Genomic DNA, 60,948 nt, shown 5'->3' on the forward strand with positions numbered 1-60,948 from the left:
CAGCCAGATGTAGAGAAACCTGGTGTAAGTTTTGGAAGGATTCGAGGCACAACAGCTTGTGTCTCTGTGGCATTGGGGTGCCCACTCTCTCAGCATGGATGTGTTCACCCACATGGAAGCTCCCGGAACTCCACACTGTTGGGATTTTATGGAGGCTTCCTCATGTAGACATGATCAAATATTAACTCCATTTCCAGCCCTCTCCCTTCTCTGGAGGATGGAGGTTGGGGCTGAAAATTCCAAGCTTGTAATCATAGCTTGGTCTTTCTGATGACAAGGACCCTACTCAGAGTTGCCTCATTAGAACAAAAGATGCTGTTAGTGCTCTTATCATGTAGGAAATTACACTGGTTTTGGAGCTCTGTTCCAGGAACCAAGGGCAGAGGCCAATATAAATTTTTTCTATTTCACAACAGGTGGAGAGAGATGCCAGCTCAGGCTCTCTCCTTTTGGTGGAGAGAGATGCCAGCTCAGGGTAGATTGGGTTATAAAGAAATGACAGACAATCAGAGTTTATTTCTCACTGATGCTGCACGCCCACAGCAGATAGACTGGGGCTCTTCTGCACATTATCAACACCTTCATGCTAGATCTCAAGGACACAGAGTAGCCCCATGGGTGGCCCAGCAGAGAGAAAAGAGAGTGACTAAGCATGAACCAGCTCATCAAATGGCCAACTCTGACCCTCAAAGGGGTGAAAGTGTGCAGTCCCATGGAAGAAGAGGATATTTGTGAACATTCTAAAGTCAACCACAAGGAAGGTATGACATCATAAAAGAGAGTGTGGTGCGGGAGAACTGCCTAACTCTGGTTCTCAATGGGAGAGGGCAGGTGTGGATCTTGTTCCCCTGGGGGACACTCAGCAATGTCTGGAAACATTTTTGGCTGTTATGACTTGATAGGGAGATAGGCTACTGGCATCTAAGTGGATAGAGATCAAGGATGCTGCTAAACAACTTACAATGCAGAGAACAGTGCCCCCCCCCAAGAAAAATAATCCAACCCCCCCCCAAATGCCAATGGTGCCAAGGTTGAAACCCCTAGCTAAAGGAATGTTGTTTAAATGGAGAGATTTCAGGCATTAGACAGAGGCAATCTCTCAGCGAGGGTAGGCAAATAGTACAATTTTTCTCACTCAATTTATCATGAGGCACCTATTAAGCCTTGACTGTGTACAAAACTCTATAAGAAAGGCTGACAAGGTGAGAGATGGGTGCCTGTCATCCTCTTAAGGGAGAAAGTTGATGATGAATGAGTCCTCTTGTTCCCACTGCTCTGAGGGCCACCTCAGCTTAATGTCAAGGGTATTTGTGTGTGGTTCTGTTTCTCAGCTTTCTTTTCTGTCCCAGGATCAATCTGCTAATCCCTGTGCCAGCACCATCCCATGTCAGGGACCATAGCTCCACAGTAGGATTGACTGTTCAGAAGGCAATTCCTTCCTTTTTGTACTTCTTTAGGTCCTTTGAACTCCTGGGTACATTTTAGAATCTACTGGTCAAGTTCCATGATTGAAAAAAAAAAGGGGGTCCCTGTTGGGATTCTGACTGGAATTTCAATTAATTCATAGATCAATTTGGGGGTTAATGACATTTTTATGCAGTTGAGTCTTCCTATCCAAGAACCTGGGCTTTGTCTCCATTTTTAAGGTCTTTCTTTAGTCTTCTATAAAGTTTTATAATTTATTGTATCCACATTTTGCCCATTTTGTTAGCTTTATTTTCTATTATAGTCTCTCTCAAAAGAACCTACATGGTTGGTAGGGGGCCTGAGACTCAGGGGAGTGGCCAGACCCTGCTGTCCAGTTCACATCTGAAGGAACTGCTAAAGGGGACAGATTTACTCTTCCATTAGAGACAGAGGGCTTGGGGTGCACTGGTAGGGGCAGACACCATTTACATTGAAAATCAGCCATCCAACTACACTGTAGAAGAAATTATATAGGAACCATGATAAACATATTTCTACTTTCGATGGAAGGTACTGGGTGGGGGACAAAGGCAGAAAGGAGACCGGGAGACAATGAGAAAAATATAGTCTTCATAATATTGCTTTGGATTGAGTCCAGTTCACTTTATTCTCTTGGTTTAGTAAATTGATTTGTTCTCCTTTAGGGAGACACATGTTCTTGTAGGAACGGTTTTTGAACCCTTGGCATAGGACAATGTTGCTTTGAACAACGTTTTATGTGTTTTACAATTTTATCTGCATGTGGTATTCACAAAATGCATGGACTGAGGTATCACCCATTCAAACTCTTCATAAGTGGGTAGGACACCTGAGGATCCTGTTCACTTTGGGGTGATTGGCCATGGAGCACACATACTGGGAGTGATCCCCTCTCTACAAATGTGTTTCTCTCTTTCATTATTACTGTGGAGGCTGAAGGTGCCTCAGTCTCTAATTTGCTTCCTTCTCAGAATTCCCCACACCTAACCTCAGGCCCTTCTCAGGTAGCAAGTAGGGAGTTCACCATCATTAGAAGTCAGTAGAGTGCTGTCCACCCATGTAAGGGTGTTGATGACCCAACTAGACCTGTAGTTCTGGGGAGAGTTCTTGCTCTTTCTATGTATTTACCCTCCACCTGGGGTTTCTCTGGATATACTCTTACTTTCTTAGTTGCTTCCACCTGCTCCTTTGGGCTTCTGGTTCTCTTCACCCTTGTAAACCTTATCTGCACTGCTTTCTTTTTTTAAGAAATCCTTCACAATTCCCGGTTCCTGGATGGCACCCTTTCTTCTTTTCCAGGAATTAATGAAAACTTTCCATCATTTCAGTGGTGCAGTGGGGAGGTAGACAAGTTTGTTCAAACAGCCATCTTCAGACAGTCTTTAAGGGTGTTTTTTAAAGTTCCTAGAGAAAAAGTTGTTTTCATTTTATTATATTGTGTTCAGAGAAAGTCCCTTATATCTACATTTTTCCAGGGGTGATGGCAGTGGTGGGTGGAATGTATCAAGACTGTATCTGTGGCCTGTTATGAGTATTATGGGCTTCCCAAGTGGCACTAGTGGTAAAGAACCTGCCTGCCAATGCAGAGACATAAGAGACATGGGTTCGATCCCTGGGTTGGGAAGATCCCCTGGAGGAGGGCATGGCAACCCACTCCAGTATTCTTGCCTGGAGAATCCCATGGACAGGAGCACTGGTGGGCTACAGTCCATAGGGTCACAAAGAGTCGGACATGACTGAAGCGACTTAGCACACATGCATGCATGGTTATTATAAGAAAGTTGGGCAGATTTTTCACTTTCTTTAAAAAGCAATTCTTAGAGTTTAACCTTAGCGGCAAAAGTGATTGATACCAGTCAATCTGTGAGGTGTTAGAGTGGAGTGTACAGTTCAGTTCAGTCGCTCAGTCATGTCCAACTCTTTGTGACCCCATGGACTGCAGCACACCAGGCCTCCCTGTCCATCACCAACTCCCAGAGCTTGCTCAAACTCATGTCCATTGAGTCAGTGATGCCATCCAACCATCTCATCCTCTGTTGTCCCCTTCTCTTCCTGCCTTCAATCTTTCCCAGCATCAGGGTCTTTTCCAAGGAGTCAGTTCTTTGCATCAGGTGGCCAAAGTATTGGAGTTTCAGCTTCAGCATCAGTCCTTCCAATGAACATTCAGGACTGATTTCCTTTAGGTTTGATCTCCTTGCAGTCCCAGGGACTCTCAAGAGTCTTCTCCAACACCACAGTTCAAAAACTGTGTACAAACGAACCTTTGAATTAACTTAACCTGATTATTCTAAGGCTGACTTCTGCTGTTTCTCCCTTTTGATTCTAAGTTTGGAGTTTTTCAAAGGCTTCATTACAAAGAATGGCTCTTGCTTCTGGTGATCAGAGTTGTGATCTCATCTCCTCGGATGTCTCTGTGAGTCTGATCCCACCTCTTTCTATCTCCCAGGAGTGCCTCAGTATTTCTAGTGCCAACCAGCACTGTTTCTTATTTTCCTGGACTTGAGAAAGGAGCAGAGACTCCACAAGAGACTGACCCAGACTTGCCCGTTACTGTACAGGAGTGTCCAGTGGAGGTGGGGGTTGGCGGTGGCCTGCTTCAGGGTTGGAGGCACTGAGTGTAGCAGTGCATGAATGGGACTTTTTGAAAGAGGTCACCATTATCATTACCTCCACCATAGTTTAGCCCCAGGTAAATAGCGCTGAGGAGATATGCCACGTCCAAGGTCAGAGAAGCCCCAGAAAGATGGTAGGCACCGGAGCGGCAGCTGTGAGGAGATACCCCACGTCCAAGGGCAAAGGAGAAGCCCCAGCAAGATGGTAGGAGGGGCGAATTCACATTTAGAATCAAACCCCATACCCACCAGAGACGCTCAGAGGGCTCAAACAAACCTTGTGTGCACCAGGACCCAGAGACTGAGACAGAACTGTGTTTGAGCATCTCCTGTGGAGGTACAGGTCAGCAGTGGCCTGCTGCAGGGGCAGGGGCTCTGGGTGCAGCAGACTTGGGTATGGCATAAGCCCTCTTGGAGGAGGTCACCATTAACCCCACCATAGAGCCACCAGAACTTACACAAGACTGGGAAATAAACTCTTGGAGGCACAAACAGAAACTTGTGTGCACCAGGACCCAGGAGAAAGGAGCTGTGACCCCACAAGAGACTGACCCAGACTTGCCTGTGAGTGTCCAGGAGTCTCCGGCAGAGGCGTGGGTCGGCGGTGGCTGGCGGTGGCCTGCTGCAGGGTTGGGGCACTGAGTGTAGCAGTGCATGCATGGGACCTTTTGAAGGAGGTCACCATTATCTTCATTACCTCCACTATAGTTTGGCCCCAGGTAAATAACAGGGAGGGAACACAGCCCCACTCATCAACAGAAAATTGGATTAAAGATTTACTGAGCATGGCCCATCAGAACAAGACCCAGTTTTCCGCTCAGTCAGTCTCTCCCATCAGGAAGCTTCCATAAACCTTCTCCATCAGAGGGCAGACAGACTGAAAACCACAATCACAGAAAACTAACCAATCTGATCACATGGACCACAGCCTTGTCTAACTCAATGAAACTATGAGCCATGCCATGTAGGGCCACCCAAGACGGACAGGTCATGGTGGAGAGTTCTGACAAAACGTGGTCCACTGGAGAAGGGAATGGCAAACCACTTCAGTATTCTTGCCTTGAGAACCCCATGAACAGTATGAAAAGGCAAAAAGATAGGACACTGAAAGATGAACTCCCCAGGTCAGTAGGTGCCCAATATGCTACTGGAGATCAGTGGAGAAATAACTCCAGAAAGAATGAAGAGATGGAGCCAAAGCAAAAACAACACCCAGTTGTGGATGTGACTGGTGATGGAAGTAAAGTCTGATGCTATAAAGAGCAATATTGCATAGGAACTGGTTCCAAATAGGAAAGGAGTACATCAAGGCTGTATATTGTCACCCTGCTTATTTAAATTATATGCAGAGTACATCATGAGAAACGCTGGGCTGGAAGAAGCACAAGCTGGAATCAAGATTGCCAGGAAAAATATCAATAACCTCAGATATGCAGATGACACCACCCTTATGGCAGAAAGTGAAGAAGAACTAAAGAGCCTCTTGATGAAAGTGAAAGAGGAGAGTGAAAAAGTTGGCTTAAAGCTCAACACTCAGAAAACTAAGATCATGGCATCTGGTCCCATCACTTCATGGGAAATAGATGAGGGAAACAATGGAAACAGTGGCTGATTTTATTTTTGGGGGCTCCAAAATCACTGCAGATGGTGACTGCAGCCATGAAATTAAAAGATGCTTACTCCTTGGAAGGAAAGCTATGACCAACCTAGACAGCATATTAAAAAGCAGAGACATTACTTTGCCAACAAAGGTCCATCTAGTCAAAGCTATAGTTTTTCCAATAGTCATGTATGTATGTGTAAGTTGGACTCTAAAGAAAGCTGAGCAAGGAGCAATCGATGGTTTTGAACTGTGGTGTTGGAGAAGACTCTTGAGAGTCCCTTGGACTGCAAGGAGATCCAACCAGTCCATCCTAAAGGAAATCAGCCCTGAATATTCATTGGAAGGACTGATGCTGAAGCTGAAACTCCAATACTTTGGCCACCTGATGCGAAGAACTGACTCATTTGAAAAGACCCTGATGCTGGGAAAGATTGAAGGTGGGAGGAGAAGGGGACGACAGGATGGATGGATGGTTGGATGGCATCACCGACTCAATGGACATGAGTTTGAGTAAACTCTGGGAGTTGGTGATGGACAGGGAGGCCTGGCGTGCTGCAGTCCATGGGGTCACAAAGAGTCAGACACAACTGAGTGACTGAACTGAACTGAACTGTTGAGAATTTATCCTTAAAGACATTTTTCCTCCCAAATCAATAGGATGTTGGGTGGGATGTGAGGTGGGCATATGGGCTGTATCTGCCACCTTGTTCCTATTGTCTTGTTTTAGATACATTGTGCATTTTTGACAGTATACAAATTTAATTTTTGTCCATTTTATTTTCTAAATGGTTATTACTATTATTATTACTTCTTATAGCAAAAAATATTCATTTGCTCAGGATTTTGTGGGTCAGCTATTTGGGCTGAGCCAGGCATTTTTTCTGCTGGTTTTGCCTGGGATCATTGATATAACTACAGTCAGTTGGCAGGTGGATTGATGCTTCAGCTAGGATAAGTCCTTGCTTCCTATGGTCTTATCCTCCAATAGGCCAGCCTGGGCTTCTTCATGTAGCAGGTTTAGATCCTCTGAGACCTGCTATTTCCCCAGGCTCTACTCTGAAGTTTCCCTTCACCAGTTTTGGTGCAGGACTCAATCTGTTTTATTCTCCAAAGAAAATTCATTTCATAAGACAATGATTACAGAAGGATAATTTATTGAAGGTTTCATAGGGGAGACTGGGAGAACCGAAGGAAGTATATATTTTACAGAGCTAAGCAGTTTGCTACAAAAGCCACCTGAACTGCCTTTTTTTGTCCAAAAATATCACCCTTAATTATTCTACTACTGGTTCTTCTATTGCTTTCCTCTATCCCTAATCCTCAAATTTTCCATTTTCTTATTGGGAAAATTTTACTCTCTCCAGACCTGGGTCCTCCACAATCAACACTTAACCCTGCCTTAAAGTGTTTGAATGCCCTTGTTTTTAGCACAGGTTCCCAAGGAAACAGCCTTTGGACCATATAGTACATCTCCAGACAGACTATAAAGAGAAACCCTGCTTGAAACAGTGCATGAGAGAAAGGAAGGAAGGAGAATTTATCTGTCTGGCTCAATCCCAGTTTCTTTTCTTATAAATCAAAATGTATCCTATAGGCATTAACTCCCCCATATTTGCATCATCTGGCCATTTGAGCAAGCTGTTTGGGAAGCCAGATCTCACACTTTGAGATGTAGTGTTTCATACAAGCCAAAAGTGATGGGAGGAGCCAGAGGTGGTGGGAGGAGCCAGAAGTGGTGGGAGGAGCCAGAAAGTCCTGATATGCAGCTCATTTGCTGACTTCACAGTGAGAGCTAAATACTCCCAGTTGTTTAGTGGTTCAGTCGTATCCGACTGTTTTGCGACCAAAACAAGTCGCAAAACTGTTTGCAACTTGGATTGTAGCCGGCCAAGCTCTTCAGTCCGTGGGATTTCCCAGGCAAGAATACTGGAGCGGGTTGCCGTTTCCTTCTCCAGGGGATCTTCCCGACCCAGGGATCAAACCTGCGTCTCCTGCATTGCAGGCAGATTCTTTACCGCTGAGCCACCAGGGAAGCCCCAAATAGTCCCAGGCAAGTCCTAAATTCACCAGGTAGCTGGAGCAGCCATCTGTGCTAGCTAATTGCCTGGATCCGGAGGAAAAATTCAACTCCTATCTCTATGACCAGCAGGTGCTTACAGTCTGGAGCCAGGGACCTAGGTTAACTCTCACGTGACAGGGAGCCAGGGTGCTTATCTTGCTTGACATCCACATTTCAAAGAGATGGCTCCAAGACTCAGGAAAAACATTACTGGCTTATGGGCTGGCAAGAGGCTTATTTAGCTTTTAAAATATGGGCATATATACCAAAGAGGCAGAGGAAGGATTCACAAATGCTAGATTTCTCAAGGAAATACTTGAAATAAAATGGAGGGGAAGTCTTTCCCTTTTGACAACAGGGAAAGTTCAATTTTGTGTTTATATATCCTAACAATTTCCCCCTTTGGTTATTCTTTTATATTACCATTCTTAATAGTGATTATATCGTCTCTTTAATTGTCTCATTGCCATTTCTGTCTTTCTCTGGGAGTTTGTAGCTGCCTAAATATCGAATAAGTTCATAGTAAGATGCCAAATAAAGCAATCATCAGAAATACAATAAAATGGGGCTTCCTTGGTGGTCTAGTGGTTAAGACAGGGGACACAGGTTTGATCCCTGGTCCAGGAAGATTCCACATGCCATGGAGCAACTAAGCCCATGTATGTGTGTGTGTGTGTGTGTGTGTGTGTGTGTGTGTGCAGGCACACTATGTGTCTGTGTGCTAAGTTGCTTCAGTCATGTCCAACTCTTTGCTACCCTATGGACTGTAGCCCGCCAGGCTCCTCTGTCCAATGGATTCTCCAGGCAAGAATACTGGAATAGGTTGTCATGCCCTCCTCCAAGGGATCTTCCTGACCCAGGGATCTCCTGAACCTGCATCTCTTAAGTCTCCTGTGTTGGCAGGTGGGTTCTTTACCACTAGCACACCTGGGAAGCCCTATGTACCACAACTACTGAACTGGTGCTCCACAACAAGAGAAGCCACTGCAATAAGAAGCTGGTGCACCACAACAATGAATAGCCCCCACTTGCCACAACCAGACAAAGCCCTCATGCACCAATGAAGACCCAATGCAGCCAAGAATAAATAAAAAACTTTTTTTACAAAAAGAAATACAATAGAATGAACTACAAATTTTTATATAATACTCACCTTGGGAGGAAAAAAAGACTTCCCTGGTGGCTCAGATGGTAAAGAATCTGCCTGCAGTGCAGGAGACCTGGGTTCAATCCCTGGGCTGGGAAGATCCCTTGGAGGAGGGCATGGCAACCCACTCCAGTATTTTTGCCTGGAGAATCCCCATGGACAGAGGAAACTCACAGGCTACAGTTTATGGGGTTGGAAAGAGTTGGACACGACTGAGCGACTAAACATCTGGGGAGAAAAGAAATTCTTAAATATGTCATAGCAGTAATGAATGATTGAAGAAGATTCTTTACTGAGCAAATGCACAAAAATTCTCCTTCGTCATATGTTCACTGTACTGCTGTACTGTCTTTAATGTTTGTGCTTTCTCTATCTTAAACCATCCAAGACCCTGCATGCCTGAGACTGTTTTCAGTCTGTCCTATCTAAAAGTTCCTTTCCTTCAACACTCTGGAGTTATTATACCACAGTCTCCTTGCCTCTGTGGTGGTGTTTGAGAGATCTGAAGTCAGTTTAATTATTCTTCCTTTTTGAGTAAGCTACTATTTTTCTCTGCAAGTTTTAAAAACAATTTTTGCTTATTTTTCATAGTCTTTTATTTCACTGTGTCTAAGGATATATAGGGGCTTCCCTGGTGGCTCAGACAATAAAGAATCTGCCTGCAACCCAGGAGACCTGAGTTTGATCCCTGTGTTGGGAAGATCCCCTGGAGAAGGAAATGGCAACCTGCTCCAGTATTCTTGCCTGGAGAATTCCATGGACAGAGTCTGGTGGGCTAGAGTCCATGGGGTCACAAAGAGTCGGACATGACTGAGCAACTAAGCACCTTAGCACAGGTGGTGCTAGTGGTAAAGAAGCTGCTTACCAATGCAAGAGATTTAAGAGACACAGGTTTGATCCGTGGGTGAGGAAGATCCCTTGGAGCAGGGCACAGCAGCTCACTCTAGTATTTTTGTCAGGAGAATCCCATAGAGAAGGGAGCCTGATGGGTTATAGTCCATAGGATCACAAAGAATCGGATATGACTGAAGTGACTTAGCACACAGGCACCCATAGGGATTTATAGGCACCCATAGAGACAGACTTCATTTTCTTGGGCTCCAAAATCACTGCAGATGGTGACTTCAGCCATGAAATTAAAAGACATTTGCTCCTTGGAAGAAAAGCTATGACCAACCTAGACAGCATATTAAAAAGCAGAGACATTATTTTGCCGACAAAGGTCCATCTAGTCAAAGCTATGGTTTTTCCAGTAGTCATGTATGGATGTGAGAGCTGGACCGATAAAGAAGGTTGAGCACCAAAGAATTGATGCTTTTGAACTATGGTGTTGGAGAAGACTCTTGAGAGTCCCTTGGACTGCAAGGAGATCAAACCAGTCCATCCTAAAGAAAATCAGTCCTGAATATTCATTGGAAGGACTGATGCTGAAGCTGAAACTCCAATACTTTGGCCACCTGATGTGAAGAACTGACTCATTGGAAAAGACCCTGATGCTGGGAAAGATTGAAGGCAGGAGGAGAAGGGGGCAACAGAGGATGAGATGGTTGGATGGCATCACTGACTTGATGGACATAAGTTTGAGCAAGCTCTGGGAGTTGGTGATGGACAGGGAAGCCTGGTGTGCTGCAGTTCATGGGGTCACAGAGTCAGACACGACTGAGCAACTGAATGGAACTGATAGAGATAGGAAGTTATTTGTTATAATTGCCCAGCCCAGCAGGTGGAGGGAGGGCTAGGGAAGGACTGGCTAGTTACCAATCACCCTGAGCACACTTTCTCTATGAGCTTTCCAACCCCACTATGCCTTCATGTGACCATGCCACTTCAGACCAGCCCTGGACCAGCCCAGTCACCTTTCTGATACATGGTGTTTACAGGACAGGTAATGAGTCTTTTAGAAAATATGAGGAGATAAAGGGATGCAATTAGAAAGCTCCATCTCAGCTTATTCTCCATCTGTGCACAACCTCTGGCCTTTTCCCACAAACTATCAAGAGTTTTGTTGCTGGGAACTGTTCTGAAAGCCAGCTACCTTCTCACCTCCTCTGTGGAAAGATTTTGTTACTTACACAAGGTCACACAGATGGAAGTTGAGAAGCCAGAATTTGAAGCCGTAAGTTTGCACTCTTAAGAGGTTAATGCTCTTAATTATTATATATTCTAACATTAATTAGCATCTCTATCTGTAACAGGAGGGAAAGGGGCAGGGCACAACTTTTGAAAGAATGACATAGCCCAAGGACACAACATAAACTGATTAGAATCAAATGGGACCAAGATGGCAGACAAGACTAGACCTTGATCCTCAATCAGCAAGTGAAATGACACACCCAGAGGTGCCATGACAGTTCCAGTTCAGTTCAGTTCAGTTCAGTCACTCAGTCACGTCCGACTCTTTGCGACCCCATGGACTGCAGACGCGAAGCCTCCCATCACTAACTCCCCGAGTTTACACAAACTCATGTCTATCGAGTCGGTGATGCCATCCAACCATCTCATCCTCTTGTCATCCCTTTTCCTCCTGCCCTCAATCTTTCCCAGCATCAGGGTCTTTTCAAATGAGTCAGCTCTTCGCATCAGGTGACCAAAGTATTGGAGTTTCAGCTTCAACATCAGTCCTTCCAGTGAACACCCAGGACTGATCTCCTTTAGGATGGACTGGTTTGATCTCCTTGCTGTCCAAGGGACTCTCAAGAGTCTTCTCCAACACCACAGTTCAAAAGCATCAATTCTTCAGTGCTCAGCTTTCTTTATAGTCCAACTCTCACATCCATACATGACTACTGGAAAAACCATAGCCTTGACTAGACAGACCTTTGTTGACAAAGTAATGTCTCTGCTTTTTAATATGCTGTCTAGGTTGGTCATAGCTTTCCTTCCAAGGAATAAGCATCTTTTAATTTCATGGCTGCAGTCACCATCTGCAGTGATTTTGGAACCCCAAAAAATAAAGTCAGCCACTGTTTTCACTGTTTCCCCATCTATTTCCCATGAAGTGATGGGACCAGATGCCATGATCTTAGTTTTCTGAATGTTGAGCTTTAAGCCAACTTTTTCACTCTCCTCTTTCACTTTCATCAAGAGGCTCTTTAGTTCTTCTTCACTTTCTGCCATAAGGGTGGTGTCATCTGCATATCTGAGGTTATTGATATTTCTCCCAGCAATCTTGATTCCAGCTTGTGCTTCTTCCAGCCCAGCGTTTCTCATGATGTACTCTGCATATAAGTTAAATAAGCAGGGTGACAATATACAGCCCTGACATACTCCTTTTCTTATTTGGAACCAGTCTGTTGTTCCATGTCCAGTTCTAACTGTTGCTTCCTGACCTGCATATAGGTTTCTCAAGAGGTCAGGTGGTCTGGTATTCCCATCTCTTTCAGAATTTTCCACAGTTTATTGTGATCCACAAGTCAAAGGCTTTGGCATAGTCAATAAAGCAGAAATAGATGTTTTTCTGGAATTCTCTTGCTTTTTCGATGATCCAATGGATGTTGGCAATTTGATCTCTGATTCCTCTGCCTTTTCTAAAACCAGCTTGAACATCTGGAAGTTCACGGTTCATATATTGCTGAAGCCTGGCTTGGAGAATTTTGAGCATTACTTTACTAGTGTGTGAGATGAGTGCAATTGTGTGGTAGCTTGAGCATTCTTTGGCATTGCCTTTCTTTGGGGTTGGAATGAAAACTGACCTTTTCCAGTCCCGTGGCCACTGCTGAGTTTCCCAAATTTGCTGGCATATTGAGTGCAGCACTTTCACAGCATCATCTTTCAGGATTATTGAAATAGCTCAACTGGAATTCCATCACCTCCACTAGCTTTGTTTGTAGTGATGCTTCCTAAGGCCCACTTGATTTCGCATTCCAAGATGTCTGGCTCTAGGTGAGTGATCACACCATCGTGATTATCTGGGTCATGAAAATCTTTTTTGTACAGTTCTTCTGTGTATTCTTGCCACCTCTTCTTAATATCTTCTGCTTCTGTTAGGTCCATACCATTTCTATCCTTTATTGAGCCCATCTTTGCATGAAATGTTCCCTTGGTATCTCTAATTTTCTTGAAGAGATCTCTAGTCTTTCCCATTCTGTTGTTTTCCTCTATTTCTTTGCACTGATCACTGAGGAAGGCTTTCTTATCTCTCCTGGCTATTCTTTGGAACTCTGCATTCAAATGGGAATATCTTTCCTTTTCTCCTTTGCTTTTTGCTTCTCTTCTTTTCACAGCTATTTGTAAGGCCTCCTCAGACAGCCATTTTGCTTTTTTGCATTTTTTTTTTCTTGGAGGATGGTCTTGATTACTGTCTCCTGTACAATGTCACGAACCTCCATCCATAGTTTATCAGGCACTCTGTCTATCAGATCTAATCCCTTGAATCTATTTCTCACTTTCACTGTATAGTCATAAGGGATTTGATTTAGGCCATACCTGAATGGTCTAGTGGTTTTCCCTACTTTCTTCAATTTAAGTCTGAATTTGGCAATAAGGAGTTCATGATCTGAACCACAGTCAGCTCCCGGTCTTGTTTTTGCTGACTGTATAGAGCTTCTCCATCTTTGGCTGCAAAGAATATAATCAGTCTGATTTCAGTGTTGGCCATCTGGTGATGTCCATGTGTAGTCTTCTCTTGTGTTGTTGGAAGAGGATGTTTGCTATGACCAGTGAATTCTCTTGGCAAACTCTATTAGCCTTTGCCCTGCTTCATTCTGTACTCCAAGGCCAAATTTGCCTGTTACTCCAGGTGTTTCTTGACTTCCTACTTTTGCATTCCAGTCCCCTATAATGAAAAGGACATCTTTTTTGGGTGTTAGTTCTAGAAGGTCTTATAGGTCTTCATAGAACCATTCAACTTCAGCTTCTTCAGCGTTACTGGTTGGGGCATAGGCTTGGATTACCGTGATATTGAATGGTTTGCCTTGGAAACGAACAGAGATCATTCTGTCATTTTTGAGATTGCATCCAAGTACTGCATTTTGGACTCTTGTTGACCGTGATGGCTACTCCATTTCTTCTAAGGGATTCCTGCCCACAGTAGTAGATATAATGGTCATCTGTGTTAAATTCACCCATTCCAGTCCATTTTAGTTTGCTGATTCCTAGAATGTTGACAGTTCCAAGGCACTGTTAAAAGACGAAGGAGTGGGCGATGGCCCAAATCCTGGAAATCTCTGCCCCCTCCCAAAATAGTTGGAATAATCCTCCCACTCATTCACATATGAAATTACCCAGCCTATAAAAACTAACCACACCAAATTTCGGGGCCACATTCACCCTCTGTGATGGCCCACACTCCTGTCTGTGGAGTGTGCTTCTCTCTGTATCTGAATAAATCCACTTCTTACCTATCACTTTGTCTCTCACTGAATTCTTTCTGCAATGAGACATCAAGAACCTGAGCTTCATTAGGTCCTGAAACCAGGTACCATGGGTTTTGGCTGGGTTCAAGTCCCAAACAGGGTTTTGACTGGGTTTGAGTCCCAGCCATGTGGATTCAAGTCCCAATCTGAGGTAAATGGTTTCATACCCATCCCTTTAAACAACACAAGAACTTCTATCTTCTTTCCTGTCCCTCCCCTCATCTTAGATGTTGATATTCACGAATTGTATTTCAAGACTGTAATTTTTAAAATTTACAATCAAACTTATTTTAGATTTTTAAAATAAATTTTACTGTTTCCCCCGAACCCCCTTCTTCCTCTTAAATTCATTTTTTTTTTCCTTCTTGCTGAATCACATACCCAAATCATCCTTTCAGAAAGGGTGTCTGATGAACTTTCTGAAATGTTTTTGCTCTCATCTGGATTATTTTGGCTGGATCTAGAAATCTAAGTTCAAAGTTATTTCTCATCTGCTCTTTGAAAAACTCCATTATATTCTATTTTCTCTCTGGAAACTTTCAGAATTTTCCCCTTATCTTTTGGGACTTTTATTTTTAACTTTAAATTTTTATTTCATATATGTGTGTGTGTGCACACATGTGCATGTATGTGTGTTTGAATCATGCTCAGAACTTAATGTTTCTTTTCAGTTTGAAGTTTCATATCTCTCCTCAGCTCAGAAAATTCTAGAATATTATTTCTTCATGTACTGCCTGCCTTCTTTCCAGCCTTTCTATTCTCTATGTCTGGAACTCCTATTAGATGAATGTTGAAACTTTCAGCATCTATTCTCCATTAGCTTTATCTTTTTTCCTTTCATACTTTCTACTTCTAAATCCCTTTATGCTATACTGTGAAGTAATATCATTGCCCAAACACATTTTTTCCATTAGTTTGCTCCAGCTTCTCTTATTGATTTGCTAAAGCTTTGTTATCTATTAAGGATAGTTACTTTTAATTTTTTGCATATTGTAGGAGAGTAGAATATGCCACCCCAAAATATGCCTCTTTGGCATAAAATTACTTTAAGCTGATCATTTTGAGAAACAACAGACACTAGGGAAGTTCTAGAGAGAGAGTAGAATTTACTCTTCTGTATGGGAAATTTACATTCATAAAGGAAATCTCCATTTGTAAGAGTGTCACCCTCTCTCTGAGCTAAGAAGAGAAGGATGACTAAATCATTAGAAATTCTTATCCACAGAGAAAGCACTGAGTTAAACCTGCATAACAGATTTCATCCTTATTTACCATACTTGCCCTTGTCACTTTCCAATACCTTTCCTCTCATCCAGTAGCCCCAAACTCCTGTTTCCTTTGTTTTAGGCCAAGTTCCCATGTAAATCCAAGCTCGAACCATCCCTTTGAGTTACTCATCCCTGAGTTTCTCCCATCTGTATATGATTTACACATATTAATAAAATTGCACTTGTTTTTCTCTTATTAATTTGTCTTGTTACAGAGCCCCAGCCAAGAACATAGAATGGTAGAAGGAAAAGATTTTTTTCCCTCTCTTCCAACATGTTTCAGGCTTCCCTGGTGGCTCAGTTGGTAAAGAATCCGCCTTCAATACAGGAGAATGCCTGCAGTGCAGAACACCTGCGGGTACAGGAGACCCAGGTTCAATTCCTGGTTTGGGAAGACCCCCTGGAGAAGGAAATGGCAACCCACTCCAGTATTCTTGACTGGGAAATCTCATGGACAGAGGAGCCTGGTGGGCTACAGTCCATGGGGTCGCAACAGTCAAACACGACTTAACGACTAAATCACTAACCACCACCCAAAATATGTTTCAACATTTCCCCTCAAATTTGCTTTTCAAATTGTTGTCTATGGTGTCTTTTGACTTAGGTAGCACTTTAATTTTACATCTTAAATATGTCAGATTTATTCCTCTTATCATTGGTGTAATGACAAGTAATGCCATGTCACCTGAAGATTTATCACAATATTTTCCTAAATTTCCTTCTAGTTTCTTACAACTTTAAACTTTCACATTTAAACCTCTAATTTTTAAAAACGTATACAATCTATCTTTTGCCCACCTTTGGGAATGCTTGCAAAAGTTTTGTATATAGATCAGCTTGTTTTATCATCTATCTTGTTTCACTAATTGTTTCTCTGGATATTAGTTTTCTCTTGCTGTTATAACAAATTACCACAAATCTTAGTGGCTTAAAACAACACAAATTTATTCTCTTATACCTCTATCCATCAGAAATCCAAAATGACTCTCACTGGGCTAAAATCAAGCTGTTCCCAGGGCTGTTTTCCTTTCTTGGGGCTCCAGAAGAAAAACCACTGTCTTGTCTTTTCCAGCTTCTAGAGGTTGCCCTCATTCCTTGGCTCATGGTCCTCTTTATGTCATCCACAAAGCCAACACATAATATCTCTCTGACCCTGGTTCTGTCACCATATCACTTTCTCTGACTCCTGGTTCCACCTTCCACTTGTAAAGGCCCTTGTGATTACCTTGGACCCACCCAGATAATCCAGGATAATCCATTTTAAAGTTTAGCAACCCTAATTCCACCTGCAATTTTAATTCCCAGGTTCTGGGGATAAAGATATGGACACCCTTGCAGGTGGGGCACTTATTCTGCCTACCACACTGTTCCAGGCCCCTTACTGATTTTAAAGTACATCTCAACATTTGTTAAGGCAAGAACACTCTACTATTCTTTAGTTTTTAAAAAAAATCTTAGTTATAAAATAAATAAATCCTGATGATGTGACTATAGTTAATAATACATATTGTATATCTGAAAGTTGCTAAGAGAGTAGATCTTAAAAGTTCTCATCACAAGAAAAAAATTGTAACTATGTGTGGTGATGAATGTTGACTTATTGTGGTAATAATTTCACAATATATACAAATATCAAATTATGTTGTACACCTGAAACTAATATAATGTTATATGTCAATTATATTCAATTTAAAAAAGAATTCAGGCCTGTACATCTGAGTATTTTCTCAAAAGAATAAATAAAAACGTTTCAAACTTGTCTAAATTTCAAATAATTCATAAAAACTAAAAATAATTCTTGGCTATTCTCATAAATTTATTCTGCTGCCACCAGGATTTCCACCAGCAAACTTTAGAATCAGTATGACATAATCCAAAAAGAAAGTCAAAATCCAAAGAAAATCTCACATGGATTTTGTTTAGAAATTGCATTAAGTAGAAAATTGCAGTACATAGAAAGTGTGCAAAATAGATATCAGAAATGACATCTGTACAATACAGAATCTTCTCATTCAGAAATAGAATATTTCCCATTTTCTTTTCTATTCTTGAGTTCAGTTTTATAGTGCTGTTACTACAGCCATGAATATTTCTGATTCAGTTTATTCTTAGTGAGGGTTTTTTTTTTTTTTTTACCATTTTGTTGTTGTAAGGGAATATTTTCCCCCATTGTAATTTCTATCTGATTATTTCTGAGAGGTAAGAATACAAATTGATTTTTGGATATTTATTTTGTGTCCATGACAACTTACTTGAATTCTTTTTCTAATTCTAATATTTTGTTGATTTTCTTGGTTCTCCTAAGTAGATAATCTCATCATCTGAAAAAATAACATGATTACCATCATTTTAAACTACTTACCCCTCTTATATCAATAGGCATGATGTCTAGGTCAATATTGACTAATATTGATAATAATAATGGGAATGGTGGGCAATGAATAAGTGAAGACTTAAATTTAAAACATAATTTGTTGTTTAGTCACTAAGTTGTGTCCAACACTTTGCGACCCCACAAACTATAGCCCGCCAGGCTCCTCTGTCCATGGTATTTCTCAGGCAAGAATACTGGAGTGGGTAGCCATGCCCTTCTCCAGGGGATCTTCCTGAGCCAGGGATTGAACCCGAGTCTCCTGTGTTGCAGGTGAATTCTTTACCACTGTGCCACAAGGGAAGCCCCAACAACATAATACCATTTACAATTGCTGCAAAGAAAATGAAACAATTAGGTATAAACTTAATAATGCATGTATAGAACTTATATACTGAGCACTACAAAACATTGAGGAAAAGAACCAGAGAAGACTCAACATAGTAAAGGTTTGATATACAGATATCAAACACTTGATATCCACAAAAGTATATACAAAAGTATATCCACACTTTGATGTACAGATTGATGCAATTCTTATAAAAATTCCAGCAATATTATAGATATAGACAAGATTGTTCTAAAATTTATATGGAAAGGCAAAAGAACTAGAATAGCTAAAAACAACTTTGAAAATGGATGACATGGGAGGAATCACTCTACCAAATTTCAAGGAGTCAAAAATGTGATGTTGGGTAGAAAATAAACATGTAGATCAACAGAACAAAATAGAAACCCAGAAATAGTTGCACACTTATTTTTTTTTTTTTACAAAATTACAAAAGTAATTCAGTGGAAGAAGGATTGTCTTAAGAAATTTTGCTGAAGCAACTGGATATCCATAGGCTCCCCTAAAGGAACACTGAACTAGCGTGTAAGTGCTAAGTTGCTTCAGTCGTGTCTGACTTTGTGTGACCCCATGGACTGTAGCCTCCCAGGCTCCTCTGTCCGTGGGATTCTCCAGGCAAGAATACTGGAGTGGGTTGCCATGTCTTCCTCCAGGGGATCTTCCTGACCCAGGGATTGAACCCATGTCTCTTATGTCTCCTGCATTGGCAGGTGGGTTCTTTACCACTAGCGCCACCTGGGAAGCCCCCTAAATCTCATACCTAACACAAAAAGTAATTCAAATGGATCATAGATTTAAATGTAAAACATAAAAATTTAAAACTGGGCATACTGAAGAGTTCATAAACATGACACCGAAAGCACAACCCACTAAAAATAGATAAATTAGACTTCATCAAAATTTTTAAGTTTCACTCTGCAAGAGTGCTTACTGAGAGGATGATCTTAGGGTTCAATATGAAGATTAACATTTTTAGGGCCAGGCACTGGGATTTAAAGTTAGTTTACTACTAAAAAGCAAGCTTGTTGAGCTTAACTTTAGTGGCAGGAAGGAAGGAACAGTGAAACAAGGAGTATACAGAAGTAATCAACTCTAGTCAATGGCCCCATTTCCAAACATGGAGAGAAGAGATTATAAAACTGTAGTGGCTTATAGATGTATAAAAATTATCTGAGAAGACAAATGAATGTCTCTTAAACATCTGAAAACTTCTTTCATAAATAAACACATAAAGTGAAAGGCAAAGGAGAAAAGGAAAGATATACCCATTTGAATGCAGAGTTCCAAAGAATAGCAAGGAGGGATAAGAAAGCCTTCCTCAGTGATCAATGCAAAGAAATAAGGAAAACAATAGAATGGGAAAGACTAGAGATCTCTTCAAGAAAATTAGAGATACCAAGGGAACATTTCATGCAAAGATGGGCACAATAAAAGACAGAAATGGTATGGAACCTAACAGAAGCAGAAGATATTAAGAAGAGGTGGCAATACAGTATATTAATGCATATATATGGAATTTAGAAAGATGGTAATGATAACCCTGTATGCGAGACAGCAAGAGAGACACAGATGTATTGAACAGTCTTTTGGACTCTGTGGGAGAGGGCGAGGGCAGGATGATATGGGAGAATGGCATTGAAACATGTAAATTATCATATGTGAAACGAATCGCCAGTCCAGGTTTGATGCATGATACAGGATGCTCGGGGCTGGTGCACTGGGATGACCCAGAGGGATGGGATGGGGAGGGAGTTGGGAGGGGGGTTCAGGATGGGGAACACATGTACACCCATGGCGGATTCAAGTCAATGTATGGCAAAACCAATACAATGTTGTAAAGTAAAATAAATAAATAATTATAAAAAATAATAATAATAAAAAAAGAAGAGGTGGCAAGAATACACAGAAGAACTATACAAAAAAGATCTTCATGACCCAGATAACCATGATGGGGTGTGATCACTCACCTAGAGCCAGACATCCTGGAATGCGAAGTCAAGTGGGCCTTAGGAAGCATCACTACAAACAAAGCTAGTGGAGGTGATGGAATTCCAGTTGAGCTATTTCAAATCCTAAAAGATGATGCTGTGAAAGTGCTGTACTCAATATGCCAGCAAATTTGGAAAACTCAGCAGTGGCCACAGGACTGGAAAAGGTCAGTTTTCATTCCAATCCCAAAGAAAGGCAATGCCAAAGAATGCTCAAACTACCGCACAATTGCACTCATCTCACACACTAGCAAAGTAATGCTCAAAATTCTCCAAGCCAGGCTTCAGCAATACGTGAACCATGAACTTCCAGATGTTCAAGCTGGTTTTAGAAAAGGCAGAGGAATCAGAGATCAAATTGCCAACATCCATTGGATCATCGAAAAAGCAAGAGAATTCCAGAAAAAACATCTACTTCTGCTTTATTGACTATGCCAAAGCCTTTGACTGTGTGGATCACAACAAACTGTGGAAAATTCTTCAAGAGATGGGAATACCAGACCACCTTACCTGCCTCCTGAGAAACTTGTATGCAGGTCAAGAAGCAACAGTTAGAACTGGACATGGAACAACAGACTGGTTCCAAATTGGGAAAGGAGTACGTCAAGGCTATATATTGTCACCTTGCTTATTTAACTTATATGCAGAGTACATCATGCGAAATGCCGGGCTGGATGAAGCACAAGCTGGAATCAAGATTGCTGGGAGAAATATCAATAATCTCAGATATGCAGATGACACCACCCTTATGGCAGAAAGTGAAGAACTAAAGAGCCTCTTGATGAAAGTGAAAGAGGAGAGTGAAAAAGTTGGCTTAAAACTCAACATTCAAAAAACTAAGATCATGGCATCTGATCCCATCACTTCATGGCAAATAGGGGAAACAATGGAAACAGTGACAGACTTTATTTTTTTGGGCTCCAAAATCACTGCATATGGTGACTGCAGCCATGAAATTAAAAGACACTTGCTCCTTGGAAGGAAAGCTATGACCAACCTAGACAGCATATTAAAAAGCAGACATTACTTTGCCAACAAAGGTCTGTCTAGTCAAAGCTATGGTTTTTCCAGCAGTCATGTATGGATGTGAGTTGGACCATAAAGAAAACTGAGCACCTAAGAATTGATACTTTTATACTGTGGTGTTGGAAGACTCTTGAGTGTCGCTTGGACTCCAAGGAGATTCAATCAGTCAATCCTAAAGGAAATCAGTCCTGACTATTCATTGGAAGGACTGATGCTGAAGCTGAAATTTCAATATCTTGGCCTCTTGGTGCAAAGAGCTGACTCACTGGAAAAGACCAATGCTGGGAATGATTGAAGGCTAGAAGAGAAGGGGATGACAGAGGACAAGATGGTTGGATGGCATCACTGACTTGATGGACATGAATTTGAGCAAGCTCTGGGAGTTGGTGATAGACAGGGAAACCTGGTATGCTGCAGTCCATGGGGTTGCAAAGAGTCGGACATGATGGAGCGACTGAACTTAACTGAAAGAAACACACACGAATTTTAAGAGCAATACCTTTTCCACGTATTAGTGGGGCAAATGTCCATGTTTCCTAACAGTCTGTTGGCAAGACTGTGGTGTCATTGGCTGATGGAAGAGCAAAATGGCCACCCTGGTTCCTCCTTGGACCTGCCATGCTTGCTCCTACCTCAGGGACTCTGCACTGGCTGCTTCCTCTACCTGAAACTTGACTTGCTCCTTCTAGTTAATCAAGGACCCAGCTCCTTTTCCTTTCCTCAGTGAGGTCTCCCTGATTGCCCACCCCTCCCCAACCAACCCCAGCATTACACTCATTTTCCTCATAGTGCTCATATTTATCTGTTTTCCTCTCTTCAGCTCGATCATAGATTAGCAATTTTTTCCTGAAAAGGGTCAGAATAGCTTAGACTTTGTGTGCCTTATGGTCTCCCTTGCAACTTCTCATCTCTGCTGTTGTAACACTAAAGAGCCATCATCAATGTGTAAATGAACAAGTGTGACTGTTTTGTTTGTTTGTTTTGGTGGCCTGTACAAGGAGTGTGAGTTTCAATGAAGCTTTATTTGCAGACACTGAGGTTTGAATTTCATGTTAATTTTCAACAGTCACAAATTCTTCTTCTGATTTTTTTCCAATCTCTTGGAAATGTATAAACCATTCTTAGCTTGGGGGACGAACAAAAAGGCACTGGACTGAATTTGGCCAGCAGGTCATATTTTGCCCTTTCTTGTGCTAGGACATCAACTTCAGGGATTATTGTCTGCTTGATCTGCTGCTATATCCCCAGCACCTAGAACAGCGCCTTGTTGCCAGTAGACTGGGAGATGTTTCCTGAGTGAGCCAGTGAAGGGATCTATGTGAGTTTTGTAGCCAGCTACTGAAGGGCAGAGAAGTGGGTGAACAGATAAGAGCTAGTACAGTCCTCCTGTCCATTTACCTGTGTGAACCTGGGAAGGCTCCCCTAAGAAGTCCCAGAAAGAAATGAAATACTGATGCTAGAGTTGCAATTTAGCATCTTTATTCTTCCCCGTTAGCTCAACAGTGATTCTGACAAACAGCTTCTACAAGGAGGAAGCAGAAGACTGGGCAGGGGTTCCCCAAGGACCTAGCCTCCTCCTCATCCTCCTGTAGGGTTGGGGTTGGGGTTAGAGTCATGATCTGAGCTTGGCATCCCCTGAGGAAGAAGGGAGTGGACCACTCTTCAGCCTGTGGCCATATTGATGGGAACCGGGAGAGCAGTCCATCTCCCTCCACGTACACGGGTGGATGCACACTGGGGCCAAGGTGAAGCAGGGCTTGGTCAGTGTCCAGATACATGGCTCTGGCCTGTGGCCCAGTTGGCAAACATGAAACCTAGGCTGATCGCCATGAAGAGGACCCCCAAGACGCCAAAACACAGAGCCTGTGGGTGAGAGGGAGAAAAGATGGGGCTGGGTGTGTACCTACACCCATGCTCCCCCATCCCCTCCAGAGAGTGCCGCATTAATTCCTGATCCTCCTTTTCTGCTCTCTCTCCTTCTTTTAAACCAACCCCTTCCTGTGACTCCTCCTTCCGTCTTCCTAGAATTCTTCAGGGAGTACTCTCCCCCATCTTTCCTGAAAATGTTCCAACCTTCTCCTAACAGTGCTCCTTCCATCTGTCTGAAGAATGCTTTTTCCACGCCAGCCCCTTCTTGAGTGCTTGCTGTCTTCTCAAACCCTTCTTGTGCTCTGTCTGCTGAGCCTCTTCCTATGACAATCTCCTTCATGCTTCTAGACCATCTGCCCTCTCTCCTCCAAGCCCCCTCTTGAAAATGTTCCTTCAACCCTTAGCTATCCTTGAATGCTCCCTCCTCAGAATGCTCCCTCTTTCCCCAACCCTCCCCTGGAATGCTCACCTGGATCTTGGGTCAAGAGTAGAGGGGCTCCACCTCAGAGGGCACAATGTGGAGGTAGAAGATGCTGGGAAGGATGAAAGTGAGGCTGGGGGCTGAGGTAGACCCTGAAGGACAAGCAGGAAGGAAAGAAGCAATGTAAGATTGCGTACAAGGCCCATATTAGGTGGGGTCTGGGACTAGGGTTGGGGATACAGACCAATAACCCCAAAGATATACCGGATGGTTGGCACACAAATGACGAGGACATTGACCAAGACAAGCAGGATCAGTGCTATGGCCACATGGCGTAGCCAGCTGAAGGCCTTGCTTGGAAAAAGTAGCTGCTGCAGAGCCCGGCAGATCTGTGACCAGAGTACAGTAGGATGAGGGTCAGGGTTCAAGCACTGCCTCCCCTTCTATGTATTTATCTGTCTCTAACACCACACAGTCTGAGACCCCTGATTTCTCCTCCATCTGACTCTACCTCCACTCTGACCATCCATCTGTGCCTCTGCCTTCCAAATGAGCATCCTGCATCCCTTCTGCTTGACAGTCCGTGACCCTTCTGGGTGATCATCCATCTATGCCTCCACTCACTGTCTGAAATCTTGTCCTCCTCTGTCCAACTATGTCTGCCTCCTCCTTCCTGACCACCCACATGTCCTTCCACCCTGAGGTCCCTGCCCCTCTCTCCTCATCTGATGACTTCCATCTCCCTCCTCTGTCTGCTCAGCCAACCTCTCCATCAGGGAGCCTGGTCCCTCCTACACCTCACTACTTCTGTCTCCATCCTTTATCTGTCCATCCCTATTTCTTCATCTTGAATATCCATCTACCTATGTCTCTGCCCTCTGTCTATTCCTGCCTCTCCCTTCTGTCTAGTCAGACATCTGTGCCCCCTCCCTAGAAATGACCAACACTGTTCTTCTGATTCTTTATATTCTGCCATCGATGTGCCCCTTGTGTCTGACCATCTATTTTAGCTCTCTCTGTCCATCTGACAACTCTATTTTCCCTGTCTGTCCATCCCAGCCTCTTCTATCCATCCATCTATCCACTCCTACCTCCACCCTCCATCCAAACATTCCTGCCTATACCCTCTACCCATCCATCCATGCCCCTCCACCCTGTAGGCCCACCCTCACCCCCAACATACAGGGAACAGCACGACTGGCACCGTGAGAGTCACAGCAAGCAGCACCGCTAGACATACACAGAGGATGAGCAGGTCATGCTGGCTGTACATGTGTAGCATCTCCGCCTCCATGCTGCCTGGGACATGGGACACAAGAGATGGGATGTGATTGGAACACCAGGACCAGTGTCCCAGAAACATATATGTGTGCACACACATACACACACACACACAGACAGTGACAAAATCTCCATGCAGGGTGTGTATAGTCCCTTTGGAAACCGTGGGCCTGAAAGCATGCAGGGAAAGTGCTGAGGCTCCTGCCTAGTAATCTACCCAGACCCCACCCTAGCTCTCTACCCAACCCTGGCCCCAGCCCCACTCACTGTAGAAGGTGAGGTATCCAAAGGTCGCCGTGAGCCCATACATGCAGAACATGGCCCCAGTGGACACATTGGCCACAGCCTGCATTCTGCGCTTGGAGGGCCTGAGGTATAGAGGTCATAGAACTGTCATGTCCAGACCGTGGGCTTGGTCCAGGCCCCTCCGAACCAGCCCTCACCCTCTAGAGTCTTCCCAGAGCTGATGTTCAGCTAGTACACACTGGGATGCCCATCTCTGCCTCCCCTGTATTAGCCATGCCTCCTTTCTCTATCCATCCCTCTCACCCCATATGACCAACTCTGCATATCTCTCTGCCCATCTCTGTCTCTATTTTTCATTTGACTGTCACAGCCTCTCCCTCCATTCTGATTATCCACACAGTCCCCCCGATAGATCATTCACACATTCCTCCCATCTTCACATTATCCCTGCCCTTCCTTCACACATCCATATCCCTCTCCATCTGACCTTCCCCATCTCCCCATCCAATCCACATATGCCACCCCTTCATCTGATCTCAGCCTCTCCATTTGTCCATTCACACTTGTATTGGATGTTAAAAGGGTAGAATACTTAAGCCCCAATTAGTAAACAGTCACTGAGTTGCATCTCCCAAGGCCTCCCGGCCACCTCAAACCCCTCCCTTGGCACAATCTGGCCACAATCGAGCTGTACAGTACCAGGACTATGATAGACATTATGACTATCACCCCACCTGCTGCCCCATCACCCATGCCCACTTGCCTGCCCACTCACCGGCAGAGTTCTGTATAGATGGGCAGCACTTCAGGGTGGCAGACAAAGGCAAAAGCCATAATGGGCACTGTGCAGAACATCTGGGGGAATGGTCCAAGTACAGAGATTAGAGTCTAAGGGTTCCACCTTCTCCTCCCCACTCCCGCAGCCCCACCACTGCCTTCCACATCAGACACATGGAAGCTCCCGATGTCCAATACCTGGCTCCACTCTGAGCAGAGTGCAATGTGGGACAAAACCGGAGGACTTGCGCACAGTGCAAGGCATAGACATATGCCAGCACACCAATCTGTGAGTCAGCTGTGAACATCTGGGCCTCACAGCTTGTGTTGAGCCCCTGGGTGGGAAGGTTTGGGGAGCTCATGCTGTCCACTGCTGTTTCATTGTGACCTACAGTGCAGCCAAGCTGGAACTTCTTATAGATGACCTGGAGGAGGGAGGGTGGGGAAGTGAGGTTATGGGAAAGGCTATGTCCCAATGCCCCAAACCTTTTCTGTACTTTTGCATGTCCTTCCCCCTCAGACTCACCAAAATGAGGAAAAACAGCATACAGGTCAGAGAGAGACCACTGATATACCCCAGGTAGCCTGCAAGGGGCAATATACAGAGTCTCAGAAATCAAGGGACCCCCCCCCCCCCCGAGCAAATATCAATCCCTAGTCTGATCTTCAATTCAAGGCCCTCTCACCCCAATTTTGCCACACTTTGCACAAACTTCTACCTGGACCAGCCCCCCAACACTTGACAAACTCCTATTCATCTGTTAAAACCCACATGAAACAAGCTCTCCCCTGGTATTCCACAGCCCTTAAAAATTGAGATACTTTGAATCTGACTCCCCTTCTCTAATTCCATCATCCAAATGACCAAGGCAGGAAGCCTTTTACCCAAGTGTCTCATGAGGGCCAGTGGCAGGATGATTAAAACACTGACAATGATGATAAGGAGGTTTCCCTTCAAGAATCAGTCCCCAAGGAGACAGGCAAACATAGTGACTAACTGCCTACCAAAGAAAACTGTCAAGCAGACACTCATAGAATACAGCCAGACAGGTTTCTGCACACAGTCAAGAGAGATGAGCTGACCCCTCCAGGTGGTTACAGAGACAAATGGCACAACAGGAATGACAGAAACAGTCAGACAGATTATCAGACTCTCAGCCACACACTGTCAGAGGGATATAGCTGGGAACACACACATAGCTGGACAAACTGTGTCATCAGACCTCAAGTGGACATACAGTGAGATGGGCAAACAACAGCCCACAACAGCCAGATTCACATTGTCCAACACAAGGTACCAGACACAGAGTGAGTCATGACCCTGGTACGTCTAACAGGTAGAACAACAGTCTGATGATCTCTTGATGATCTGCAGAGTCAACAAAAAGTCAGAAACACATATGTGTGATTGTTTGAACAACTCAAGGTTTGTTGAGCACTTGAAAGTAGTTGAGCCGATTTGGCCACAGAGTCAAAGATGGAAATTGAGACAGAATTAGCCAGCTGGCCATGCTGTTGGAACCAAGCTCAAAGAAAGAGAGGGATCTATACAGATATTGGAGGGAGGTGTCCAGGCAGGATAGTCTGTTAATACAGAATTGGCTGAACAATTGTTCATTTCTTCAAAGAATTTTTATTAAATAGTGCTTACTGTGTTCCAGGCATTCACATATTCTCTTCCTACTAGACACACAGTTACAAACCAACAAAGCACCACTGGTCATATATGCAGTGGGAGCTAATTATAACAATTAGACACATCTAGTCACATAGACTGTTAGCTATCTGAATGGCTTCAGGATCAAACCAAAGATCTAAGAGGATACACAGAATCAGCTATCATATATAAACAACTGAAAAGATTCAGCCAACAGACAGATGCATAATTAAACACACAATTGGCTGGATATATACTTGGAACAGGCAAACATATATGGTTGGAACCATAATACAGAAAACATATAGTCACAGTTGAGGCTCACACACAAACAGCCAGAAAGAATTTGCCAGAACAATGGTAACCAAGTTAAACACAGAGAGTTAAACACAAATCATTTATACATTGGAGTAGGAAACAGCAACCCATTCCAGTATTCTCGCCTGGAAAATTCCACGAACAGAGGAGCCCTAATCGGCTACAGTCCATGGGGTCACAAAGAGTCCAACATGACTGAGTGACTGAGCACACACGCACATGTATACATAGCTGGCGCCACGGTACACTGCACAAACACGTGCACATACTCTGCTGGAGTTAGTGACCATACACTTATACCTAGACAAATTCAGCCAAGCCTAATGGACCCAGAATCAAACAGAATCCACTGGACAGAGAAAGTCAGAGTAAGCAAATGTCAAACACACATGGTTGGAGTCACAGTATATAGGACACAGCTATAGTCAGCTAGCATACAGATGGCCAGAGAATCTGCCAGTACAAGAGTCACAGAATCAAACCCATGGACAGAATTTAGGTCTACTGGATAGGTGTAGCCACAGGGTCAACATGAGAGTACACTGGACACATGGAGTCAGCCAGAACAGTCACAAAAATCAACATGTGGTGTACTGGACTCCACTAGCCAGAGCAACAGTCACACATACTGCTAGCATCACAGTACACAGGGATCACAGTCTGCCCAAACCGGTCTGCCCAACAGCCTCAAAAATAGAAGACCTGGGAGTCAGCTGGACATAGAGTTGAAGCTAGCAGCCGGACCCCACAGGCAGAATCAGTGGCCTGTGGGTCAGAGCCAAGGGGTGTTGCACAGTCACCCCTCAGGGTCCATGTCCAGGAAAGTGGCGATAACCAGGGGAAGTTCAGATTTGATGATGAACAGGTAACTGGACATGGCTGGTGCAGGTGGGGGCAGGTGTAAGCAGAAGCATTCCCCTCATCTCCCTCCCACCCCAGCCTGGGGAAGCCCACCTCAGCCCACACTCTTCCCCCAAGCTGACCCCCACGTCTCAGAGTCCTCACCCTCAACATTGTGCAGACAGATGACCGCCGCCACCACTACTTTCCCCGCAGGCCCCAGTGCCCTCTGTCCCAGCTGTTCATAGGCTCAGATGCCTGGAGGGGAGGGGACCAGACAGGGACAGGTTGTGGATCCAAGAGGCCAGGCCAGGGGTGGGAGAGCCTGGGAGCTAGGGAGCTGGGGCTTGGGCTAATTGGGTCTCATTGCTTGGAGCTGGAGGTGAGGGTTAGGTAGTTAGGATTGGGCTTGGGACTGGAGTCTGGCAGGTAGGATCTGTGGCCAGGGAGAAAGTTGGGGGCCAGATGTGGGTAGTGGGAGTCTTGGGGGTAGGAGTGACATCTGAGATCCGGGGCTGTGGCAGCTTGGGAGCTGGGGGGCCAGGGTCTTGGGTTGTGGGGCTGGCTTTCTTGCTAAGTAAGCTGGAGACTGAGGGTGGAGTGGAGTGGTCTGGGAGTAGGGAGGGTCTGAGCAACAGGCTTTGATAGTCAGACTGAGGGCTGAGGATTGGTGCTTGGGAATCTGGGAGCCCAGATAAGGTATGAGACCCAGGGTACAGTCTGGGGTCTGGAGCCCAGAGAGTTGAGTGTGGTGTCTGGGGTTCTGGATCCAAGTTCTGAGGGGCTGGTCTTGGGTCTGGAGGCCAAGGTCTAGGTGAGCTCTGGGTCTCACCTACAACACCAGCACAGGTCAGCAGGAGATGGATGGAGTACGAAGACAGAAGAGCGATGCACAGCAACAAAGCCCTATGGCAGATGGGACTGCTCGGACTTGGCCTCCAGGCCTCCCAACTGGCCCCACAACACCCAGCCCCCACCCCAGACTGCCTAGGACTCACAGAAAGAGGAGGATCCCCGTGTGGGCCATGGCATAGGCCAGCCCCAGGATGCTGCTGCCCATGATGGCGTTGCTGAGGTTGAACACTGACATTCCAAACGATGTCTTCCCCTTGACCTGCTGGTAAGGGGCAAGGCCCAGGAGACATGGGGAGGGGGACCAGGTAAGGAGACTAGGGACGGAGACCAGTGCTGGGGCCTTGGGAAAGGCTAGGGAAGAAGTGATGGGGGCAGGGAGAAACCCAGGAAGAGCCATCAGAAGAAGGAAAAGAATTTGAAGATGGGAAGAAGCTGGGAAAGGAAGAGTGGGGAAGGGAGATTCTAGAGGGGAGCAGCTGGAAGTAGAGAGGAACAGGGGAGGGTGGGACAGAGACCAGAGGCTAAACAGCCAAAGGGAAGTGCCGGGGAAGAGGGAGCAGTAGGGGAGGGGCTGAGTTGGGCAAGATACAACTGGGATGGGTCCTGTGGGGTCACTCACATCCATGAACTGGGCTGGTTTCCTCCCAGGAGAAGGACTACAGCTGGGCAGGAAGCCCTCATGCTCCTGCCTGCAGGTAGAATAGGCAGAGAAATTGAGGAGGTGATGAGAAGGTAATTCTGACCCCTGACCTTGACTCTTTGGGCTCCCGACTCACTCCACAGCACTCCCAGGGAGGGCTCCGTTCATCTTTGGATCCTGCAGTTCCATCCTGTGGGCAGAGAAATGGGGCAGGGCGGTCAGTTATGGAGCAGGGCAGCTTACAAAGTGGGGAGACCTAGATGAAGAGGACTGGGGCTCTGATGGCGATGAACAGATACAGAAACAGAGACAGAGATGAGGCGAGGGGAACGGGGACAGAGGGATGAGAGAGACAGGAAGGAAAGTGGAGAGGATTGGAGACAAGAGGGAGAGGCTGAGGGAGAAAGAGATGGGAGAGAGACAGAAGGGAATCAGAGAGGGAGAGACACCGACAGTTTACTCATTGAGACACGGAGAAAAAAGAAGGCAACCAGAGATAAAGGGGTAGGGACAGAGACAGAATGAGAGATACCGACCCCTCAGCAGACGAGATGGCCATCTGGAGTGGGGACAGCCTCTCCTCTCAGACCGCAGACTCACTCTCTCTTGCTCTCGGTTTCTCTCCTTCCCCGTCTCCCGAGCACCTCCTCCTTCCCTCCACCCTCACCACGCAGTTAGGCCTCTCACTCCTGACAGGGACACGTGTCAACCTGACTGCCCACCCCTCCTAACGCCCCCTACCCCCCTCCTCCCTGCCTGGGCCGCCAGCCTGAGCAAGAGCTGATGCAACCTGCTGAAGGGGCTGGGGATGGGGTGTGGGGGGCAGGCTCGGCGACCCCAGTCCTGCCAGGGACAGGACACGGCAAACTGCTCTCTGCCACAACTCTGAAAATTCTCGCTAGAGGCCAAAGGCAATTCTCCAAACTGAATCCCCTTCCAGGGATAGAAGTGACCCAGGGACTCCCATTTAATTCCCCTCCTAGGGACTAGAGAGGTATTCTCCAGGACCGTTGTCAAGTCTTATACATCCTTATTTTAGTAGAAGTCACTTTAGAGACACTTTCAGGCTTGAGAATTTTTCTGAACTTGGGGTGTCTCAGGAACCTCGCCTGAGCCCTAATTTCCCCTCATGAGGAGAAGTGGTCCCTCAGACAGTCATCAAAAGCCCACTCCCAGTGCCTGATGTGTTTCCTGGGGTGGGGTGTCTCTGCAATCCCCATGCAAACCTGGAGTCCCCCTCTTCTGGATGGGGTGTCTCTAAAGAAACCCCCCAGCCCTGAACTCACTTCCTGGGAATGCCGTATCTCAGAAAACCCCATTCAAGGTCCCCATCATCACTAAAACTGCCTCCAGGAAACCCCCTACCCAAGCCCTGAATCCCCTTCGTGGGTAAGGGAAGGCTCTCAAGGAGCCCCATCGTCAAGTGTGAGTACTCTTTCAAGACTCCCACCCACTCCTGGATTCATTTCCTGGGATCCGGGAACAAAAAGGACTCCCCCTCCCATTTAATTCCTCACTAGGACTAAAAAAATCTCCAGGAAAACCCTGAGCCCCCTCCCGGGACCCCTGTTCGTGCCTTGGCATCTCAGGAGCCCCCTCGATGGCCAGCAGCCCCTCCTCACCTCCCTGCTCCTCTCAGCTCTTGAAGCGGCAACTCAGAACTGGGGCTCTGGGACCCTGCCACCGGGCGGCAGGGCTCCCACTCAGCCAGACCCTGCCTTCGCCTGCCCTCTGACCAATCAACACCTCGGGTTTTGTCGGTGGCTAATCAGCACTGCCGGTGCTCCATCTGCCCCGTGGTTTTTTTTTTTTTTTCTCCCCTGTAAAGTTTTAACTTTTATTCAGTTTCCCTCTTCTGGTTCTGAGTGGGGGAAACAGAGGGGTTGCCTCCCTTCATCTGAACCCACGTTGAAGGAAACAGGTTTCCCGGGCAGGCGGTGGAGATGGACTGAAAGATCAAGGGAACAGACACACATCTAGAAAGGAAAAGACAGACAGAGGGAACTGACTCAGGTCAGACACACGGCAGAATGGGATGGATGGCAGGAGAGAGACAGAGATAGGAAGAGAAATGATCTCAAATAGAGACGAGCAGGCAGAAGAAATAGCACAAGGACAGAAAACAAGAAGGGGTAGAAAGACACGGGGAGTGTGAGGGAGTGATAGACAGGCAGCTGAGCAGTAAGAGGAGAAAGACTCAGAAACGGTGGACAGGGAGAGGCTCATGCAAGCTCCTGGACAAATGCAGATGGACAGGTGGACACAGCCAGGCACATCCACAAACAGAGATTCAGAACAGACACACTGGCCCAAAGGGACAGAGCAAGTGGCTGAGGCTGAGAGACACATAGTGGGGCAGGTGGCAACAGGGCAGAGAAAGTCAGATTCAGGCAGAAGAGCAGACAGATCTGAGGACAGCAGTGGGACAGGTGCAGAGAGAAACACAGCCAGGCCACCATAAGCTGACCTCAGACAGATAATCCAATGGAGAAAGGACCCTAGATCTTGGGGGTCCCCAGAGGGAGGCAGGGAGGGCATTTGTAGTTGGGTGGAGAGTGTGGATACACGCTGTCTGTAAATTAGGCACGCCCTGAATTCCTGGACCCCAGCCTAGGCGTTGGGTGGAACCTGTCCACACCCTAACTGAGGAGTCCCACTGTCTGTCTATCTGTCTGTCTCTCTTAAATAGGGGTCTGTGTGTTGACTCCATTAGGGCATGCGACAGGCATGTCTGTTTCAGGCGAAGCATGTGTCTCCTGCAGGAAGTCAGGCGGGTGGACATGGGGTCCAGGCCCCACTTGACTGGGCTGCTTGAGGCCCAGGTGGACAAGAAGCCTCGGTCCTGGCCCCTCCACCCACCTGCTTGGCCCCCACAGAGAGCACAGAATTCCCAGAAACATCAGGGGCTGGCTAGGGCTTCAAAGCTAGCCTCGAAGCTTCCACCCCACTGGGAGTGGGAGGAGGGTGAGGGATGGGGCGTTTCCTTCCCCACAGCAGGAGAAGAACTCTCAAACACTCAGGGATCACAGCCCTATCCAGGGGCTTAGAGATGGAGGCAGACTCACCACCACCCACAGAGGTACACAAACTCCCGTGTAGACTCACAGCCACATACACAGAGTACAGGCTGACTGATTCGAACACACACAGACTCCACATGGAGAGCCAAGGCGATGGGACAGCTGCGCAGAGGGACTTAGTCTTATAAGTATCATCATCCACAGCCTCAGTGCTGCACATGGAGATAACAGACAGATACAGGAATAGGCTCACACTGCTTTACTGCTACCGCAGACTCACAGATATCATCGTCACCCACAGACTCACAGCCACTTTAAAGAGAACCAATGGGCAAATCACACACAGATTCACAGCCACACACAGAGCCAGAACACACAAAGTACAATTCCACATAACCAACAACATTATACACAGTCCCAGCATCTCCCACACACATGGTTCCAGGTTCAGATGACCCTGGAGGCCAACATTCAGGTTCAGCCTCTATAGAGATACCTCTGTGCATGTGAACTTGTGTATGAACTTGTGACCACATACAGCTCTGGTCAGAGAAAGAGGCACCCACAGGCAGACACGACTGTAGAGACAGAGAAGCTGCAGTCACAGATACATGCACAACTGCACTCAGGAAAACAGGGGCACACAGCTGTGTATACACAACTATTCACACAAATTAAGTCAGGGAAGATGTGCACAGAGAACACACATATAGGCACACAAACGGGAGAAACAGGGATGCAGAAAGTACACTTACTATCAATACAAAGAGGAAATCCATAAAATACACCTAAAACTGCTTGAAGAAACAAAGGAGCATTTGTTTGCACCAGAGGAAATACCCTTAGGACACACATTCCAGTATTCTTGCCTGGAGAATACTCATAGACAGAGGAGCTTGATGAGCTACAGCCCACGGGGTTGCAGAGAGTTGGACATGACTGACTGACTAAGCACACATAGGGCATACACACCTACAGCCACTCACAAGTAGAGACACAAACACGGTGACAGAGAAGAAAGACACACAGACATCAGAGACAGATGCACAGAGAAGAGACAGACTTCTCACTCATGAGCATTACAAAGGAGACACAGAAGCACTCAGAGAACACACACACAGCCTCATAAAGATGAACTGCACAAGCAGATGGGACCAACACACAGTTGCCAAAAAGGAAACACAAGTTGGATAGGCAACTGTGGACACAAGACACAACCAGGCAAGTAACATACTAAGTAAGACACATGTGGAGCTCACATACATGTGTTTGTGGCTGGGACCACGTATAGGCAGCTGAGATACCCTCAGGGTATTCACAACACATGCATGCATGCATGTGCACACACACACTACTCCCCTGTCTATCTGGGCCTACTGTGTCTCTAGCCTCGCTCCTCTTCCCCCCAAGAGCCATTACACACCTGTGCCCCAGGCCAGCCAGGGAAAGAGACACCTGTCAGCCAAGACCTTAGCCCAAATGACTAGGGGGCGGGGGGATGGGGACTGGCTAGGCCGGTGTCTAGATTTCAAGAAAAGTCTGGGGACTTCCCTGGTGGTCCGGTGGCTAAGACTACAAGCTCCCAATGCAGGGGGCCTGGGTTCAACCCCTGGTCAGGGAACTAGATCCCACATGCTGCAACTAAGGGCTCATGTGCTATAACTGAGAGCTGGCACAGCCAAACAAATAAATAAATATTAAAAAAAAAAAAAAAGAAAAGTCTGAAGTATCCCGTCCAAAGAACTGGTGAAACTTGGACAAAAAACAGATGCCCTCACCCATTACCACCCAGCAGCACCTTCCTACTCTGATCATTGTCCTCCCCTTCCAGGGCCACCCAGGCCTTTAAATATTGCCCAGCACAGGGCCACCCGGGTACATGGCAGGAGGTCGATAAATGCTACTTATCAAGTGTCATATTATCATCATTATTATTTTCATTTCTGCCTGGTGAACTCTTCTAGGGGAGGAGCAAGTCTTCATCCAGCTCTACACCCCATCGCTCAGCTAAGTTTCAGGGCACTGCAAATAGCAGGTGTTCCACATATGCTGGTAGGAGGAAAAACAAAGGGAAAGTGAAATCTGGCTGCAGAGGCAGTCTGCTTTAGAAGGAACAGATGTCTTGAAGCTTGACTGAGGCCTTGAGGCTGTGCCAGGGATAAGAACGCGGTATTCGTTCATCAAAGTAGGGCCCTTTCTAGGGGTCATTTAAGGCTTTTGTTGGTTCAGTAAAGCAGACCCTCATGTGACATTTGGGATTGCTATCAAATCTATTAAAAGTTGGTTTAAGTTCTTGTCAGTTCTTCTAAGCAGACCCCTGCTTTTCATTAAATCACTGCATAGCAGCCTTCAGGGGAGGGAACCATGGAGCAAAGCAGTTAATAGCTTGAGTTTTCCCAGCTCTGCCACTTAGGAGCTGAGTGGCCAGAAGCAAGGCTCAAAACCTTACTGTCAAGCTTCCCACGGGGCTAAGTACTGCCTAACTCAGGATCATGGGGAAGATTGAAGGAATTAGCACAGGTAAAGCGCTAAGAACTATGCTTGACATACAGTAATTGCTCAATAACATCTTTGTGAAAGGAATTAATAAACTCTTCTCCACCAGTGAAAGCAGTCCCCCACTCAGCTGGATTTAGGATTCTAATCTCTCCTTTCAGGCAGGCTCCCCATGAACAACTTTTCTGTCCCTCAAAGCAGCCCCTGGACGGCAAGACTTCTTGTCAGTGTCTGGTCCCCTGCGCCTGGACACCCGCCCCCCACCCCCACGTTTCCCTCACGTGGTAAGATGCCCTCCAGCACAGGGCTGGCCTGGCAGCTCCCCTCTCTTTGACCTTTTCTGGAGGCTGAGGGGAGGACAACTTTACACTCAGTGGGGTGCTGGGTGGGAGTTGCAAGCAGACACCTCACTTCAGGAAGAGCCTGGAGAGTTCAGAGCTTGGCTCCTGTCCCCCAACCCCCCCAGCCCTGCTGGAGGAAGCAAGTTTCTTTGCAAAAAGTTAAACATCCTCTTTGCGAGAGGCAAGAAAACAGGACGTGGGAAGCATCCCACAGGGTGAACCTGGACCCCCAATGCCTGGCACCTCCTCCTTTCTGTGGAGCAGCACCTGGTGGCTTGAACCCTTGCTTTCTCACACATGCTAACCTCTGAAGGGGGGGCCATGTTCCCACTGCCCCCCACAATGCCCTTGAACTCCAGTGACAAACTCTGGCTTCCTCTTTGGCTCTCCAGGGTTTGTGACTGGCTGTCTACACCTCCTCCCAGGGCCCCACATAAATGCAGAGCATACCACTAAGGAAAGAGTGAAGGAACAAAGCAATAAAAGGGTGAATTCAGCAAACATCTATTGAATACAAATGTGAGCCCTATTCTAGGCGCCAGGGAGGCAACAGTAAACAAAACAAAAGAAACCCCTGCCTAGCAATGCTCACATTTCTAAGGAATGATGAATTGGTTGTTCAGTTGTTTGGATACTCGCCAAGCTCATTCCCACCTCAGGGTCTTTGCTCTTGGCGGTCCCTCTGCCTGGAATGCTCTTCCTCCAAATATTCATAGCATGTGCTCCCCTTCAGGCTCAGCTCAAATTTCACCTCTCCTCTGAAAGCTTACCTGACCACACTAAAATAGCAATTCAACCCCTGTAACTCTCCATTCCTTTCATCCATTATTATTCTTCATAGCTTTTATCACCACCTGACATAACATTATTTATTTATATTTAGTGCAGTTACTTTAGTAAGGCGATATATATAGCAGATTTATATATACATAAGCATATACATTTATATAAGATGATATATATATTGTACATATACTATACAAAATGCAAAAATATATTCTATATTTCCATATAATGGCATACATATATTGTATTGTTTAGTGAAAGTGAAGTCGCTCAGTCCTGTCCAACTCTTTGCGACCCCGTGGACTGTAGCCTACCAGGCTCCTCCGTCCATGGGATTCTCCAGGCAAGAATACTGGAGTGGGTTGCCATTTCCTTCTCCAGGGGATCTTCCTCCGACCCAGGGATCGAACCCAGGTCTCCTGCATTGCAGGCAGACGCTTTAACCTCTGAGCCACCAGGGAAGCCCATTGTATTGTTTACTAATATATAATTTATATACCAGTAAAAATTAGACATCACTATATATTTCTATGTCACCATATACATAGTAAATGGTATGTGTTTACATATCTAATATTATATGCATGTATACATATCCTTTTCCTCATCTGTAAACGGGGGAAACATAGCTATTAATAAACATGAAATTGTATAAACTTACAACTAAATTAAATTCTGAAAGGTGATACTCAAAATTCATCACTTATTATTTTACTACATTTCATTATTTCTATGCTCCTGAGAGATCATTTATCCCTATTTTATTTGTACAATAGAGATAATACACATGGTGCACTACTGCATCTCTTCTAGACTCCGTGTTCCGTGACTACACCTTGGTAAGCTGAAATCTGACAAGATAATAGTATGTAAACCATGGAAACTGGCAAATGTTAGAAATCAGGGCTTCCTTTCCTTCTCCACCTAAATAAATGCTTGTTAACCATTTACCAGCACATCACTGAGAGCACTCAGAAGAGTGCCTGGCACATGGTAAATGCTATAATGTATCCATTACTATATTTGCTAGTGCACTGAGTCCAGACGGAGTCTTTTTTCTAGGACCGAGTTAAAAGTGTTTGAAGAACACAGAATCACAAAGAATTAGTGTGCTCAACTGCACCTATTTAATCTTCCCAGTAACTCTAGGTGGAGCCTGTACTATTTATTATCCCCTTTCTACAGATAGAGAAACCGAAGTTCTGAGAAGGTAACAATCAGAATGAGCTATCATTTGGCGGAAGTGAGACTTGAAATCGCAGACCAGTAGCTTTCGCGCGCCCGCGCACTTAACTAACGCACTCTCCTTCCTCTTAAGTTCACCACCCCAAAGGTAACTGCACTTCGCGAAAAATAAGTAGGTACCGGCGTATGCATAGTGTCTTGGGAAATGTAGTTCACAGGCTCAAGACATACAGTTGTCCTAGAAGGGAGGGGCGGAGAAAAAAGGCGATTTTTCGCCTTATAACAAAAGAGCACAGTCAGTTCTCATGCCTCGCGACATTTCGGCCTCGCCGTGCGAGACTTCGGCGGCTTTATTCGGCCCGTTGCATGCTGGGAACGGCAATTCGCCAGACCGGCTACGTCGCCAGGAGTTGCCGGAACTCACGTGGTAAGTTCAGGTCCGGTCCCGGCTTCGCGCGAGCCGCCGCGTTCCACGATAACAGGCGTGGCACACTCTGGTCGCCGTTAGGCATGCGCTGTTAGGCATGCGCAACAGACTTTTGGAGCAACTAAGAACCCAAACTGAAAACCTACGACTTCTCACCGGTTTGCGCTCTCGCCGAGGCTTGTGCTGCTCACGGACCTTCGTTCCTTTTCTCCCCACTCCGAAAGTTGGAGGTAGGCCCTGGGGCGCAGAGGACTTGGTCCCGACTGAGACAGTTAAGGCATGCCTGCACTGTCCCGCGAGTGAGGGAAGGAGGGAAGTTCGCCCTTGGTGCTGCAACTGTGCAGTTTGGGCAACTGGCATTGGGTAGGCACCAGACCCAAGGTTTGTTTGGAGAATAGGACCGCTCCTGCGGGATGGGCTAGGGGTGGGGGACTGGGCCGCAGGGGTCCAGATACCGGCGGAGCTGCCTTGAAGGGGGTCTCGTGGTCCCAATGGGGACTTGGGCTTTGAGGTTATGATGAGGAGGGACCTGCGGTGTAGCCAGAGGGTAGGTGTGGAGGTTTGGGGCTGCGTGGGTGTAATAGAGGTCTGGTGGGAGTGTTATTGGGGAATCACTGGGGGCTAATAAGTGTGTTTTAGTCGATGTGTTCATGGGGGCCGGTGGGGATGTGTTCGTTAATTAATGAGGGGGTGGTAGAATGGGCAACTGGAAGATAATGGGAGACAAGTAGCAGTGTGATCCCTGGGGGACAGACGGAGTTATGACATTCAAGAGTGATGGAGCATAGTGATTCAAAGGATAATGGTGAGGCTGTGGAGGGAATAATAGAGGTGAGGGTCATGATCAAGGAACTAATGGAATAGTGATCAAAGAAGAGAGAATGGGAAGCTCACGGGGTATTGTGATCAAAGGATTTTAGTTTGTGATGATGGCATGATCATTGAAGAAGTAATGAGAACAGAGGGAGCAAAGAGAGGGTAATAGTAAGCTGTTGGGTGTGATCATAAAGTGATTTGATTACTGGGCGGGGAGACAGGTGGGCAGTGAGGGGAGAATGGAGAACTGATGTATGATTATCAGGGATTAAGGTGAGTGTGGTAAGAAGAGTTACGAGGGTCTAGTGATCTGTGAAGGAGCCATTGGAGGGCTGAGCTAATGGGGGCTGATAAATCATAGTAACTGAGAGTTTAATGGGGAACTAATAGACCATGATCCTCCAGGTATTAATGGGGGATGATAAAAGAATTATCGGGCTTCCCCAGTGGCTCAGTAGTAAAGAATCTGCCTGCAATGCAGGAGATGTGGGTTCAATCCCTGGGTCAGGAAGATCCCCTGGAGAAGGGAATGGTTACCCACTCCAGTATTCTTGCCTGGAAAATCCCATGGACAGAGGAGCCTGGCAGGCTACAGTCCATGGGGGTCACAAAAGAGTCGGACACGACTTAGTGACTAAACAACAACAAAAGGAATAATTGGGGACCTAATCATTTCAGGGGAGAGAGATTAAGGAGGTGGGGAATGCAGTGAGGTAGTGTGAGGGTAATGGAGTGAAAGCAGGGGATTAATGGGGCCTAGTAGGGCTTGGACATGAGTCTGAGTAAACTCCGGGAGTTGGTGATGGACAGGGAGGCCTGGCGTGCTGCGATTCACGGGGTCGCAAAGAGTCGGACACGACTGAGCAACTGAACTGAACTGAGTAGGGCTTTATGACTAGGGGTAGCGAGGAGAGCTGGGGGTGGTGGTGAGATGTTATTGGGGATAAGGTGGGCAGAGAAGGGTTGATGATGAGACTTGCAGGGTTTAATATGTGGAGTGTAAATGACAGCAGTGGGAGGTGGACAGGGTCAGTAACATCATCTATGTGATAAGTGTTGGGTTTGTGGGACTTTGGGGGGGTCTGTTGGTTTAGTGATGGAATCTCTAGGGTGAGCAGTGGAGCCTGAGACCTCGGTGATGGGATCCTTCAGATTTGGTGAGCTCAGTGGGTTAGTGACTGGGCTCCAACCTCGCCACCTGTTGAGAGAGCTGTCACATTGATCAGATGAGCCTGGTTTAGTTCATGTGGTTCTCCCAGCCCTGCAGAGATGGGTAATGGCCCACTCACCCACTTACTGATATGGGACAGCATCAGCTTACTGTTGGCAGGCCCCTGGGCAAACGGTGTGTGAGATGGGACGGTCGTCAAAGGACAAGCGAGATGTCTACTACCGCCTAGCCAAGGAGAATGGCTGGCGTGCCCGCAGTGCCTTCAAGCTGCTACAACTTGATGAGGAATTCCAACTCTTCCAAGGTCCCCATTTGGCGGGCGATTCACTGGGGGATGGGGTGGGCGAAGGGAATAGACAAGTGGGCTAGGTCTACAGAGCTCCGTGTGGTAGGTGGGCTGACTTGGAGGGTCCGTGGGGCAGTCAGGAAGATGGCAGGTACTCAAAAGGAGCTGGGCACTGGGCAGCAGGTAGATACGGGTGCTTGGGTGCTTCCTGGGGGAAAGGGGTAAACTTTGCAGGGTCCCAGGTTGGAGAGGTGGGTGCAGCTGACCAGTGCACCTTCCTGTGTGCGCTCAGGTGTGACGCGGGCAGTTGACCTGTGTGCGGCCCCAGGCAGCTGGAGCCAGGTGCTGAGCCAGAAGATTGGGTGAGTGTGGAGTCCCAGATGGGAGGCTGGGAGGGAAGACTAGGTGGAGGGTGGACCTGGAGTAAAAACTGGGCTGACATGGACTGTGTTGTCCACAGGGGCCAAGGGTCTGGCCACGTGGTGGCTGTGGACCTTCAGGCTATGGCTCCACTACCAGGTGTGTTACAGATCCAGGGGGATATCACCCAGGTGAGAGCATGGCTGGGGGTGTTGGGGTGTATCCTGGACAAAGGCCCCCCAAATCTGGGGTTTGCAGCAAGTGGAAGAAAGAAAAAGTCAAAGAGACCAAGAAAGACAGACAGAGGTATAGTAACTGAGAGAAACCAAGAGAGGATAACAGCAGAGGAACAGAGCCAATGAGTTGTCATCACAGAGAGACAGCAAAAAAATATTCCCAGCGGTGGAGCCCAGTCTCAGGCAAAGCCTGAGAATTTGGCTGACCTAATGCTGCGGGCCAGGGCCAATGACAGGTGGGCTTAGAGGGCTGTGGTGGGGGTGCTGTGGGGCCACTCATCATCCCTCTCTTCCATAGCTGTCCACTGCCAAGGAGATCGTCCAGCACTTTGAGGACTGCCCCGCGGACCTAGTGGTGTGCGATGGGGCCCCTGATGGTAAGCAGCAGGGATTGGGAGGCCAGGCAGGGGGTCCTTTGCATGTTCCTCTCTGTATGTCCCACCTCTATTGGCTTCTTTTATTGCTTCTTCCCTGCACTGTCAGCTGTTCCCACATCTAGCAACTTTTCATCTCTCTGCAACTGTTCCATTACTGTTCACTTCTTTTTTTTTTAAGTCAGCCATCTATCCATCCATTCAGCACATTTACTGAGCATCTGTCTTGTGTCAGGCCCTGTTATATATGTTGGGAGGATAACGTGAATAAAATTCTACTAATCTCTGACCTCATAGATCTGGTGTTCTAGTGGGAGCAGACAGAAAAGAAACAAATGATTGAACTATATAGCATGTCAAAAGGTGATAGGCACCATGAGGAAATAATGAAAATGAGAGGGAGGGAGGAAATACCTGGAGGAATTTTAAGTAAAGTGGAGAAAGCCTCACTGCCTTTAGCATAAAGACCTAAAGCAGGCAAGGGAGTGGGCTAGGGCACATCTGGAGAAAGAGCAGTCCAGGTAAAGTGATTGGCACATACACAGGACTTGAGGTAGGCGGATGAAGAGTGAGATCACTGTGGCTGGATCAGAGTAAGCAAGTGTGAGAGTGGTAGGAGGTAAGGTCAGTGAGGTGGTGGGAATCAGATCCTCAGGTGGATCTTTCTGGGCCACAGTGGTGACTGGATCCTTCGCTAAGACAAGAGCATGGAGAAAGCCATGGGATGGTTGTGAGCAGAGGAAGGCCATGCCTGACGTGTGTCATGACAGGATCCCTCTGGCTGCTGTGAGCAGTGTGAGGGCTGAGACCTGGGGAGGGGAGGCCACTGTAGTCATCCAGGTGAGTGGCTGATGGTGGTGGAGATGAGTAGAGGAGATCTTTTGAAAGTAGAGTTGAGAAAGTTTGCCAATGGCTTAAATGAGGGTGTAAGAAGAGTGGGAGGGGGTGTGTGTATCAAAGGTAACTAACTACCTTGAAGGTTTTGGCTTGAACAACTGGAAGGATCAGATGAGATGGGGGGAAATGATGGGAGGAGCAAGTTCCAGCAAGAAAGTCACGAGTTTGTTTTTGGATGTGTTGCATCTGAGATGTTCATTCTGATCTGGATCTGGACTGGAGATAGAAGAAACAATACTCATGCCTAAGATTGTTTTGAGATTGAAAATGAGTGCCTTAGTCTTAGGAGATCAGAATATGCATCCAGTTGGCAGATGTAGTCATTTGCATGCAGAACCTTAGCAGTAAGAGAGCTTGGTAAATGTTTTGAGCACTCTAACCTCTCTGGGACAAGAAGATAGCTAGACTGTATGGCCCCCTAATGCTGTTCCTCTTGCCACAGTAACCGGCCTCCACGATGTTGATGAGTATATGCAGGCCCAGCTCCTCCTAGCTGTGAGTAACCCTGGCTGTCCCTACCTCAGTTTGGCCCCCTCCTGGCTGTCTCTACCTCAGCCTTAGCCATCTGTTCTGCCCATAGGCTCTGAACATTGCTACACACGTCTTGAAGCCAGGGGGCTGTTTTGTGGCTAAGGTAAGTCTCAGGGAACCTGGTAGGGGGTAGAGAGGAATCCCCAAAGGTCATCCTCATGCCTCCATCTCTGCCTCCCCACCCTGCAGATCTTCCGAGGCCGGGATGTGACACTGATCTACAGCCAGCTGCGTGTCTTCTTCTCCAGCGTGCTCTGTGCCAAGCCCAGGAGCAGCCGGAACGCCAGCATTGGTCAGTGGGGTGGAGGGGCCGGGCAGGGGTTTCAAATCTCAGGGACCCATCCCACATGGAGTGGAGGCAGCAGTTGCCCCTCACTCCACCTTCTCCCTATAGAGGCCTTTGCTGTCTGTAAGGGTTAAGACCCCCCTGAGGGCTTCCTGCCGGACCTGACCAAACCCTTGCTGGATCACTCTTATGGTGAGAGCCCTGGGCCCCATCCCTGGGGAGAGTCTGTCTGCCAGTGAAATTTTATGTCCCAGGAGGGCCCTTAGCCCCATGCCCTGGTAAAACCCTGCCCCTCAAGGGAATGCTGTCCCAAAAAGATCCTCAGCCCCACCCTCTGGAAATTCCACTCCATAGGGATATTTTGGTCTAGGAGGATCCTAGTGTTAGTTCCCTAGTGATGACTCTTAGACCTGGTGAAAGTTCTGAGTCCTACCCCAAGGGACACTCCACCTGTCTAAGGAGTTTCTCGCCTAGGAAGACTCAGTCACACCCCCAGGTAGAAACCCCACCTCTGTGTGGGAATTTTGTCTTGTGAGGGCCTTCAGCCTGGCCCCTGGAGGGAAAAAGCACAAGGCTGCTCTTGTGTCAAGCATGCTTGAGTGAAAGTCCAGGCAGCGTATGGCAGGTGGCCATACGTGCAGTGGGAGTAAAGCAGGTGGGGGAGGGCTGTTTTAGAATGGGTGATCATGGAGGGCTTCCCTGAGGAGGTGATCTGAACCAAATGAAGGATTTCTGGTGCAGGAGTGTAGAGAGTAGCTGGTGAACATGTGAGGGAGGCCTCCGTACCCATCTTGGGTGCAGCCTGAGTCACAGCTGACCCCAGACGCCCTGGCCCTGTCTTGTCTCATCTCTCCCTGCTTGTCAGATCCAGATTTCAACCAGTTGGATGGCCCCACCCGCATCATTGTGCCATTTGTGACCTGTGGGGACCTGAGCGCCTATGATTCAGACCGCAGTTACCCACTGGACGTAAGTGCCCTGCCAACAGTGGGTTGGGTGGGAGGTGCTATCCTCTGTTCCCATGTCCTTACCATCCCTCCCAATGTGTGTCCCTGCAGCTAGAGGACGGCTCAGAATACAAGTACACTCCACCCAGGCAGCCCTCAATCTCACCACCCTACCAGGAGGCGTGCACATTGAAGAAGAAGGGGCAGCTGGCCAAGGAGATCTGCCCCCAGGACTGCCCCATGAGCACAGTGGACATGTTGCCTCAGTCCCTGGCCACCCCACAGCGCTACACCCTGCAGACATCTGAGGTCTGAAAACATGGACCCAGAGCCCTCAATGTCCACAGTGACCCCCTCCTCATGTGCTTCTTTCTGCCCCAAATCATGTGGTATCTGGGACAAACTTCTGTTTCCTACCTCCCAATAGCTCTAAAAATCAATGGGTAAACCAAGTATAGTGAGCAGAAAAGCGTAACCAAATATCTGAGTCCCTCTTCTTTTTCTTGGGTAGGTGGAAGACAGTGGAGTGAATTGCTCGTCTTAACACGTTAAGGTAAATTTGCCTTTTTAGTCTAAGAATTTGAGTAAATAGCACCTTTAAGAAAAAACTGAGTAAAATTCTACTTTTTGAAATTTTTACATCAACTGGTAAGATTTCAGTCAGCAGACCTTTACTAAAACTCCTGATGTTATGTGCCAGGAACTGCCTTAATGATTTTACACATTGAGGTACTCAGAAAACGTTTATTGGACACATGCTATGTGCTGGGCATTGTTTTAGATTTGAAGATGGATCAGGGAACAAAACAGGCAGATTCCCTGACCCTCAGAGCTTCTAGTTTAGGAAAGGTAATAATTCACAGTCTGAATGCAGGAGTTTCCACCCACACATACACATACTATTTATCTTGTTCTCTCTATGTCCACCCATATGTATATAATATGTAAAAGTAACCTGGGATATGAAAAAATTTTAAAGCAAGGTAAAGAGATAAGGGCTTCACAGTTGGTGCTAGAGGTAAAGAACCCACTTGCCAATGCAGGAGACATAAGAGACAGGTTTGATCCTTGGGTCAGGAAGATCCCCTGGAGAAGGGCATGGTAACCCACTCCAGTATTCTTGCCTGGAGAATCCCATGGACAGAGGAGCCCAGTGGGCTACAGTCCATAGGATCATAACAAATCAGACACAACTGAAGAGACTAAGCACATAGCACACAAGAGATTAAGAATTCTAGGGTCTGGCACTTTGCAGTTTTTAAGAAGGTTATCGTGGAAGGTCTCACTGAGGTGATGTTTGAGCAGAGACCTGAAGGAGATAAGGGAGGGAATCCATGTATTAATCTAGGGTAAGAACATTCTAGGGAGAGGAAATAGCAAGTGCAAAGGCCCTGAGGTGAAATGGTGGGGGAGCAGTGAGGAGCCAGTCTGCCTGGAATAGTCTGGGCTAAACCTATCAGTGCTAGAGGGCTTCTCATCCTCAGGACACCATGTTAGAGGACATCCCTGTCTGACAATGGCTTTGCAGTTTATTCAGACCAGGTCTACCATTAAAATAAGAAGTAAAAAAGACACCTTAAAAAAATGAAATGGCAGATCACAGTGGGAAAAGATTTATAATCTGTACATGTATAGTATCCATGATATTTAAAAAGCTGCTATAAATCAATAAGGAAAAGAAAATATGAGCATGCCCAGTAAGTACATGAAAAGCTGCTCTTCAGAGAAATACAAGCTAAAACTAAAGAGATTAACAATACTAAGTATCTGAAAGGATGTGCAGCATTGGAACCCTTGTATAGACCAAGGGCAGCATATAATGTTGTAACTGCTAGATAATTGTTAGGACTTATCCACTAAAACTGCATGTGTGTTTAGTTACACTAAGAAAAGAGTACTTGAATGTTCCTAACCAGCCTATTTGTAGTACCCCCAGACTAAATACAGCCCAAACACCCATTAGCTTTAGGATGGATTGTTAAATCCTGGTTTATTCACAGTGGAGAACTACATATCAAAAAGAATGAACATTATATGTTTTATGCATTTTCTCTGTGTTATGGCTCACAATGAAAGTAGAGGCAAAAACTGCACAAAAATGTAGCTGAGAAAACAATGATTATAGTAGAAGACAGTGGGAAACATATTTTAGTTTAAAACTTCTTTTACTTTGACCTTTTAGTTAGCTGGCGATCTGATAAGGACTCGGAAGCTGATTGCTGTCAGAAAAACCAGAACTTGAGTTGATGAACTTGTTTTCAAATACCTCGTCAACCCATCCTAAACATACAGGCTCTGAATAGGAACCTCCAGCAACCACCACGAACACAAGGAAAGAAACATCCCGCCGTGTCCGTCTGCACTAAAGGGGGTATTCTTGAGTAGGGTCTTGCTTGAGTAGGATCTTGCCTTTCTCTAAATCTTTCCAGCCATGTGTCCTGAATATGTCCAGAACTCACCCTGAAGCAGGGCTTCTTAACCCTGGGTGGAAGTCAGGGGTATCTGTGAACTTGATGGAGGGAATATTCAGTTCAGTTTTACTAACTGAAATTTTAGCTTTACTCCAGAATCTGAATGCTGGCAGCAAATCAGTATTGTAAAATTACTTTTACAATAGTAAAAGCAGTGCCTGCAATTTTCTGATCAATACATATACAGTTACTTGTTTATGTTATGTTACAGTTGTCATGGGCATCTTAAAATACTGGTCACTACTTTGAATAAGATCTTTTTTAATTTATTTTTTTAATTGAAGGATAATTGCTTTATAGAATTTTGTGGTTTTCTGTCATACATCAACAAGAATCAGCCATAGGTACACCCACATCCCCTCCCTCCCAACTCCCGTTTCATCCCACCCTTCTAGATATTCACCGAGCCCCTCTTTGAGTTCTCTGAGTCATACAGCAATTTCCCATTGGCTATCTATTTTACATATGGTATTGTAAGTTTCTGTATATCTCACCCTCTCCCTCCTCTCCTCCCCAACCACGTCCTTAGGCCTGTTCTCTATGTCTGTTCCTCCATTGCTGCCCTGAAAATTAATTCATCAGTACCATCATTCTAGATTCCATATATATGCATCAGTACACAATATTTATATTTCTCTTTCTGATTTACTTCACTCTGTGTAATAGGCTCTAGGTTTGTCCACCTCATTAGAACTGACTCAAATGTGTTCCTTTTTATGGCTGAATAGTATTCCATTGTATATATGTACCACAACTTCTTTATCCATTCATCTGTCAGTGGACATCTAGGTTGCTTCCATGTTGTAGCTATTATAAATAGTGCTGCAATGAAAATCGGGGGTACATGTGTCTTTTTCAGTTTTGGTTTCCTCAGGGTACATGCTTACGAGTAGGATTGCTGGGTCATATGGTGGTTTTATTCCTAGCTTTTTAAGGAATCTCCATACCATCTTCCATAGTGGCTATATCAGTTTATGTTCCCACCAGTAATGCAAGAGGGTTCCCTTTTCTCCAGCATTTATTGTTTATAGACTTTTTGATCATGGCCATTCTGACTTGTGTGAGGTGGTATCTCGTTATAGTTTTGATTTGCATTTCTCTAATAATGAATGATGTTGAGCATCTTTTCATGTGTTTGTTATCTGTATGTCTTCTTTGGGAAAATGTCTGTGTAGGTCTTTTTCCCACTTTTTGATTGGGCTGTTTGTTTTTCTGGTTTTGAGTTGTATGAGCTGCTTGTATATTTTGGAAATTAATTATTTGTCAGTTGTATCATTTGCTATTATTTTCTCCCATTCTAAGGGTTGTCTTTTAACCTTGTTTGTAGTGAATAAGATCTTATAATTTGAGGTGCTAATTAGAAAAGTTCATTTATTGTAGCACCCCAATGTTGTTTCATTTTATTTTTTTTTTTTTTCCATTTATTTTTATTAGTTGGAGGCTAATTACTTTACATCATTACAGTAGTTTTTGTCATACATTGAAATGAATCAGCCATGGATTTACATGTATTCCCCATCCCAGTCCCCCCTTCCACCTCTCTCTCCACCCGATCCTTCTGGGTCTTCCCAGTGCACCAGGCCCGAGCACCTGTCTCATGCACCCAATCTGGGCTGGTGATCTGTTTCACCCTAGATAATATACATGTTTCAATGCTGTTATCTTGAAACATCCCACCCTCGCCTTCTCCCAGAGTCCATAAGTCTGTTCTATATATCTGAGTCTCTTTTTCTGTTTTGCATATAGGGTAATCATTACCATCTTTCTAAAGTCCATATATATGTGTTAGTATACTGTAATGGTCTTTATCTTTCTGGTTTACTTCGCTCTGTATAATGGGCTCCAGTTTCATCTATCTCATTAGAACTGATTCAAATGAATTCTTTTTAATGACTGAGTAATATTCCATGGTGTATATGTACCACAGCTTCCTCATCCATTCGTCTGCTGATGGGCATCTGGGTTGCTTCCATGTCCTGGCTATTATAAACAGTGCTGCGATGAACATTGGGGTGCACGTGTCTCTTTCAGATCTGGTTTCCTTGGTGTGTATGCCCAGAAGTGGGATTGCTGGGTCATATGGCAGTTCTATTTCCAGCTTTTTAAGAAATCTCCACACTGTTTTCCATAGTGGCTGTACTAATTTGCATTCCCACCAACAGTGTAAGAGGGTTCCCTTTTCTCCACTCCCTCTCCAGCATTTATTGCTTGTAGACTTTTGGATAGCAGCCATCCTGACTGGTGTATAATGGTACCTCATTGTGGTTTTGATTTGCATTTCTCTGATAATGAGTGATGTTGAGCATCTTTTCATGTGTTTGTTAGCCATCTGTATGTCTTCCTTGGAGAAATGTCTGTTGAGTTCTTTGGCCCATTTTTTGATTGGGTCATTTATTTTTCTGGAATTGAGCTGGAGGAGTTGCTTGTATATTTTTGAGATTAATCCTTTGTTGCTTCGTTTGCTATTATTTTCTCCCAATCTGAGGGCTGTCTTTTCACCTTGCTTATAGTTTCCTTTGTTGTACAAAAGCTTTTAAGTTTCATTAGGTCCCATTTGTTTATTTTTGCTTTTATTTCTAAAATTCTGGGATGTGGGTCATAGAGGATCCTGCTGTGATTTATGTCGGAGAATGTTTTGCCTATGTTCTCCTCTAGGAGTTTGATAGTTTCTGGTCTTACATTGAGGTCTTTAATCCATTTTGAGTTTATTTTTGTGTATGGTGTTAGAAAGTGTTCTAGTTTCATTCTTTTACAGGTGGGTGACCAGTTTTCCCAGCACCACTTGTTAAAGAGGTTGTCTTTTTTCCATTGTATATCCTTGCCTCCTTTGTCGAAGATAAGGTGACCATAGGTTCGTGGATTTATCTCTGGGCTTTCTATTCTGTTCCATTGATCTATATTTCTGTCTTTGTGCCAGTACCATACTGTCTTGATGACTGTGGCTTTGTAGTAGAGTCTGAAGTCAGGCAGATTGATTCCTCCAGTTCCATTCTTCTTTCTCAGGATTACTTTGGCTATTCGAGGTTTTTTGTATTTCCATACAAATTGTGAAATTATTTGTTCTAGTTCTGTGAAAAATACCGTTGGTAGTTTGATAGGGATTGTATTGAATCTATAGATTGCTTTGGGTAGTATAGCCATTTTGACAATATTGATTCTTCCAATCCATGAACACGGTATATTTCTCCATCTGTTTGTGTCCTCTTTGATTTCTTTCATCAGTGTTTTATAGTTTTCTATGTATAGGTCTTTTGTTTCTTTAGGTAGATATACTCCTAAGTATTTTATTCTTTTTGTTGCAGTGGTGAATGGTATTGTTTCCTTAATTTCTCTTTCTGTTTTCTCATTGTTAGTGTATAGGAATGCAAGAGATTTCTGTGTGTTGATTTTATATCCTGCAACTTTACTGTATTCATTGATTAGCTCTAGTAATTTTCTGGTAGAGTCTTTAGGGTTTTCTATGTAGAGGATCATGTCATCTGCAAACAGAGAGAGTTTCACTTCTTCTTTTCCTATCTGGATTCCTTTTACTTCTTTTTCTGCCCTGATTGCTGTGGCCAAAACTTCCAAAACTATGTTGAATAGTAGTGGTGAGAGTGGGCACCCTTGTCTTGTTCCTGATTTCAAGGGAAATGCTTTCAATTTTTCACCATTGAGGGTGATGCTTGCTGTGGGTTTGTCATATATAGCTTTTATTATGTTGAGGTATGTTCCTTCTATTCCTGCTTTCTGGAGAGTTTTGATCATAAATGGATGTTGAATTTTGTCAAAGGCTTTTTCTGCATCTATTGAGATAATCATATGGTTTTTATCTTTCAATTTGTTAATGTGGTGTATTACATTGATTGACTTGCGGATATTAAAGAATCCTTGCATTCCTGGGATAAAGCCCACTTGGTCATGATGTATGATTTTTTTAATATGTTGTTGGATTCTGATTGCTAGAATTTTGTTAAGGATTTTTGCATCTATGTTCATCAGTGATATTGGCCTGTAGGTTTCTTTTTTTGTGGCATCTTTGTCTGGTTTTGGAATTAGGGTGATGGTGGCCTCATAGAATGAGTTTGGAAGTTTACCTTCTTCTGCAATTTTCTGGAAGAGTTTGAGTAAGATAGGTGTTAGCTCTTCTCTAAATTTTTGGTAGAATTCAGCTGTGAAGCCATCTGGTCCTCGGCTTTTGTTTGCTGGAAGATTTCTGATTACAGTTTCGATTTCCTTGCTTGTGATCGTTTTGTTAAGATCTTCTATTTCTTCCTGGTTCAGTTTTGGAAAGTTATACTTCTCTAAGAACTTGTCCATTTCTTCCAAGTTGTCCATTTTATTGGCATAGAGCTGCTGGTAGTAGTCTCTTATGATCCTTTGTATTTCAGTGTTGTCTGTTGTGATCTCTCCATTTTCATTTCTAATTTTGTTCATTTGGTTCTTCTCCCTTTGTTTCTTAATGAGTCTTGCTAATCTTCATTCTTCCTCTCGCCCTTGCCTTTGCGCGTTCATGATCTTGTTGGTTATTCCAGATGCGTGTTTGTTTAGCCTCATATGTTTCGAATTGTTAATGTATTTTTTTTTCGTCGTGTGCGTGCCGAAGCGCTTAGCATTCTCTAACTCTGTCTTATCGTCAGCTGTGTGGTATGTAGCTACATACCATAAAAATAAACTCGCCTGGGCTATCCTTCTGGCGGGCGGAACGCAGATACGATCGGCAATGATTTCCAATCAGACCCTTTTGAATCTTGAACATAAGACACAGTGAGACTCCTCTGACTGCGATACTACAGAGCGATTAGACGAAGATCCCCAGCATTCTGTGAGAAGGTCTCCGCCTGCTATGGCCATCCTGCACGTGCGACCAGGACACCTAAAGCGTGTTGTCTGTCTTGTCCATTCTGCTCCCGCTGGCGCGCCTGATCTGACGTGAAAAGCTCCTACTCCACCTCCAGCAGGTACAATTAGGTCCACTAGCTGGTCATTGTGCTCCGTTAAAGTTTGTGTTTCCTTGTTCATTTTCTGCTTAGTTGATCTATCCATAGTTGTGAGTGGGGTATTAAAGTCTCCTACTATTATTGTGTTACTATTAATTTCCTCTTTCATACTCATTAGCGTTTGCCTTACATATTGCGGTGCTCCTATGTTGGGTGCATATATATTTATAATTGTTATATCTTCTTCTTGGATTGATCCTTTGATCATTATGTAGTGTCCATCTTTGTCTCTTTTCACAGACTTAATTTGAAAGTCTATTTTATCTGATATGAGTATTGCGACTCCTGCTTTCTTTTGGTCTCCATTTGCGTGGAATATTTTTTTCCAGCCCTTCACTTTTAGTCTGTATGTGTCCCTTGCTTTGAGGTGGGTCTCTTGTAGACAGCATATATAGGGGTCTTGCTTTTGTATCCATTCAGCCAGCCTTTGTCTTTTGGTTGGGGCATTCAACCCATTTACATTTAAGTTAATTATTGATAGGTATGGTCCTGTTGCCATTTATTTTGTTGTTTGGGGTTCACGTTTATACCACCTTTCTGTGTTTCCTGTCTAGAGAAGATCCTTTAGTATTTGTTGAAGAGCTGGTTTGGTGGTGCTGAATTCTCTCAGCTTTTGCTTGTCTGTAAAGCTTTTAAGTTCTCCTTCATATGTGAATGAGATCCTTGCTGGGTAGAGTAATCTAGGTTGTAGGTTATTCTCTTTCATTACTTTAAGGATGTCCTGCCATTCCCTTCTGGCCTGAAGGGTTTCTATTGATAGATCAGCTGTTATCCTTATGGGAATCCCTTTGTGTGTCATTTGTTGTTTCTCCCTTGCTGCTTTTAATATTTGTTCTTTGTGTTTGATCTTTGTTAATTTGATTAATATGTGTCTTGGGGTGTTTCATCTTGGGTTTATCCTGTTTGGGACTCTCTGGGTTTCTTGGACTTGGTTGGCTATTTCCTTCCCCATTTTAGGGAAGTTTTCAGCTATTATCTCCTCGAGTATCTTCTCATGGCCTTTCTTTTTGTCTTCTTCTTCTGGGACTCCTATGATTCGAATGTTAGGGCGTTTCACATTGTCCCAGAGGTCCCTGAGGTTGTCCTCATTTTTTTTTATTCTTTTTCCTTTTTTCCTCTCTGCTTCATTTATTTCCACCATTTTATCTTCTAACTCACTTATCCTATCTTCTGTCTCTGTTATTCTACTCATGGTTCCCTCCAGAGTGTTTTTGATCTCATTTATTTCATTATTAATTTTTAATTGATTTTTAAAAATTTCTTCTAGGTCCTTGTTGAACATTTCTTGCATCTTCTCAATCTTTGTCTCCAGGCTATTTATTTGTAACTCCATTTTGTTTTCAAGATTTTGGATCATTTTTATTATCATTATTCTAAATTCTTTTTCAGGTAGATTCCCTATTTCCTCCTCTTTTGTTTGACTTGGTGGGCTTTTTTCATGTTCCTTTAGCTGTTGGGTATTTCTCTGCCTTTTCATCTTGTTTCGATTGCTGTGTCTGGAGTGGGCTTTCTGTATTCTTGTGGTCTGTGGTTCCTTTTTATTGTGGAGGTTTCACCCAGTGGGTGGGGTTGGACGATTGGTTTGTCAAGGTTTCCTGGTTAGGGAAGCTTGTGTCAGCGTTCTGGTGCATGGAATTGGATTTCTTCTCTCTGGAGTGCAATGGAGTGTCCAGTAATGAGTTTTGCGATGGGTCTCTGTGTTAGGTGTGACTTTGGAGAGCCTGTATGTTGACACTCAGGTCTATGTTCCTGCGTTGCTAAAGAATTTGCATGGTATGTCTTGTACTGGAGCTTATTGGCTCTTGGGTGGTGGTTGGTTTTGGTGTAGGTATGGAAGCTTTTGGATGGTCTCTTATTCCTTAATGTTCCGTGTAGTCAGGAGTTTTCTGGTTTTCTCAGGATTTGGGCTCAAGTCTCCTGCCTCTGGATTTCAGTTTTATTCTTCCAATAGTCTCAAGGCTTCTCCAACTATACAGCACTGATAATAAAACTTCTAGATTAATGGTGAAAAGATTCTCCACCATGAGAGACAACCAGAGAGGTTCACAGAGTTACATGAAGAATAGGAGAGGGAGGAAGGAGATAGAGGTGAGCAGGAGGAGAAAAGGGGGACTCAAGAGGAGAGAGACAGATCTATGCAGTTATCTGTTCCCCAAGTGTTCTCCGTAGTCCAGACACCCACAAAGATTCACAGAGTTGGATTGGGAAGAGAAGGGGAATGGAGGAAATAGAGGTGTTCTGAGGTAGAAAACAGAGAGTCAAAAGTGGGAGAGTATCACCACACTCCTGAATAGAAATGGGAACTGAATATTGGATTCTTAAATGACCAAAATTTATATCACATACTACTGGAAAACAAAGATTGAAAATCTAGTGTAGAGGTTAGACTCTTTGAAATACAATATTTAAAAACAAAAACAAAAACACAAAAAAATTTAGAAATGTATATGAAGTTTGGTTTAAAAATAGGGTTTCTCTCTCTCTTTTTTTTTGGCAAGGTTATAGTGAAATGAAAATGAAAATTAAGGAATAATAGAGGAGTATTAGAGGACTCTAAAAGGAAATAGGAGAGAAAAACAAGAAAAAGAAAAAAAAAAGAAAAAAAAATTTTTTCCCTAATTAAAAAAATCGTAAAAATATATGAAAATGAAAGTTGAGGAGTAATGGGGGAGTAATAGGGAATTATAAAAGAAAATAAAAGAGAAAAAATTTTAAAAAAAGGAAAGAAAAAAAAATTTTTTTTTTAAATTAAAAAAAAAATACATATATATCTAGGAATTTCTCTGGAGTTGTTGTGGTCAGCGTAGGTTCAGTTCAATTTCAGATAGCTCCTCTTTCCAGCTTACACTTCTCGATATCTGTAGGCCCCTTCCCGTGTAGTCGGTGTTACCTTCAGGGATTTTAATCTGTTGCACCAGTCCTTTCTGAAGCGGTTCCCTTTGTTTATTTGGCTTCTGTTTGCCGTCTCTTTGGTGTCTAATTTCCGCCCTGACACAGGCGGGCGGAGGTGATCTCTTATTTAGGTTCTCTAGTTCAGTTCAGTCCTGCTACGGGGAGGGCGGGGCGCTGCAGACAGATACCACTCTGTGTGGATAGCACTCACCGTGTTCCGGCCACACTGGGTTTGCCCCACTCACGGGTGTCTGTGCTTTCGCCGTCTACACTGCTCAGGCTCCCGGCTGCTCTATATGGAGCAGGCCCTGCGTTGAGTGCGGTTCCAGTTTTCGGGTACTCCACAAAAGCGCAGATTCGGTTGCTCCTGCGTTTTGTGCCTTCCCCGGCCTGAGCGGTTCAGGCAGCCAGAGGCTTGGGTGTACTCTCCCGGGTGCAGCACGCCTTTTCCCTCCGCGGCGAGCGGCCCAGGCAGCCAGAGGCTTGGGCGCAATCTCCCCGGGTACGGCGCACTTTTTCCCTCCGCGGCCCCAGCACGCACCGCCAGTCGGGTCTCAGGAAGTCTTTAGCTAGAACCCGGAGGCCTGTTTGCAGTGTGGGAGGGGGTGGCTTCTCAGGGGCTGAGTTTGCCCTTTTCCCCTCCCCCTGCCTCCTACCTCCAGTGGGGATGGGCCGGCTCTTCTCTGGAGATTCTCAGTCCCTTTGTTTTGCGAACCACTGGCAGTGTGTTCCGGCCAGTTAATTTTGACCCTTGCTATCCCACAGTTTAAAAAAGCTCCCTCCGATTGCTCTCAGGGTCTTCGGGCCAGTCCTCACCCTAAGCAATGCCGCCCGCTCCTCTCCGTTCCGCCCCGCTTGTTGCTGGCGGGTACGGGCGTCTGGGGTACTTTTCTGCTGGGAGTTGCTTTTAGGCACGTAATCTGTGGGCCTTGTTTAATTTTTCCTCCCAGTTAGAATGCTGAAAACTTCCCCCAGTCCCGCCAGTGAGAGGGTTTCCTGGTGATTGGAAACTTCCTCTATTAAGACTCCCTTCCCGGGACGGGTCTCCGTCCATAGCTCTTTTGACTCCCTTATTATCGTTTATATTTTTGTCCTACCTCCCTTCGAAGACAATGGGCTGCTTTTCTGGGCGCCTGATGTCCTCTGCTAGCGATCAGAAGTTGTTTTGTGAAATTTGCTCAGCATTCAAATGTTCTTTCGATGAATTTGTAGGAGAGAAAGAGGTCTCTCCGTCCTATTCCTCCGCCATCTTGGCTCCTCCCCTCATTTTATTTTTTATTATTTCTTTTTCTTTAAAATTCTTTAATATCAACAGTCAACACACACACACCAAAAACCATGAAAGTTAGGTGATTTTAAAATGAAAAGCTACCTCAATTATGACTGCACAACGTTTAAATTCTAAATGAGCCCAATTATTGCAAAGATCCTGAATTTCAGGAAGTAAGGATGGCTCAAAAGTCACTACAATCGTTCAAGTCAACCTTCACCGCAGAACCATCACAGTTCAGTTCAATCACGTCACCAAGGAACTCTCTCAGCTTCTCTACATTACCGCATAAGTGCCCCAGCCTGGGATAAGCAATGATTCTTTGCAGGGGTACGTAAAACTTATCTTCAATACAGAAAGGTTGGGGAGCCATCTCCATGGCTTTGTCATCTTCAGTGAGTACTGGAACTGGAAGGTCTGAGGTGAATTTTCCTGTCCGGTTGCCAGGGGCTACGAACTCAGGCTCCAATTCATGCTGTCTCAAACCCACTTGGTATTTCTGTCTCAATCTGCTCACTTCTCGGTACACTAGATAAATCACCACACGTCTACGGTAATTTATCTGCTGTAAACTTGGGTATGAGGTTGTATAAACAACTTCATAAACATGTTCACCATGATGCTCCAAATCAGCCAATCCAGCTGCTTCTGCTTTTTTCCGGAAGACTCCTATCTGGGTACAATAGCCAACATCCTCAGCTCCTGTGGGTGGTTCCCCCACACCAGTAAACTCCACTGAGTAACTGTAGCGACTGGCCACATCTAAAGCCCAGGTCTGAAACTGCATTCTGCTCCACTCAAATTTGTGATCTGAATCTCTAAAGACTGCACAAGGAAACAGGGAATTGAATTCAGAGTTTGGTGTGCTGATGACAATCATGGCTGGAGACATGTACCCAAAGACAACTTCAGGAAACTTCGCCAGATCTTCTGAATCAAAATGTTCTATTAATTCAATACATGCTGCCAAGTCAAATCCGAGCAAACGACAGTCTTTCTCTAAAACAGAGCCATGATACAAGGTAATCGCTAAATCCAGCTCTCGGGGATCCAGATGATCCCCTACACATGGGGACAGCCTTGACCTTCTTACTGGGAACTTCTTCGACGTTTCCATCAACCACACTATTGCACTCCATGTTGTTTTCCGCCTTTGTTTTCAAGTTTCGTTGAAACAGAAGTGCAGCTGTCTCCTGCAACCCCTTTCTGTAAGAAGCACCTCCGCGCGCGGCCGACCAGCGGACATTGCGGAGAGGAGCGGGTGCCGCAAAGCGGCGGCCGCCTTTCTCCCCGGGCCCGGCCCCTGACACTGGCCTGTTGTTTCATTTTAATATGATACTTTTTCTTTTATTGGAACTGTAATTGACATGTCTATATAATATGTATAATTCAAAAGTATATAACATAATGACTTAATATACTTATGTATTGCAAAATGACTACCACAAGTTTAGTTAACATCTATCACATCACATAGTTAGAGTTTTTTCCTTGTGATATGAGCTTTTAAGATTTGCTCTTGGACTTCCGTAGAGGTCCAGTGGTTAAGAGTCTGCCTGCCAATGCAGGGGACACGGGTTTGATCCCTGGTCCAGGAAGATTCCACATGCTGTGGAGCAACTAAGCCCATGCATAACTACTGAAGCCTGTGCTCTGTAACTACAGAGTGGCCCACACTCGCCACAACTAGAGGAAGCCCATATGCAGGAACAAAGACCCAGCACAGCCAAATGTAAATTAATTTTAAAAAGATTTGCTCTCTAAGAAACTTTCAAATATACAAAATGGTATTGAGAAGTATAGTCACTATGCACTATTACAGCCCAGAACTTATAACTGGAAGCTCTACCTTTTCACCACCTTCCCCCATTTTTAGATTCCATATGCAGCATTTGTGTTTTCTGACTTCATTTAGCATAATGCCCTTGAGGTCTATCCATGTAGTCACAAATGGATTTCCCTCATAGCTCAGTTGGTAAAGAATCTGCCTGCAATGCAGAGACCTGGGTTCAATTCTTGGGTTGGGAAGATCCCCTGGAGAAGGAAATGGCAATCCACTCCAGTATTCTTGCCTGGAAAGTCCCATGGACAGAGGAGCCTGGCGGCTACAGTCCATGGGGTCTCAAGAGTCAGACATGACTTAGCGACTAAACCACCACCAGCAGCTTTTTTTTTAATGGCTGAATAATACTCTGTCATATGCATATGCCAAATCTTCTTTGTCCATTTGTATATTGACAAGACACCTAGGTTGTTTCCATATTTTTGCTGTTGTGAATAATACTTCAGGGACATGGGGTTACAGATATCTTTGAGTAGTGACTTCATCTCCTTTGGATACAGACCCAAAAGTATATATTTGGGATCCAGGGATTGCTGGATTATATGGTAAGTTTTGTTTAAATGTTTGAGGAACCACCATACTGTTTCACTTGGTATCCATAATAATCCTGTGTATTTGAGAGAGAGTGTGTGTGTATTTGCACACACATGCTTTTAAAAACATTCTATGAAGGAGTTCACAGACTTGGTCAGATCAGATGCCATAGGATTCCCTAGAACAAAGTGGTTTTTTTTTGGGGGGGTGGGGAGGGCTGTGTCATATGGTTTATGGGGATCTCAGCTCCTCAATCAGGGATTGAACCTGCACCATAGCAGTGAAAGCCCAGAATCCTAACCACTAAGCCACCAGGGAACTCCCCAGAACAAATTTTCCTTTTTTATGTTAAGAACCCCTTTCTTAAAGGAATGTCATAAAGTTTGTCATGAGTGCAGTCCTGAATTTACATTTTAGCAAACAGGAGCTGACAGCAGGTCTGGTTTCTGCAGCTCACTCACATATCTTTAGAAAATCACCATTCTCTGTCCACACCCCCATCCACTGAGCTCAGGACTACTGACATCCCAGTCTGTAACCCCAGGTGTTTGTACATGACTTTGTGAACCTGGGAGTGTCCATACCAATTCTAACCCCAGGGAGCCCACACCACAGCTTGTTAATGCAGGAGTCTTCTCATTCACATCAGTATGACCACAGGAATGTCCACACCCAAGTCTGTGTGACTTCAGGGATGTAAAACAGAAGTATCCACACAGATTTCTTAAAAAGCTGGAAATAGAACTGCCATATGACCCAGCAATCCCACTTCTGGGCATACACACCAAGGAAACCAGATCTGAAAGAGACACGTGCACCCCCCAATGTTCATCGCAGCACTGTTTATAATAGCCAGGACATGGAAGCAACCCAGATGCCCATCAGCAGACGAATGGATGAGGAAGCTGTGGTACATATACACCATGGAATATTACTCAAGCCATTAAAAAGAATTCATTTGAATCAGTTCTAATGAGATGGATGAAACTGGAGCCCATTATACAGAGAGAAGTAAGCCAGAAAGATAAAGACCGGTTCGCCTGCGCCGCGCCCTGAGCTGCAGACAGACCTAGAGCCCCCGCCCCTGCCAGACTGCTCACCCGCCGCCGCCATGCCCTTCTCCAATAGCCACAACACGCTGAAGCTGCGTTTCCCGGCCGAAGATGAGTTCCCCGACCTCAGCGGCCACAACAACCACATGGCCAAGGTACTGACCCCCGAGCTGTACGCCGAGCTGCGCGCGAAGAGCACCCCAAGCGGCTTCACGGTGGACGACGTCATCCAGACCGGCGTGGACAACCCAGGCCACCCCTATATTATGACCGTGGGCTGCGTGGCCGGCGACGAGGAGTCGTACGACGTGTTCAAGGAGCTTTTTGACCCCATCATCGAGGACCGGCACGGAGGCTATAAGCCCACCGACGAACACAAGACGGACCTCAACCCCGACAACCTGCAGGGCGGCGACGACCTGGATCCCAACTACGTGCTGAGCTCGCGGGTGCGCACGGGCCGCAGCATCCGCGGCTTCTGCCTCCCCCCGCACTGCAGCCGCGGGGAGCGCCGCGCCATCGAGAAGCTCGCCGTCGAAGCCCTGTCGAGCCTGGACGGTGACCTGGCTGGGAGGTACTATGCGCTCAAAAGCATGACGGAGGCGGAGCAGCAGCAGCTTATCGACGACCACTTCCTTTTCGATAAGCCCGTGTCGCCCCTGCTGCTGGCCTCGGGCATGGCCCGCGACTGGCCCGACGCCCGCGGCATCTGGCACAATGACAATAAGACCTTCCTGGTGTGGATCAACGAGGAGGACCACCTGCGGGTCATCTCCATGCAGAAGGGGGGCAACATGAAGGAGGTGTTCACGCGCTTCTGCAACGGCCTCACCCAGATTGAAACGCTCTTCAAGTCTAAGAACTACGAGTTCATGTGGAACCCTCACCTGGGCTACATCCTCACCTGCCCGTCCAACCTGGGTACGGGTCTGCGGGCCGGGGTGCACATCAAGCTGCCCCACCTGGGAAAGCACGAGAAGTTCCCCGAGGTGCTCAAGCGGCTGCGGCTTCAGAAGCGAGGCACAGGCGGTGTGGACACTGCCGCTGTGGGCGGGGTCTTCGACGTCTCCAACGCGGACCGCCTGGGCTTCTCGGAGGTGGAGCTGGTGCAGATGGTGGTGGACGGCGTGAAGCTGCTCATCGAGATGGAGCAGCGGCTGGAGCAGGGCCAGGCCATCGATGACCTCATGCCGGCCCAGAAGTGAGGCCCTGGCTGCACCTGCCGCCTCCACCAGCTCCTCCGCTGCTTCCTAACTTATTGCCGAGGCCGTGCCCGCCACGCGCCCCGGAGGCTCGCTGTGTGGTGGCTGAGCCCTTAGCCTTGCTGTAGAGACTTCGTCGCCCTCGGTAGAGTTTATTTTTGTGATGGCTGAGATGTTGCTGATGCTGAAATAAACTAGAGTTTTGGCCTGTCCCAAAAAAAAAAAAAGAAAGAAAGAAAGATAAAGACCATTACAGTATACTAACACATATATATGGACTTTAGAAAGATGGTAATGATAACCCTATATGCAAAACAGAAAAAGAGACTCAGATGTATAGAACAGACTTGTGGACTCTGGGAGAAGGCGAGGGTGGGATGTTTCAAGAGAACAGCATTGAAACATGTATATTATCTAGG

General features: G+C 45.5%; 3 protein-coding genes and 1 pseudogene across 3 annotated transcripts; 2 read left to right on the forward strand and 2 right to left on the reverse strand.

Annotated features, from left to right (window-relative positions):
• Nucleotides 1-22,685: 22,685 nt before the first annotated feature.
• Nucleotides 22,686-30,776, reverse strand: SLC38A5 (solute carrier family 38 member 5). The gene is given in 16 exon segments (XM_070464281.1): nt 22,686-23,086; nt 23,562-23,665; nt 23,758-23,902; nt 24,697-24,812; nt 25,062-25,162; nt 25,816-25,895; nt 26,099-26,242; nt 26,344-26,402; nt 26,703-26,787; nt 28,595-28,671; nt 28,798-28,890; nt 29,465-29,538; nt 29,631-29,746; nt 30,107-30,176; nt 30,264-30,317; nt 30,664-30,776. Coding segments are annotated over 16 exon segments (1,443 nt in total). The 5' UTR covers nt 30,687-30,776; the 3' UTR covers nt 22,686-22,984.
• Nucleotides 30,777-38,331: 7,555 nt separating this feature from the next.
• FTSJ1 (FtsJ RNA 2'-O-methyltransferase 1) lies at nt 38,332-47,881 on the forward strand. The gene is given in 13 exon segments (XM_070464282.1): nt 38,332-38,612; nt 40,509-40,673; nt 40,948-41,017; nt 41,116-41,206; nt 41,550-41,628; nt 42,965-43,017; nt 43,103-43,156; nt 43,243-43,345; nt 43,448-43,531; nt 44,205-44,308; nt 44,398-44,595; nt 44,798-44,839; nt 46,469-47,881. Coding segments are annotated over 12 exon segments (1,167 nt in total). The 5' UTR covers nt 38,332-38,479; the 3' UTR covers nt 44,831-44,839; nt 46,469-47,881.
• Nucleotides 47,882-51,959: 4,078 nt separating this feature from the next.
• LOC139034065 (small RNA 2'-O-methyltransferase pseudogene) lies at nt 51,960-59,090 on the reverse strand (annotated as a pseudogene).
• A 203-nt stretch (nt 59,091-59,293) lies between these two features.
• On the forward strand, nt 59,294-60,739 carry LOC110127223 (creatine kinase B-type). The gene has a single exon (XM_070464279.1). The coding sequence runs from the start codon at nt 59,387-59,389 to the stop codon at nt 60,530-60,532; it is 1,146 nt and encodes a 381-aa protein (XP_070320380.1). The 5' UTR covers nt 59,294-59,386; the 3' UTR covers nt 60,533-60,739.
• The last annotated feature ends 209 nt before the right edge of the window (nt 60,740-60,948 follow it).

The sequence above is a fragment of the Odocoileus virginianus genome, unplaced genomic scaffold, assembly GCF_023699985.2.
Source record: "Odocoileus virginianus isolate 20LAN1187 ecotype Illinois unplaced genomic scaffold, Ovbor_1.2 Unplaced_Contig_22, whole genome shotgun sequence".
In the NCBI taxonomy this organism is placed as follows: Eukaryota; Metazoa; Chordata; class Mammalia; order Artiodactyla; family Cervidae; genus Odocoileus; species Odocoileus virginianus.

Bases quoted from the DNA above. Each gene is read 5' to 3' on its own strand.
- LOC110127223 (XM_070464279.1), top strand. From the start codon at position 59,387: ATGCCCTTCTCCAATAGCCACAACACGCTGAAGCTGCGTTTCCCGGCC.